Source organism: Alligator mississippiensis, chromosome 1, assembly GCF_030867095.1.
Source record: "Alligator mississippiensis isolate rAllMis1 chromosome 1, rAllMis1, whole genome shotgun sequence".
Taxonomy (NCBI): Eukaryota; Metazoa; Chordata; order Crocodylia; family Alligatoridae; genus Alligator; species Alligator mississippiensis.
In genome coordinates, this window is record NC_081824.1 from 298,306,116 (window position 1) to 298,377,594 (window position 71,479).

At 45.7% G+C, this 71,479-nt stretch overlaps 2 protein-coding genes across 5 annotated transcripts in view; both read left to right on the forward strand.

The window, feature by feature from the left end:
* Positions 1-2,809: 2,809 nt before the first annotated feature.
* On the forward strand, positions 2,810-34,724 carry FAM3B (FAM3 metabolism regulating signaling molecule B). Of its 4 annotated transcripts, none has more exons than XM_006273753.4 (8): positions 2,810-2,917; positions 9,764-9,907; positions 13,000-13,123; positions 16,299-16,357; positions 28,094-28,144; positions 29,263-29,353; positions 33,386-33,518; positions 34,283-34,724. In XM_006273753.4, exons 1-8 carry the CDS (start codon positions 2,899-2,901, stop codon positions 34,370-34,372), a joined length of 711 nt encoding a protein of 236 aa, XP_006273815.1. In that variant the 5' UTR covers positions 2,810-2,898; the 3' UTR covers positions 34,373-34,724. The 4 variants fall into 4 exon arrangements, with proteins under 4 accessions (XP_006273815.1, XP_006273816.1, XP_014454512.1 ...); XM_006273754.4 differs by having other exon boundaries at positions 29,266-29,353; XM_014599026.3 differs by having other exon boundaries at positions 2,853-2,929.
* Positions 34,725-52,498: 17,774 nt separating this feature from the next.
* Positions 52,499-71,479, forward strand: part of LOC102568887 (interferon-induced GTP-binding protein Mx1-like) — a 25,718-nt gene continuing 6,737 nt past the window's right edge. Inside the window, 9 exon segments of the mRNA XM_059720752.1 lie at positions 52,499-56,240; positions 57,974-58,166; positions 58,995-59,132; positions 61,733-61,887; positions 62,413-62,551; positions 64,035-64,233; positions 68,459-68,537; positions 69,073-69,195; positions 70,866-71,010. Of these exon segments, the coding sequence (XP_059576735.1) occupies positions 56,175-56,240; positions 57,974-58,166; positions 58,995-59,132; positions 61,733-61,887; positions 62,413-62,551; positions 64,035-64,233; positions 68,459-68,537; positions 69,073-69,195; positions 70,866-71,010 (1,237 nt within the window). The 5' untranslated portion in view covers positions 52,499-56,174.

Here is a 71,479-nt window from a genome sequence, read left to right on the forward strand (position 1 = left end):
AGTTCCCTTCTCCCTTTCCAAATGCAGCACCAGTCCAGTTGACAATGAACTGCAGCTCTTGTGGATGGCTGGAAACTTCTGGCATTGGCAGAGCTATGCGTGATTCTTCCACAGTGAACCAAGACATGCTGCAGCTTAACCGTGGTGTTTGGAAGGAACAAATACACATCTCTACATATTTGAATCCTAGAGCTTCCTGTGGTTGGTCTGGGATAGGAGGGTAATTTTCTGAGAAGTCAAATGACATCACAGGGATTGGCTCTAGATAACTTCCAAGAAGGAGGAAGTATTGCTGCCTACTACCCCGGCCCCTTCTGCAGGTGGTGTTAGAAGTATTTCAAATGTGCAGGAGGTAATTAGGCAGACAAGATTCTTTGGGTGAATCTGATATTTTTTATTAGATCAACTTAAATAGTTAGAAAATGTTTTCTTAGCAAGCTTTTGGGTTTAAAAACCCTTCACCAGGCTGAGGAAGCATCTGCAGTTGGTGTATGGTTTTCCTGGATGGAATGAATAGTAAAGAGCTATTTACAGGAGAGAGAGAGACCACAGAAAAACTAAATGAATCACAGATTTTGGAGGGGGAAACATTTGTTATGCCTACATGCTGATAAAGTTTCCACATCAAATTTTCTAACCCATTTATTCCTTTTTTTTGCCTCCCCCAAATTTTTGGAGCCCTAAATTGAACTCTCAATTTTCTATTTAGGTCAATCGGCTACTAGTGATGTCTGAAATATGGCTTTTGATTTATTTATACCTTTTTTTGTTACAATGGGGCTTTTGAATTCTACAAACATTTGGCTTCATGCTTGATGTTTTCCTGAAATTTCCAGTGTTTTTTTTTAAAAAAAACAACATCTAAACTTTTAATTTCAGTTTATAGCAGTTGAAATAATTTGAATACAATCAAAATCTATAATTTCTTCCAAAGAATATTATTCATAGAATCATAGAAATTAAGGGCTAGAAGGGACCTCAGAAGATCAGAGTCCAGCCCCAAGCTCTGGGCAAGAACACTGCTGAGATCAAATGATTGCACCAAGGTGTCTGTCCAGTCTCCTCTTAAAGACTTCTAAGGCTGGGGACTGCACCACCTCCTTGGGAAGTCTATTCCAGATTCTGATCACCCTTAACAGTTTTCCTTATGGTTTTTCTAAAAAATAATTATGTTATCAGCCCTATTGATTTATCACATTTTCTTTTCTTTTCTTCTTTTCTTTTAACCAATTGTTAATGTGTAGCACCTCTCAACTCATTATGGGTGTGATCAGGACTTGGTAGTTTGGCTTTGTTCAAAGATCCTGTTCTTGTTTTTCACCTTGTTCATGTAAGCAAGATTTGTTAAAATCCATATAACTTCAATCTGTCTTGTGGGAAGGGTGGGTCTAGAAGAAAAATAATGGCAGTAAACACTCAGGAAGTTTTGAACTGTCAAAATGTCCCAAGGGGCAAGTGGGAGGTACCCTTGAATGTCAGTAGGTTCAAGTCCTGATCATGCCCATGATGATTTGAGAGGTGCTACACATTAACAATTGGTGAAAAGAAAAGAAAAACTGATTCTCAACCATGGTGCCATGGCACCCACTGTGCCTTGACATCATTTCAAGAATGCTGCAGGGTGTTATGCTGTGTTAGCACTATTAGGTGTGCCAACATGATTCACAAGATAAACCCAGAGATTTTTTTCCTAGGAATTCACTGGATTAAAAACGGTCTGACTTTTTGTGGTCTTTCTCTGTTCTTTGCAACAGAAGAATTGTTCTAGCATTTTTCAGTACTCAAAAAATGAGTGAAAACTAAGAGCGGATATTTTTCTGAGGGGGGGGGGGGGGGCCTTAATTCTCATGAAGGATCCCTCCAGTCTGAAAAGGTTCAGAACCACTAAGGCGAAATGCATATTCCCTCTTCCCCCCACCCCCCACCCCCCCCCCCCAAAAAAAAAAGTGTCCTATACCTTTCTAGGCAGACAAGGTTCTTTGGGTGAATCTGATATCTTTTATTAGACCAACTTAATTAGTTGGAGAACAATTATTAAGCAAGCTTTTGGGTTCAAAACCCCTTCGTCAGGCTGAGGAGGTTTCTGCAGTTGATGTGTGCTCTTCCTGGATGAAATGATGCAGTTGGTGTGTGGTGGGGCTGGCAGCTTTGGAGAGGTCCCAGTTGGGAGTGGGGGGAGCTGTTCGCTTTGGGGGGGTTCTTGAGAGACTGGGAGTCCCTGGCAGGTTTGGAGAGTCCCTGGGGGTCCTGGTGGGTTTTGGGAGGGATGCCTGAGGCACTCTGATGGGTTTTGGAGGGTCTCAGGTACTAGGGGGGTCCCTAGTGAGTCTGGGGGGGCCCTGAGCTACTAAGGTCTCTGGTGGGTTTGGGGAGGTTCCTGGGGTGTTGGGCATCCCTGACAGGTTTTATGGGGTCCCTGAGTTTTGGGGTGTCCCTCAGTCCCCCAGGAGGGATCCCCAAAACGCAGGAAGTTTTTACAGGGTCCTTGGTTAGTGGGTCCCTAGTGGGTTTGGGGGGGTCCTTCAGTTACTAGATGAGGTTGCTAGTGGGTTTGGGGGAGCCCCTCAGTTGCTAGTGGGGGTCCCTGGTGGGTTTGGGGGGGAGCCCCCTCTGCTACCAGTTCCCACGGGGTTAGGGGGGTTCCTCCGTTAGCAGAGGGGGTTCCCGGTGAGTTGGGGGGTGTTCCTGAGCTACTGGGGGTGCGTCGCCGAAGCCAGGGTGGGTCACGGCAACTACCGGCTTGTGTGTCTGCCCGCGGTGCCCCGGCCGGCGGCGCGGCGTGGCGGGGCGTGGCGGGAAGGCGGGCGCGGGAGCAGCCCGCATGGCCCTGCGCTGTTTCGGCTGTGGGCGGCAGGTGCAACGAGCCTGCGCGCTTCCTGCCGCCGGGAAGGAGGCACCATGCGCCCGGTCGCTGGCAGTGAGTTGCGGGGTATTGCCATTGCCATTGCGATGCGGAGGGGGCGGGTCACAGGCTCAGTCCTGCAGCGCGGGTGGGCTGGCTTGGCCCCCGCTGCTCCCCATCGGGCGGGCGGGCGGGGGGAGGTGAGGAGCCGCCTCCTCATCTCTCTTCCCCTCGGCTTCCCAGCCCCTGGGCTGGGGGGGGAGCTGGGCTGGTTTAGTCTGCAGAAGAAAAGGCAGAGGGGGGATTTGATAGCAGCTTTTAACTACGTGAAGGAGGGCTCCGAAGAGGACGGAGCTGTATGGGTCTCGGTGCGGGCAGATGCCAGAGCAACGGGCGCAAGTTGCAACAAAGGGAGGTTTAGATTGGATTTTAGGGAAAGCTCTCTCACTAGGAGGGTGGAGAGGCAGTGGGACAGGTTACCCAGAGAGGTGGCGGACTCTCCATCCTTGGAGGTTTCAAGACCCGGCTAGACAAAGCCCTGGCTGGGATGATCTAGTTGGGGATGGTCCTGCTTGGAGCTTTGCCGCAAACAGGCTCCTGGCCCCTGTGTGTGCTGTCCTTATGGGTTTGACCACTGAAGAAACTATGGTCTGATTATGGGAGGGTATAACAAACTGCTGTCGCTGCTCCGTGTCGTTTCTGGGATGTATGTGGTAGCTGTGTTGGTCTGAGATCAAAACAAATGCAAAACTGAAGAGCTCTTGGTTCAAAGATGATGCCTTTTATGAGACCAACTAAAACATCGCAGAAAAATTTAAAAGCGAAATCATTTTTTTGCGATGTCTTAGTTGGTCTCATAAAAGGTATCATCTCTGAACCAAGAGTTGTAGAGTTTTGCATTTCTTCCATGTAGTTTGTGGCACTTCTTTTCAAGTGGGAGGGGTCGGAACTTGGCTTGGGGTGAGAGGTCCTTCTTTTGCTTGGGGCAGGGGGTTGGACCAGATGACCTCCTAAGGTCCCTTCCAACCCTCATTTCTACGTAGAGGCGCTAGCATGAGTCTGGCCTGATAGGTGTGGTGGTAGCACTGGGGGCCCCTAGCCTAAGACAGAAGGGGCAGAATTGGGGAAAGGGGCATCGTTCGAATCGGGCAGTGCAGGCTCAGCTCTACTTCTCCCTTAGCCCAGCACTTCAGTGGCAGCTTCGCCAGCTTGGCTCCTTTACTTGGCTCCCTTGCTGGAGCCAGCTGCTCAGTGAGTGTAGGCACTTTGCTGAACCCGGGTTTGTGTCTCCCTCGGGAATCGCCACTGCTAATGGTAGAAAAATGCTTCACAGCAGGGCAAGGTGGCCTGAGGTTTTGGGGGAAGTTCCAGCCTTTTGGAAATGCTTTTCGGTCTTTGCTTCCTTGGCCTTGGCAACAAAATTCATGCATAGCGCAGTTCATTGGGTAATCACGCAATAAATTTAGAGCAGCCCCAAGTATTTATCGCACTATGAACTGGTAAATCGTACAATAAATTTTAGACCAGTCGCAGGTGCAAAGTAAGCCCAGCCCCAAGCCCAACATACTTATTATGCAGTTAAGTAGTGAATCACATGATACATTGAGACCAGTTACACCTGTAAAGTAAGACCAGATATAAGTGTAAAACACTTATTGAGCTGGTGAATCCTGCAATAAATTTAGACCAGCCGCACATGCAAATTAAGATCAGGCACAGGTACAAAGTATTTATCATATAGTTAACTGGTGAATTGTGCGATAAATATAGACTGATTGCACGTGCAAAGTACTTATACAATTCACTGTATTGTGCAATAAATTTAGACCAGTCACAGCTGCAAAGTAAGACTGACCACAAGCGCAAAGAACTTGTCACACAATCAAACTGGTAAATTGTGCAATGAATTTAGACTGGTCACAGATGCAAAGTAATTATCACATGATAAAATGACTGCCCAGCACTAGAAAGAGCCAGCCAGCTATCAAATCAGCGCTTGAAAATGTGTAACAACTCTAGCTGGTTTCTGGCTAGAACGTGTAGCAGGGTGCCTTGTCATTCTGTTCACCACTAGCATATGTAGTCTAGAAAGACTTTGACAAGCATCTCAAAATCCATCCAGATATGTTCATATGGGTTGGAATTTAACCTGCTGTCTTCAAAGCTCTTCCCTGAGAGCTACGTGCAGGGAGGTCCATCATGAACAAGGAGTGGCAGTACGTGGATGAGAAATTACACAATAATTCATGTATTTGCCATCTGTGGTGACAAAGTTCTAGCTCCAGGACAGAGGAAAGAGAGAGATTTGTGCAGCTGTCCTCCAAACTGACCTTGCTTACCTGCAAAAGCATTCTAGTAATAATGACCCAATCCAAAATAAGCCAGTGCTTATAGGTCCATACGATGTGATTCACTTAGTAAATGTTTCCCTCAAATGTTAGAAGGTGCCAATTGGAAAAATTAAAAAACCTAGGGTATGCAAGTAAAACGCACAAATGTAACAAGAGAGTTCTCAGGCTTTTAATTAGTTAGGTCTTCCATGATTTTCTGTATTCAGGGATGTATTTGGTAGCCATGTTGGTCCGAGACAAAAAGAAATGCAAAACTCTAGAACTCTTGGTTCAGTGACGATACCTTTTATTAGGCCAACTGAGAACTCGCAAAAATAATTATCTTTTTCCGCAAGCTTTCAAGCACACATGCCCTTCCTCAGGCTCAGAGAAAAGTAAAGATGACAAAAAATTCCCATAAGTAGAAAATAAACTATTTTTGCTTATTTTCTATTTTTGTTTATTTTCTATTATGTTTCTATTTAGTTATATTTGTATATCCTTGAGATACCAGTGCACTTCAACATACTCGTTTTTTCAACCCAAAGTCTGTTACAAAACTTTAACCAAATCAATCCCAAACTCAACAACAAAAGAAAAAAATTCTGAAATAAATTTTAGGGGGCCTTTTTTTTTTAACTTATAAGTTTCTGCCACTTTGATAGGAGGGAACAGCTGTGACTTATACCCATCTGTATTTGTAAACTGGATCTTTACATTTTCAATACGGGAAAGAGACATTCAGGATTAAAATTCCATGGCTACATTTCAGCTTTTGACCTATTTAGAGTCAGTCATGTTGGCTCAGTAACAGAAAGGGTATTTTTGTGTGGTTGCATTTCCCTGTCAGTTACATTATGCTAGATTTGCAGGGAGTTGTTGATTGTTGTGTAATGTGTGAAGTCCTTCTGAAAACTCTTTAAATTGCTCTTTTTTAACGTTGGATTGATGAAAAAGTGTGCACTACGTGTGGATTAAAAGTTTTCATATTCATATGACAACCTGCCTGACATCTGACTCCCCAGCTTTCTCTCCACTGTCATCCCCCTTCTCTTGCTCTCTCCCCCCCCCCCCCCCACTCTCCCCATCCTGTTTCTCACCCATTGACTCCTCAATCTACATCTTCACCGACTACCTGTCTTGTATGCATACCAGCCCAGCTGCTGGCTTCTTTACTTTTCATTCCATCCAGGAAGAGCACACACCAACTGCTGAAACTTCCTTAGCCTGACGAAGGGTTTTTGAACCCGAAAGCTTGCTTAATAACTATTCTCCAACTATTTGGGTTGGTCTAATAAAAGATATCAGATTCACCCAAGGAACTTTGTCTTCATATTCATACATATTTCAGTATATTTGATGGTTAGGTACAGGTCTTAACTTGCAGAGTTCAGAGCTTTGCTGTGAATGTGGTGAAGTTAGAACAACCTCCAAATGACCAGGAAGTAGAGAGTAGTTAGTAAAGAATTTTGGCATGTAAACTAGAATTGTCAGAAGTTCTCTTTTTAAGCAAATAGGTTTAAATACTGTGGTGAACACTCCTATGTCAGGAATTAAATGACCGCACCTGAGACATTCATTTACTTTTATTGTAGAACGAAAGAGAAAGAACAACTAGTTATGCTTCTTGCAACTTGGATGCAGTTTTCCATTATTTTATTTTATTTTCCTCGCCAGATGCAATAGTACTAATTAGGAAAGCATTCTTCCCTGCATAGATGCTTGTAGCTGTTGTTGGGTCCTTTCTTTTTTTTCTTCATATTTGACCTACCGTCAAAGCTAAATGTCAGTGCTAATTCTCCTATGTTTTCTGTTATAGCTCCCCCTATTTCAGTGGAAACACTTAGAGAGAGATCTCTGCTACAGTCTCATCTATATTTGAGTTTTCAGTCTTGAAGAAAAATGAGCTGTAATAGAGGGCATGGTACTCGAGATGTGTCTGGAGGAGTAGATGCTTAAATCATTTAATTATATATAATTATAATCTGCTTGGCAACTGACTCCCCAGCCCAGCCCCTGGCTTCTTTACTTTTCATTCCATCCAGGAAGAGCACACACCAACTGCTGAAACTTCCTTAGCCTAACGAAGGGTTTTTGAACCCGAAAGCTTGCTTAATAACTTTTCTCCAACCATCTGGGTTGGTCTAACAAAAGATATCAAATTCACCCAAGGAACCTTGTCTGCCTATGTCCTTAGACCAACACGGCTACAACCCAAACCCCTAAATCATTTAATTGCATTTCTCTTGAAAGGGGGTGCATAAAAGAAAGTCAGTACTTTTTTATGAAGTGAAAACTTCCTTTCACTTACTTTATTAGTATAATCACAGATTGATTTCTTGGTGGCTAAAATGAACACAAACCTGCTGTCAGATTATACCATGCTAACAGCCTGGAATTTAAATGAGCAGCATGAACATTTTCAATAACGATATCGAAAATGCCCTGCATAATAACCAGATTCAAGGTTCTGCTCTTTCATATTAGCACACTATTGTGTTCAGTGGCACTTTTAGATATCAGTTTCCAAAGAAAATGAATTTTTTGTACTTCATGGTGTCCATGAGTCCTATCCATCTCACCTACTTGCTGCACTTAACATTTTGCTTTAGAAGAATTTTTCCCATTGCTTCCATCCGTGTTTTATTTTGTTTTTTTTAGTTTCATGGCACAGTTTTGAAATTGAAGTGAAAGCAAAACATTAATTGAAAAGACATTTATAATCGCAGAAACCAAAACGCCAACTTTACATGGTGTTAGTGTTTATATATTATAAAAAGCACATTTTAGCTTATGTACTTTAAAATCACTTTTTCCATAGGGCTTAGCTCGCTGAGATTGCTACAAAGTCCTAGCATATGGGCTTAGTGATGAAGTAACTTGTCAGGACAACCTAAGCAGAATTTACATACAGAAAATATCTTCCATGTTGCTGGGTTTTTGGTTGTAGCTGTGTTGCTTTAAGGACAATATTTCCCTGTCCTTTACATCCTTTCCAACACCCTAAAATGGCTGTATTTCAGTGGCGATCATAGTTTCTTATTTTGTAAAATGGGCATATTTACATAGGTAAGGGTATCATGCATCTGAAACAGTGGTGGTCTTTAAGGGTGCACTGATAAAGATTTTTTTGGGTCATTACCAATGGGTGATTTTTAACAATGGCTGATTTTTTGGGGCCAATACCAATGGCCAATTATTAATAAGCCATATTGGCTGATACTGATCCAATGGCTGATGTGCAGCCTGGCAGCTTGGAGAACAGTGTCCAGCTGGTAACTCTGTTGGGAGGGGAAAGGGCATGGTGTGTGAAGATTGAGGCTTCCACAGAGAGGGAGGGAGTGGCAATGAGGCAGCGACAGGATCTGCCCAGCCAGGGTGGGGCGCGGGCCGAAGCAGGGCACGGGCCAGAGCTACGAGTGGCTCGTTCAAGGGGGTGCAGATCCCACCACTATGCATACCCCAGGGGAGCTATCGGGGGGTATGTGCACAGGGCGTTGGCAGGCTACTGCCGAGGCTGGGGCCAGCACCAGGCTTTCTGGCCAGGGACCTGAGCTGGGGCTACAGTGGGGACAGGTCAGGCAGCAGCAGCACTGAGGGAGGGGGTGCTATGGGGTGGGCTAGAGCGCCCCCATAGCTCTCCCTCCCAGCGCCACCACCACCCACCCCGAGGACAGCCCTGGCTGCCTGTACTGGGAAGAGCCCAGTGCTGCCTTTGGCCCCAGCACACAGCAGCAACCTGCCCTCGCCCTGTGCACATGCCCCCCATGACTCCCCCAGGGTACACATGGCAGCGGGATCCAGCCCTCCCCCCCCCACACCCCCCACATGAGCCACCCACAGCTCTGTCTTGTGCCCCACCCCAGCTGTGCAGTGCCTGCCTCTGCCTCGGCCCCACTCCCTCACTCACTGTGGGGACCTCAGTCTGCCCCGCCCCTCCCCCCTCCCCCAACAGACTTTATCAGCTGGACGCTACTCTCCAAGCTTCTGGGCTGGTCACAGCAACATTATCTGCCTCATCAGCCAAAAAAATCTGATTGCTAATAATGTAAATTTTCCTTTTATCAAGGCTGATATGATATGGACCAATGTATTGTGCACCTCTAGTGGTCTTTACTTATGAGTTTTGTTGCAAAGAAAGCTGCAAACACAAATCTGCCTCCCAGCCCCTGCATGTACTGTTATAGGTTCTACAACTGGACAAACTCATATAATTATGGGACGATGGAACAGACTGCCATCACTGCTCCATGTAGCTTCAGGCACTTCTTTTAAAGTGGGAGGTGTCAAAACTTGGCATGGGGTAAGAGGTCCTTCTTTTGTTTGGGGTTATGTTTTATAGGACCCTTAAGGTTTTAGGAGAAAAAAAGGGTTATGAGTGTTGAATGTTACATTTGCTCTGTTTGCAACCCTATCACAAGTTTTAAATAGTGCAGAATATTGGAGCTGATTTTCAAATACTCCTTATCAAAGCAGTCCATTTCTATGGCATTGTCATAGAAGAAACAACATTTTGAGGTGTCCTTGCATATATTTTTTAATTCCTGTTGGTTATCTCATAATAAATGGTGGATTTTTTGTTTCTTGCCAGATCTTGTGAAGTTATCAGGGCTTATGTTAGCATCAGGCTGTGCTTGGTACTTAGGTTACGTGTTTGCAGATATCATACCTGAAGACACAGTATCAATAGCTATTCAAAATCTTCAGAACATCGGAGAGAGACCTGTAATCAAAGGTATGTGGCTGTATCAGCTTTTCTTTCTCATAATATGCCTCATAACAGTCATGAGGTTTGTTATTTAACCTGTAAACAGATTGTTAGTTAATAAGTGTTTGGTTAAGTGCTGTTCTAAGAATGAATGAGTTGCTTGTATAGTATGGTACATTTCCCTCTCCCCCCCCCCATGTTGCTCACTAACAAATAGTTGTGGGGCTTTGCGGAGACTTAATATCAGAATCTCTTTGCCAATAATGCAAGTGCAGTTAGATTGATTTGTCAAACAGCAAGATCTTTTTTGTTCAAAAGCAAAAACTTTAAACGTGACCAAAGCTAATTTTTGTCACTGCAATGTAATACTGATTAAAGATTAATCCGAGTTGATGGGATATTCTTAGTGTTGTTATGTGGCTAGGCTCACTATATTTACATTGTTTTGTATGTAGTGGTTCTTACAGCATGAATTTGCATTATACTATCCTATAGCTAAAACGAGTGCAATGTAGTGTACAAAACTGCTAGAAACACTAAGTGTTACGCTATGATCCCAGACTAGCACAGACATGCAAGGAATGTTTAGAGCACAGTGGTATCTTAATTTACTATGTTAAAATACTGGGGGGTGTACATATGTGGTATATATGTCTGCATGCACACACGTATTGAAGCTGTTCAACAAATAACAGGTTCTGAAGATCAGCAGGGAAGCAGAATTAATCCTGTAAACTGCCCTCATGAAACCATTACTAGGCTACTGTATCCAGTTCTGTTTTCTAAACTTAAAAGCTGTTGTAAAATTGAGAGAGGTAGTTAGCCAAGTTAGTCTGAAGTCAGGCAGAAGGCAGGAAAGGATGGCATCCTAGGGTTCCTATATACACGCACCAGGGTGAGGAGGTGTGTTTTAATTAGAGCAGTGCAGCGACTCATATATTCAGTGCCCCATGGTAACTAAAGCTCATTTTTAACTAAAGCTGCTGTTTTGAAATGCAGGACGCTGAATACATGAGACGCTGTGGCACACTGGAGCATTCTGATTAATCAAGTCTGCTCCAACATGTTCTAATCAGAATGCATCAGAGCACATGTAGAAGTGTCCTTAGAGACTACTTCATTCATCAAATCAGCTTTTGTAGGCTACAGCCTGCTTAGTCAGAAGTTTCATAAGATCCTTACAAAGTTGGCAGTTGCTTACAATAGCTCATGGTTTTCTGAACAAGGTAGTCTCTAAGGTGTTACCCTGCCCTGTCTTCTGCCTTTTGAAAAATTGGAATTTTTTTCGAAAAGGACTGAAGGAATGACTCACTTTCTGGCAAGCCTATCCTACAAAGAGCTTAAAGAAGACCAGTTTAGTTAATTTAGCCAAAAGGGTTAAGAGGTGACTTGATCATGATCTAAAAGCGTCTCCAAGGGGAGAAACATCCTGATAGCAAAAGGAACCTTTACAGATATAAGTATAACTATGTCCAGTGGCTGGAAGTTAAAGTTTGAACCTAACTAGGTATAACATGCACATTTTTAACAGTAAAGATAATTAACAATAGGAACTATTATTTACCAAGAATGTGGTAGATTCTAACTGAAAGTCTTTAAAACAAGATTAAATGGCTATCCAAAAGATATAATATAGTACAACCAGAAGTCATGGCCATAAAATAAGAATTACTGGCTGAACATTTGTGCCGTATGTTATACAAGAGGTCAGACCAGATTCTCACAATGATTCCTTCTGGCCTTAAAATCTGAGGTGCTTCCACGAGCCTTCTTTAAATGAACCTTCCAGCTATATGGAGGTCACTGAAGTCAGTGAGATTCCAGGGAGAGGGAGAGTTAAATCTGTCTGAACAGAGCTCATTACAGTATTGGGGCCTATTTCACTCAGTATACCAGGTGAGAGAAAAATCCATGTTTGCTAAGGGGAAAGCAATTAAATTGTTAAGGATAATCTAACTGGTAAGGACTCATCCTATTTCTTGCATATTATAAAACGTATTTCTTATGTAGGAACATTGGCTCAGGAAATTCCTTTCCATCTTTCCAGGCAAATCTCGTGCACTCACAGGCAACTATTCTTCCAAAAGGATCTCCAAAACCATGCAGTCCAGCCCATGTATTGTAACAGCCACAAAGCATTCTATTTAAAAAAAAAAATGTGTGTGTTGTAAAGACCAGAATAGATGAGGGCGTTGCTAGTGCCCTGCCATGCAGTGACAATTAAACTATGCTTGAATGATCCCAGAAAAAGGGCTGTGCCCCATGCTACCATAGAAGGCAAAAAATGCTGCAGTGGTGCTTGCAAAAACTCCTTCCTGAACCCAAATCTACAGATCAGTTTGACCCAGAATGCACAAGTGGCACCCTCCAGTGAGGTCCCTAAGAGTTTCTAAATACTGGTAGGCACATTATCACACTTCAGCCAACCCCCCTATTCTAGGTGTGGCCCGTGTCTGATGTTTCAAAGGAAGGCATGTGTAGGGGAAACCAAAAGCCTATAGTGCATTAATGCAGGAAAGGTTCTTTGAGTAGATGTGATATCTTTTATTAGACCAACTAAGTAGCAAACTTGCTTAGCAAGCTTTCAGGCATAGTCGCCCTTCCTCAGGCATAGGAAGTCTCTGCTGTTCTAAGACTCCAAGGAATGAGAGAAGCTAAAAGTGTGGCAGGATGTCAATGAGAATGTAAATAGGTAGAAATTAGGAAAACAAAAGGTAAAGCAGGGAAGGAAGAAGTGGGGAGGAGAAGCCAAAGGTGAGTAAGGGAGATTACAGTAGTAGTAATTCAAGGTAGAAAAGAGGCTGTCTGTGAAAAAGGAAATAGCAGGAAGAATTTCTTCCTGGCCACTACAGGTGGGCTGTGGACTACTGACTGAAAGATCTGGAAAGATTGCTAGACCCATTCTCTTTAAATTCCTCCCTGCTTCCTGTAGCCATTTGGCAGACAGTTGCTTATATCAAGTCCATATAAAGTTGCAGCGTTTTCAGCATGATGATGGTAGGCTGACAGGGTTGGACTTTGATCTCACCCTGTCATGCTGACATTAAATAGTAATTTTCCTGTACACCTGGTATTTACATAGTGTTTGAACAGAACATGATCTCCTTCTCTTGTTATAGCCCCACTTCCAAAAAGACAGAAATGTGACCACTGGTCTCCATGCGCACCTAGAAGCTATGCTTATCGATTGCTCAGTGGTGGTGGCAAAGAAAAAATGGCTAAAATTTGTTTTGAAGATGAGCTGTAAGTACCAATCTACTTTGAGCCCAGGCAAGGGTAAGCTCTATAGCAGAAGTGTTTTAGTTTAGTCTGCTAGCAGCAAAAGCTAAGTTTTATTAAAAAGAACTTCTTGGATTGAGATAATCTGCATAGCACAGAGCCACTAGTCTTAGGTAGACACACATTTGAAGCGCTCCAATTTCCATTCCAGTCTGGTGCACTTCAAATTCTTCCTGGGAAGGAATGATTTTTTGCATGGCTGTTGGGCTCCAGAGATTTCAGAGAGCAGTGGAGGACATAGAAGAGCAGTCACTAACTTTCTGTCCCACTCTTCCCTCCTCCACCTCACCAGGGAGGAAAGAAAAGAGTGGAGCTCTGTGGGATGCTAGGGGACTGAGTTTAACCCCCTGTCATGCTCCATAGAGAGTATACATGTAACTGGACACACTTCAAAAATGTTTTAAACAACTTGCTGCTTTATCCAAGGTCACTTTAAGCCACTTCAGCTATTTTGGAGCGCTTCATGGTGTGTGCATCTGTCTGCTTGCCTTGTGAAGCGCTTTAAATGTTTCATCTGTTCCAGCCTTTAGGGCTTTTTCTTTTAAATACTAATGACTCTGCTATACTGCTTGGGTCCCTCAAGCAAGGAATCTAGCATCTTCAAGTCTTGCAGATAAACTGTTCCTTTTTCATTTCTGCTAGATGGCTGCTATTTTATACCACAGCAGAAGGTTATCTCAAGGATCTGTTCTTGACTCTCCTCCTCTCCTGATGCTGTAGCAGAAAGCCCCCTTTTCCTCTAATGTAGCAGAAAGCCCCCTTTTCCTCTTGCCTGCATTTGCTCTCCCCTCTTTGGATATGTTTCTCTTTTTCTACCTTTTCTTCCTTCCTCTCTCTTTCACTTTAAGATAAGGAATTGTATTTTAAAATGTGTATGTGTGCATTTTATATCTCCCCTTGTAGTTTGGTATTTTTATCTATTTGTGTGCCATGGCATTTGTAGCTTATATTTTATACTCCTCACCTTTCAACTAAATGTGTTTTAGTAAGTTATTCATTGTAACATTGTTAACAAAGGCAGGAATCAAACTGCCCTTCACAGTATCAGGCTGGCCCCTGAAAGAGCGAGTGAATCAGTGATTGAATATGTAACATGATTGAATGTGTAACATGGAAGCAGGCAGCAATTATCACCTGGAAGCTGAACTCAATAGAAGACAGTGTAACAACCGGGAAATCTCTATACCTCACTGATCAAGGGCTAGAAGCCCTGGCCTGACTTAATCAACACCAGAGACCAACTTTTGGGCTGAATATCTCCAGATCGACCACTCCCAGAGCCCTATTCTAAATTCATCAACGGACTCCTAAACCTGCACGTACATGCGGACGACCCCTGGGGCTGACAGATGCTGTCCAGTAGCCACCGGGGGGGGAAGTCCCACGAGGGTCAATGACCCCTGGATTGGGCAAACCAGAAAGCTGGGGAGTCACCAAAGTCTGCCAAGGGCAGATAAAAGGCAGTGAAAAGTGACCCTCAGTGGCGCCCTCTTGATCTCCAACTCGACCAGACCTGTCCAGCCAGAAGGACCAGCCGGCGACCCCCTTCTGGAAGATAACACCACACTGAAAGAAGCCTCAACGACAGACTCCAGCGCTTGTAGGATAGGTATACCTGACTCTGTAGCCTGCTACTGTGTGTGTGTGTATGTGTGTGCATGTGTGTGTGGACCAGCCCCAAGATTTATGATTACAGTGTTTCAATCCGCCTAATAAACTAGAATTTTAAGGATCCCGAGTTGGACATTTGTAGCCAACAATGCTAACAGTTAGTACAATGCTGATGTAGAACAAAACAGTTCATTTCCAAAAAGTTTAATCATAACACATGAGCATACCACAAATAAGACACCTGAAAATCCGGAGTGGGGTTAATCTAGATTTCATACATTCTTGGTTAATAATTATTAGCCTTTTTTTTTTTTTTTAAACATCCTTTTAAATTATTCTCATCTCTGCTCCATGTGTTTTGTCTCTTTGGAATAGCTAGTTGCTTTCTATGTCCCTGGGTCTGAATACTATTTTCATTGAAGTTAGTGCCAGAACTGCCACTTACTTTGGATATAATATTTCTGTCACTCTTGTCCTTGTTTGTGTAACATGTGCTGTCTGGCAGTTCTCATCTTGCTCCTTCCTCCTAAAGGAGTTACTAGCTTTAGTGAGTTTTTTACTATTCCCTTCCTTTTCATTTCTAAATAATTCTGTTTGGTCCACAAACAGGATGCCTTGTCTATGAGTTATTTTACCCTGGAGTTTTAGAAGGAGGTATTTTTCCTTGTATTCATTTTTACTAACAATAAATGCAACCCAACATCATCTCCTTTTTATTTTGTCTTTTTAGTTTTCCCATACTGTACGTGTTCTTAAAATACACTTGTTTTTATCTTTGCTACTTTTTTTCCTTTTACTCTACTCTTATTTTGTTTTCTTTGTGCGTGTCTCTTTCTCTTCTGGCTCGTTGACACCTTTCGTGATCTTTGTGTATGGTAGAGAAATGGCAGAGAAAAGTTCTTTTTTGCACAGTTGAAACAATCAAATTGATAAAATTAGGCTGACCAGATCCTTAAACAAAACAGTAAAAACAACCCTTGTATCTAAGATTTATCTCTATTTCTTCACTTAAGCTGCTTTGGGCCAAGATTTTACAATGTGACTTGTGCTTAAAAAGTACATCAGTTTTTGGGTGTCCAATCAAAAATCATGAAAAGTTTTTTGGGTTTTTTTGTTTGTTTTTTTAAGTTCAGCATTTCTGTAAATCACACCCCTTTTAATGTATTATCTGAGGCATGTACAAACACTGGTTGCTTCTGACAGTCTTAACTCAGACCCTCTGTGTCGATAGACTTCCTGCTTATATAAAACTTATATGGGGTAGTGCTAGTTTTGGTACTGCATTTTGATAGGGAATACTTAATTGTATTTGCTGTGAGACTTGTGCATTCTGCAGACAAAACTGTCCAATAAGCAGTAAAGCCCTAGATTATTAAGGCCATAGGTCCTTTACTTTTGGTAGTCATCAGTTAAATGAATAACCTAAAACCTGCATAGCAGGAAGTAACTTTGCATAAGTATATAGGACTTGGCACCATAGCCTTCAGGGAATACAATTTGTGACTGATCTGTATCTTTTTTATTTCAGACTCATAAGTGAGCAGAGGGGTAATGTTGGAAGAGGGATAAACATTGCCATTGTAAATTGTAAGTAAGAGAAAAAATGTTGCAGAAAGATATGATAGCACATTAAAAGAACTGCTTTGCATACAGACATTCAAATGCTGAGGCCCTGAGGAGTTGTGCTTACAGTGCTGACAGTGTGCAGTGGGGGAAGGGCCTGTGCACACACCTCAGCCTGCTCTGCAAACTTCCTTAGTCTGCCTGGCAACAGATGGCAGCATGCATAGAGAAGCACTGATTGCCTGACCCAGATTGCTCATGGTCAGCCTGTGTTCCCCTGCATCACAATGTGGGGATTGTGAAGGGGACACAAATAGCAGAGTCCAGGGAGAGACTTCTAGAGTGGGGAGGAGGGATACTGACAATAGCCAGGGGTTAGAGAATATCCCTACCATGCAGGCAGTATGGCATCTTAAACCTTTGCCTCCATCCCTCAAGTGCTAACTCTCAAGTTTCCCAATCAGTCACACTGGTGCTGTTGCATTTTGTATAAATAAATATTCAGTGGGCCAAAGAAAGACACAGGTTATACCCTGATGGCTAGGGGATGTGGGAAATCTAGTTCCTGCATCTCCTGAAGCCCACATGTAGGTCTTAAATCCTGAGCTATTGCTAGTTCTGGTCTCATCCCCTGCCCTTTTTTTCTGAAAAATCAGAAGTTGTCCGTTTGATCCTAATGAACAGAAGAGAAAATGTGTTTGCAAAATCACTAAAGTTTGTGCATGAGAAGAAAACCACTTTCTACCCAAGTTTAACGTTAATATACTCTCGTGCCCTCCAACAGTTTGCAGACCCCTTTGTACCTCCCTGTTCAGCCTGAACTGGTCCTTGAAAGTCCATTTGTCCCAGAGGAAAACAGCTACCTTTTCCATTGCAATAGAACAGAATCTGCCACATTTGTCTCTCTCTCTCTCTCTCACCACTTTAGGGCAGTTCCCATTTCCTTACGGCCTCTAGTAGTTGCAACGTGTTTTCAGATTAACTGAAGTTCATCTTAGACACGATCAAAGTATCTTTTTTGGGAAATGGGAATAAGATTTTTAATTTCCAACCATAAAAACGCAGATATCCAAAGAGATAGGATTACCTGATAGGTAACATAACAGAAATGTCTTGGTCCTTTAATGGGAGATGGGGGGGGGGGGGAGGAGGGAATGAAGGGTATAATATATAATTATATTGTATACAATATATATATGTTCATTAATGTGCATGTGTTATATAATTAAGGACATACTTAGTTCACAATTTTGTGGAAATGCTGGCTCCCCAGTAGGATCCAGTGGTCCTTGCAGCCCGCCCAGGAGAGGGAGGTGCTGGCTGGTAGGGCGGCATAAATCAGCTCTTCATTCTGCGACCAAGCCATGAAAATTCCTTTGGCTGTAAATTAAGTAGATTTTCATAGATTTCATAGACATTAGGGCTGGAAGGGACCTCGGAAGATCATCGAGTCCAGCCCCCTGCCCAAAGGGCAGGAAGTCAGCTGGGGTCATAGGATCCCAGCAAGATGAGTGTCCAGTTTGCTCTTGAAGGTGTTCAATGTAGGCGCTTGAACCACCTCCGGTGGCAGGCTGTTCCAGACCTTGGGGGCTCAGACAGTAAAGAAATTCTTCCTTATGTCCAGCCTGAAACGGTCTTGTAATAGTTTATGACCATTCGACCTAGTCGTCATCCCTCGGGGCGCTCTGGTGAACAAACGTTCCCCCAGATACTGGTGGTCACCCCTGATAAGGTTATAGGTGGCCATCAGATCACCCCTGAGCCTGCGCTTTTCCAGGCTAAAGAGCCCCATGGCTCTCAGCCTGTCATCGTAGGGTCTGCTTCCCTGACCTCTAATCATGCGCGTGGCTCTTCTCTGGACTCTCTCAAGCTTCTCCACATCCTTTTTGAATTGTGGAGCCCAAAACCGGACGCAGTACTCCATCTGCGGCCTCACCAAGTCCAAGTACAGGGGGAGAATGACATCCCAGGATTTGCTTGAGAAGCATCTATGGATGCAAGCCAGCGTTTTGGTCGCTTTACTAGCTGCAGCATCGCATTGCAGGCTCATGTTCATCTTGTGGTCAATGATGACCCCCAAGTCTCTTTCTTCCATAGTGCTAGCCAGCATAGTACTGCCGAGCCTATAAGGATGCTGCGGGATTTTCTTCCCAAGGTGGAGAACCTTGCATTAAATCGGCATTGAACACCATCAGATTCTCGTCCGCCCACTTGCTGAGCCTGTCCAGGTCAGCCTGGATCACCCACCTGTCTTCTGGTGTGGATGCTTTGCCCCAAAGTTTGGTGTCATCCGCGAACTTGGCCAGTCCGCTTCTGACTCCAGTGTCCACATCATTAATGAAAATGTTGAACAATATGGGTCCAAGGACAGAGCCTTGGGGGACCCCACTGGTCACAGGACACCATGATGACTGACTTCCATCAATTACTACCCTCTGGGTCCGACCACGGAGCCAATTTTTCAGCCAATGGATCGTGGTGGACCCAAGGCGACATTTGGCCAGTTTCACCAAGAGGTGATCATGGGATACCAGATCGAAGGCTTTTTTGAAGTCAAGATAGATTACATCAATCTCTTCTCCCTTGTCCAGGTGATAGGTCACCTGGGCATAGAAGGAAATGAGATTGGTCAAGCAACACCTACCCGCAACAAACCTGTGCTGGCTATCCCTTAAGATGTTGGCGTTGGCCAGTCCATTAAGGATGGCCTCTTTAATAAACTTTTCTAAGATCTTCCCCAGGATAGAAGTCAGGCTGATGGGCCTATAGTTAGCCGGATCCACTATCCTCCCTTTCTTGAAGATAGGCACCACGTTGGCCTTCTTCCAGTCTTCGGGCACTACACCAGAGCACCAAGAGTTTTCAAAGATCCATGCTAGAGGCTGGGCTATGATGCTCGCCAGCTCCTTGAGTACGCTGGGGTGTAGATTGTCAGGGCCGGCTGACTTGAAGGTATCCAGCTTCTCAAGATGTTCCTTCACAAGGTCAGCATTAATGGAGGGCAGGGGATCACCCTCTCCCAGACTTCCCTGTCCCGTAGCAGGCATGGGCGTCCCATGGGACTGATGAAAGACCAACACAAAGTACCCATTTAATAGGTTGGCTTTTTCCTGGGCGTTAGTTGTCAGTTGCCCCATCTGGTTCAGCAGGGGTCCAACGTTGCCCCTGCTTTTCCTCCGGCTCCCCACATATCTGAAAAAGGACTTTTTATTGTCCTTGATGCTCAAAGCTAGCTGGAGTTCAGTTGCAGCCTTGGCTTTCCTGGTCTGCTCCCTACAGGACCGGACCAGTGCAGAATAATCCTCCTTGGAGGTGACTCCCATCCTCCATCCTTTGTAGGCCTTTCTTTTTAGCCTCAGGAGGTCTGCTAGGTCCCTGGAGAGCCAGGGGGGCTGCTGTGCCCTCTTGCTGCCTTTCCTCCAAGATGGAATAGACTTAGCTTGTGCATTGAGGATCGCTCCCTTGAGGAGCAACCACTCTTCTTGAACTCCCTGGGGTCATGGCCCCTTAGGGCCTCACTGACAAGCCTCGTGAGCTTGTCAAAGTCGGCTTTCCTGAAGTCAAGGACTTCCGTGTTGCTGACTGACTTGCCAGCTTTTTGGCAGATGGTGAAGGTGATCAGCTCATGGTCACTGTCACCCAGCTTCCCATCGATCACTAGGTCACCGACTAGGTCATCTCCAGTAGCCAGTACCAGGTCGAGCAGCGCTTTGCCTCTTGTTGGCCCATAGACTTCTTGAGTCAGGTAGAGGTCATCCACGCACGAGAGGAAGCTATGCAACCGCTCAGATTTTGCTGAGCGATCCTCCCACGAGATGTCCGGGTAATTGAAGTCACCCATGACAACCGTGGTCCTGGAGCATGCGGCCTCAGCCAGTTCCTGGGCAAACTCCTGGTCAAGCTCAGGACTTTGGGTGGGAGGTCTGTAGTAGACTCCCACCATTGTGTCCCCTGTGCCGTGTTCCCCACGGATTTTAACCCAGAGGGCCTCCAGTCGTCCACCCTGGTCACCAATATCGGCTTGCAGGGACGTGTAGCTTTCCTTAACATAGAGAGCTACACCCTTAAATATAATAGGTCCTTAAATATAATATATGTATAGAATGTGTGTGTGTATAATACATATAAATGCATGTATTAATGGAGCTTCCAGAGATCACTAACTGACCTGTAAAACAAGCTCAAGTATAGTGTGTTGTTTTCTCTGCGCTAAGTCTTCTCACGTAAAAAACAGATTATTTGGATCTCGTTATATTCTAACTTTAAAGTAAAAGGGCACATGAGGAACCAGATCCTCAACTTGTATAAACTAGTGTGGCTCTGCTGACCTAAGTGGAGGTAGTCAGTGTAATTTAGCATGAGAATCTGGTGCAAATTTTTAATTTCTGTTTTATTCTCAAATTTAGTTGTATTTACTTTCCATTACGAAAATCTTAAAAGATTTAGTGGCCTCAGGAGATAATCAAATAAAGATGAGTTTCACGTGTGCTGCTGTAAGAGATCAAACACAGTACTTGAATGTCTAAGCAGAAGAATATCAAATAAGAGTTGGGAAGAGGTGTTACCTTGGTGCATGAGGCTACCGAGTATGACAAAGTGCTGTCTGGAAATTCTTGTGTCCCCATTTCCAAAACAATGTTGAAAAATTGGAAAAGTTTCAGAAAAGAACTACAAGAATGGTTTCAGATTTGTAATGATTGCCCTAACAATGAGGATCAAGAAGTTCAATTTATTTAGTTTGCTCAAGAGATGACTTGACCACAGCCTAAGTTACTTAAATGGGGAGACATTTCTGACAGTAGATTTTTTTTTTTAATCTAATAAGGAACTGGAGGTTGAAAATAGGTTCATTTAAATTGGAAAAAATGTATGAGTTTAACAGTGGTGGTAATTAACCATTGGAACAAATGGTTAATTACCCCACTCTCTGGGGCATTCACAATAACGCCGCCCTTCTCTCCAGGGCCTTCTCCACAATGTTGCCCCTTTCGGTAACACTGTCCCCCTTCTCTGGGGCTCCTCAGTACTGCTGCTGTCTCTCAGGGCCTTCTTAGGAATGCCGCCCCTCTCCTGGGGCTCTCCGTGCCCACACTGGGCCTTCTCAGTAAAGCCGCCTGTCTCTCGGGCCCACCGCACCACTACCCCCTTCTCCGGGGCTCACTGCAATGCTACGCCCTTCCTCAGGGAGCTCACCACGCCCACACTTGGGCTTCTCAACTGCCCCTCTCTGGGGCTGGGGTCTATGCACCCCGCAGGCAGTGCCCTTACTGGCACTGGGGTCCCCACGCTGCTGTGGATCCCCTATGAGGTCTCCTCCAACCCCTTATAGCCTCACCCAAAGCACCGGTGTAATAAATAGCAACACAAACTCAAGCCTCTTGGCTACAACTTAAACATAAGCCACATGGCTATAACAACATTGCTCAAACGTCCCAGAGCTGCCATCTTTTACCCGGCATGGGCTGTACCTGCGGTTCTCGCATCTTTGCTCTGGGAGCTCCTGCCTCTCTGGCTGCTGGCAGGAAACTGCCTCTGGCCTCAGTTCCTGGTCTTTATAAGAGCCAGGCCCTGTCCCTTACAGTCAGCTGACCTCCTGGTTGCCCTGGCAACCCACAGGTGGGCTCCTTATTCCCTGCTAGGGCTCTTTCCCTGGCAGTTTCCCCTATCTAGGAGCAGGGCACCTCCGTGCTCTGAGACATACCTCCCCACTTAAGATCCCGACTCACCGAGGTGAATCTTCACTCTTTTCAGGTGTTGCTGGACTCAGTGACTCTTCTCAGCCTTTCTTCAGGCACCTGGTGACTCAAATGCAGGAGGCGGAGGTTTTCAGGCACCTCCTCCTCGCCTTTTACCCAGGGCGCACCATGTGGGATTTTTCGGGAGTTACCCCGCCACAGGTAGTCCCCCCACATTAGCCATCCCTGGTAGGGTGCAGTCCAGGCCTCTCTGTCTTCCTCCTTCACCGCCCCGTCAATATGAAGAAAAAGCTTCCTTTCTCTTCCTGGAAGAGCTGCCTTCTACTATTTGGGGTGTCTTGTCCCTTTTTCTCCTCATGTGTCCCAGCTCTCCTCTTCTTTGTGTCCCTTGTAACAAATCCCTCCTCTCCTTGGTTTCCTGCCAGTCCCTGAGCTTTCCCCAAAGCTCCCACTGTATCCCAAGTGCGTGCCGGGCATCTTCCACCCTCCAAAATTCTATCTTCCCCTGGCCACTGGATCTTCCACCAGGCCCTGTATATATCTTTACAAATGCAACTCCCCTGACTCTGGCTTCAGCTATTTTTCTCAGGGTCCACCATCTGACTTGCCCTGGGAGCTTATTAACATAAACGCATGGCCGTCTTCCTCCCCTTTGTTCCTTCTCCCACCGAATTACTTTTGTTGTCGATGGACCTTCTGCCTCTTTAGTTTGGCCTGCAGTTGGGTTTGGCACGGTCTCTGCTTCTGTGCAGGGCTGGGTATCTCATCCTTAGGGTAGAGCTTGGGATGTACTTTTCCTCCCCCCTTAGTTTCCCTGAGGTTTTGGCTCCTCTGGTCTATCTCAGGCCTTTGGACTTCTCTTTTACTTAGAGGCTCTACTGCTCCCTCTCCTTTGGAAGCTGCACCTTGCCTATTGTATGCCCGAGCCTGGGCCATCTTTGGTCTCTGGCCCTCTTGTTTTTCTGTCCCCCCCTTCTGAGTGTGAACAAGGTAGTTTAGGTCACCGTTCTCATCTCTTCTACTGAGCCGGTCGCTCTTTTGTACCGCTGCCACCTTTCCCTGGTCTACTTCCCTCTGTTGCCCTTGTTTTGGTGCTGTCAATATTCCAGCATCATACCAGCTGGCAACTTTCTCTATTTTTTCCCCCAGGCAGTTCAGTCCTTCTGCATACTGGTTTGCCCAGTGACTCCACTTCTGCTCAAGGTACTTGATAATTATGGGGATACTCCCTTCTTCCATTGTTGCTGCATCTGTCTCGGGAGGTCCCTCCGTCATTGTACTCTTTTCTCGTTTCTCTACTCCCTTCTCCTTCTTAGAGCTTCCTAGCCTAGTATTCTTGTGGGGTTCTTGGTCTTCTTGGACCTTCAAATGTATGGTCCGTGCTGTCTCTACCCATCTCTCGGTCTCTGTCAAAATTCCTTTCAAGGCTTCCAGCTCTCGCAACTGCTCCTGGTACTCCATGCTGGCCCTGGATGCATGTTCCTCCAACTGCAGACTTATTGCAGTCAGTCTCTCTCTTTGTATCTGAGCAACCTGTGTCAGTTGCTGATGGATGTCTGCTTGTAATGTCATCTCCCTGGCTGTGTTGTCTTCTAAAAGGGTCCTCAGGGACTGCATCTCTTTCCTTAGTTGGCCTTTTTCCTTTTCTCCCTTTGTCCACTGGGCTTGCAGCTCTACACGCTCCTCTGTTCAGGCTCTTACCTCTGTCTCAAGGGACTGCTTCTGCTCTTCTCATGCCTCATGACTGGCCATATATTCTCTCACTTTCTCTATTTCCTTTGTTATCGCTTTCCCCGTCTTTTCTGACTGGGCATAGCTCTTTATTAGCTTCTCTCGCAGCTCTTTGACCTGGTATTCCGCCTGTAAGCATCGTTCTTGCCAGTCCTCCAGGTCCTTCTGCGCAGCTTCCACGAACTCCTCTGCTTGAGCCTTTGGTCCTCCTTCCATTTGGGTTGCTGTATTTGTTACTTGTGGACCCTCTAACTCTCCAGAGTCTTGGCCCTTTGTAGCCATCTGACTGCCTGCTGCCCGTAATGTTTTATTTTCTGCCTCTAAGGCCCGAATCTGCTGCCGTAGGGTTAGCCTTTGCAGCTGCGACTGCTTTCTTTCTGCATTGGTCGCTGCCTCTCTAGCCGAGCTGGTCTCTAGGTGGGTTTCAAGGGACCTGTTCTTCAAGGTGTCCTTTTTCCACCTCCACACTTTTCAGTTGGGACTGTAACTCCTCGTTCTCTCTCACCCTGGTCTCTAACTCCTTTTCCAGGAACAGGTTTCGCTCGTGGAGTGCCTTGTATCTTGCCCTCCATGCTGCCATTTCCCTCTGCATCTCTTGCAGTTTCTCTTCTCTCTGTCTGCTCCTTTTGGCCTCTTCTGCCATAAGCCGTTCTAGCGCTCGAGTTCTCTCTGCCTCTGCTGCAATCAGGCACCTAATTTCTTTAGAGCCTCCCTCTTTTTTCCCTGCTTGTACTCGCTGTTCTAATCCAGCGGCCTTTGCCTCAGCTTGTTCCTTCTGGGCTTGGGCTACCTCTAGCTCCCAGTCCAGCTGTGCAATTTTTTCTTCTAATTCACTCACCCGTAATAGCCAGGCAAAATTCTCTTGTTTTAGGCTCTCTGTGTCCTCTATTCCTGCCATGGTTCTACTCTCGTCCTAGACCAGACCCAACATCTTCCCTTCTACGTCTTTTAACAGCAGTCTCTCCTTTGATCTGGGCTTGCCTCAGATTTTAAAAGCCTGAAGGCATTTTGAGCCCTAGGGCACATATGCAGGAAGCCTGAGGACACTCCAGGCTCTTGTGTCCCCCTGGGCAGGCCACAACCTGTGTGCGCCAGCCTGCCTGCACCTCAGCACCACTGCCTGGCACCACACTGCCATACAGCTGCCAGAACCTCACTGTCCAGGCTTCCAGGATTCTGCATGCTGCCAAAGCCTCTGGCCAGGCCTGTCAACCCTCAAGCCTAGCTTCAAACATCTTCTGGCCAGCAAGACATGCTCTACCTGTCTGCAGCACACCCCCAGTAGCCTGCCCAGAGCCTGCACATGCTTCAGGGCATTGCCTCTGCTGCCCACTGCCAGTCCCATGCCGTGCCCCTCTACTGGGTACTGCTCAGGCCCGGCAGCACAGGGACAGCTGCATGGGACCCAGAGAGCCAGTGTGGCATCCCCAGTGGCGTCTTCCTTGCCCACGCGATCCTGGCCTGGGCAGTGCAGGCTGTGGATGATGACCGCCAGGTGCTGGAAACCATTCTGTCCCTGGCAGTTTCCTTCATGGTGCCAGCTGCCTGGCCCCGACCCTAGCCCCACTTCCCCCCTGGCAGCTGCCCACCACCCAGCAGCAGGCCCCCGCCCGACTGTAGGACACTCTGCCCTGGACCCCACCCTGTGTCCACCGCCACCTGGTACCCCTACCTGGGCCCAACCCCGTCACTCAGCCCACTTCCATGCAGGCAGGAGGGGAGCCGGCATGGCTACACGCCTTGCTTCCACCTGCCCCATTGGCCGGAGCTGCACACCACTGGGTGGCAGCACCTGCGTGAGCCACGAACACCCCGAGCACCTGCTGCTGCTGCTAGCACCAGAGCTGTGCGCCATAGGGAGAGTTCCTCCACCCTCCCTCACACCCCACAAATGCCCTGTGTCCCCACAACACCCCACATATATATATACACACTTCCCAACATACCCTATTGCCCCCCCACACACACATTGCACCATACACACGCACCCACCCACAGCCACACTCCACACTCCCCACACACAATATATAACAGTACGACTTCATTCTTGAGCTATTACACAATTACCTCCATAGAGTATATGAACACAAATCAGGACAAAAATATTTTTTGTTATAAAATTAAAATACACTATAGTAGGTGTTTGACTTTTAGTATATAATTTGGGTTTTTTTCTGGTTAAAAGGTGGCAACCCTCCCCTCCCAAAAGGCATATTTCTGGGGGGGCAAGGGAAGGAACTTCTGGTGGCAAAGGTTAGAGGTTTCACAGTGGGACTTCAAGATGGCAACCAGGGGACAGGGCACCTGTTAAGGGGCAGGGTACCCTTGCAACCAGGGAAGATCTTAGAAAAGTTTATCAAAGAGGCCATCCTTAATGGACTGGCCGACGCCAACATCTTAAGGGATAGCCAGCACGGGTTTGTTGCGGGTAGGTCTTGCTTGACCAATCTCATTTCCTTCTACGACCAGGTCACCTATCACCTGGACAAGGGAGAAGAGATTGATGTCGTATATCTTGACTTCAAAAAAGCCTTTGACCTGGTTTCCCATAATCACCTCTTAGAGAAACTGGCCAATTGTCGCCTTGGGTCCTCCATGATCCACTGGCTGGAAAACTAGCTGGAAGTCACTCATCGTGGTGTCCTGTGACCAGTGGGGTCCCCCAAGGCTCTGTCCTTGGACCCATACTGTTCAACATCTTCATTAATGATGTGGACACTGGAGTCAGAAGTGGACTGGCCAAGTTCGCCGATGACACCAAACTTTGGGGAAAAGCATCCACACCAGAAGACAGGCAGGTGATCCAGGCTGACCTGGACAGGCTCAGCAAGTGGGCGGACGAGATTCTGATGGTGTTCAACGCCAATAAATGCAAGGTTCTCCACCTTGGGAAGAAAAACCCGCAGCATCCTTATAGGCTCGGCAGTGCTATGTTGGCCAACACTATGCAAGAAAGAGACTTGGGGGTCATCATTGACCACAAGATGAACATGAGCTTGCAGTGCGATGCTGCGGCTAGTAAAGCGACCAAAACGCTGGCTTGCATCCATAGATGCTTCTCAAGCAAATCCCGGGATGTCATTCTCCCCTTGTACTTGGCCTTAGTGAGGCCACAGCTGGAGTACTGCGTCCAGTTTTGGGCTCCACAATTCAAAAAGGATGTGGAGAAGCTTGAGAGAGTCCAGAGAAGAGCCACGCGCATGATCAGAGGTCAGGGAAGCAGACCCTACGATGACAGGCTGAGAGCCCTGGGGCTCTTTAGCCTGGAAAAGCACAGGCTCAGGTGTGATCTGGTGGCCACCTATAAGTTTATCGGGGTGACCACCAGTATCTGGGGGAACATTTGTTCACCAGAGCACCCCAAGGGATGACATCTAGGTCAAATGGTCATAAACTACTACAAGACCGTTTCAGGCTGGACATAAGGAAGAATTTCTTTACTGTCCGAGCCCCCAAGGTCTGGAACAGCCTGCCACCGGAGGTGGTTCAAGCGCCCACATTGAACACCTTCAAGAGCAAACTGGATGCTCATCTTGGTGGGATCCTATGAACCCGGCTGACTTCCTGCCCTTTGGGCAGGGGGCTGGACTCGATGATCTTCTGAGGTCCCTTCCAGCCCTAATGTCTATGAAATCTATGAAACCCTCTACAGCTCACTAAAACTCGTTAAGCGGCCCTCCAGCCGAAATAATTGCCTACCCCGGCTCCACGTAGTTGGTCCAACAAAAAATACCACCCTAAGAAATCCTTGCTACTTGCATAATTTCTGGATCATCACTGCTACAACATCAGTGTTATGCTACCAAACCATTAATACATAAGTGTTCAGATACCATGATGACCAGTACAGTTGAGGAAGCTGCTTCGCTTAAAATCAGGCCCTTCTTATATAGGCTCAAGTTGGGCATTCAAAAACAGTTGCCATTTTGGAAAGTGCTATAGTTCCCATTTAAAAAAAGATTTATTTAATTTGATGAGCAAAATTCAGTCGGCTGTAAAACGAATAAATTCTATTACTTGAATTTGTGCCTATGTGGTCATGGTGTTTTCTTTGATTGATGCCTGATAGATTGACCTGATTTATTAAAGCTTTCTTGAAACTGGAGTCCAACAAACTAGCTATGTAACAGAAAAAATTCTGTCCAGTTTTTTATATATATACAGTTACCAGATCAGCTTTTGGATTTGAAAGGAAATCTAAAAGTAATAGAAATTCAAAATCATAATATAAACAATATACTTATTTAAAGTGTCAACTATTGTATTTACTTATACCTAAATATCCCTTTCCATTTTTGTCTGTATGTTAAAATGAATCATTTCTTTATTGCAGATAAAACAGGAAAAGTTGTATCTACAAAATTTTTTGACATGTGGGAAGGAGGTGAGAACAGATCAGAGTATTGAATTGATGACTAAAGGTGGCATAGAGGCTCTTGTAGATACTCTGCTATTCAGAAGCGATTTGTTTCTAATTGGGTTATTATATAGATTGTATGCAAGAGAGAACACAATTTTTAAGAAAGTAAGTCCTTTTTTTTTTTTAAAGAGGGCTGATGTATACAAATTAAATATGAATGGGGCTTGGGTCTCACTCTTGAAACAAACTAAATTTGGGTTTATAAATATATATGTATTTTTAACACTTGTAACAGTTAAGCAAACTAACCTGAGATCCTAGGCAGTCCTGGAGAGCATAAAGCTGTCATGGACTGTATCTGTGATCTTGCAACAACAGAAAAATGCATGCAACTACAGGTGACATCTTTGGGGAGAATCATCTGAATAGTTTTGTGTACCGTGCTTAGACTCTAAGCTCTTCAGGCTGGTGGCAGGGCCTTTATATGATCTGTAAAACTCTCAGCATGTGTCTGGGCATTGGAAAAGCAATAAATAAATACCAGTGCAGTATAGTTTGGTGCCACAAATCAGCTGCCTTCAAATGCTACCTTCTTTCTTAAAGAAATAAAACCTCAAGCTTGCTCTTTGATTGTGTTAGGATGCATGTTTCAGCTCAAAAATTAGTAGACTAGCACCAGAAATCATTACACTATGAAACACTGTAGCAGTGACTCGTACTGGGGATGCTTATACCTTGATATGTCTGTAAGTGTGACATGTTTTTGAGGTACATATAGGAAACAGAAGAACAGAATCTGTGGTATCTATGTACAGATGTTTTTGGATGTAAACATTTAAGAAGTAGTGATTTGATTTCTTTTTTCTGTCTATTCCTTGTGAACTCTGGGTAGTGTTGATCAACTTGTATTTTCACTTCTATCATTGAGAGCTGAAGGCCATCAGTATTCACTTGGGATTGGGTCCTTTGGATGCAAACAAGAGAATTATCTTTCTAAATTAAAATTAGTAACTCCTTTGCTTTTATCTTTTGAATAAGCAAAATTAGAAATAATAGAAATAAATTGAATGTAATAGGAAGGAGATAATGTACATCTTGTGAGTAGATATCCAGGTAATGAAAAATTATTTGTCTGGTATCAGCAGACTTTTCTGGAGAGATGACAGCTTTCATTAAAGACGCACCTCAGGGGTCACTTCTCTTGATGGTGACCCATGATGATGGAAGTGCCAGGTAAGCAAGCAATACATTCTAACCCAGCTAGAATAATCAAAAGTTTGAAATTCAGAATTGCATACTTTTGGAAAGGGAAACTTTACATACCTTGATGTAGAAGCATGTTTAATCTCCTACCTTAATTCTTAGTGTCCACTTAATGGTTGCCTGTATGACACACATTGAACTTCTCAAAGATTCTCAGGCTAGCTCAAGACCTGAAATTTGCTGTACCCAGCAGCGGTGCTCCCAAACACATTGTGATGCTCCATACACGCTACTATCTAGGCCTGCGCGAAGCAGCAAGCATTCGCTTCGGATTTGGATTTGGCTGATTCGGAGGACAGCGATTTGATTCAGAGATTCAAATCACTGTCCCGATTAGATTTGGCCGAATCGGATCCAAAAGACTTGGTGCCACTTCAGAAATTCAGCCATAGACTAAACAGGCAGCTGACAGCTGCCTCCAGCTGGTAAGTCTGTTGGAGTTGGGGGACAGGAGAACGAAGAGGACTAAGGGATTGGGGCTGGGGCTGGGGCTGGGCCAAGCTGCCCAGCCGGGGTGGGGGGCCGCAGTACTTGGAGAGGGGAGCAGGGGGCATGCAATGTGGGTGCAGCAGTGCTCAGATTGGGGGCTATGCCCTGCTGCTGCTTGCCTAGCTGGGGGGAGTGGTGGGGAACAGGAGGTGGGCACGGCTTGCTCTGAGCAGAAGGGGGCAAGCTGTAGCAGGGCATAGCCCCCCACTTCCAGCACTACCATGCCTGCAATGTTCCCCCTCCCCCCATGCTACCTGAGCAAGCAACAGCAGGGCATAGCCCCTGTGCTGCCATGCCCACATCAGCACTGGGAGTGGGGACTCTTCCCTGCCACCACTTTCCAGCTGGCGCAGCGGGGTGGGAGGTGCTGCTGCTTGCCCAGCCAGCGCAGCAGGGCATGGGATGCAGGCATGGCAGTGCTGGGGGCGGGGTCTATGCCTTGCTGCTGCTTGCCCCCTTCTATCCGGAGCTGTTGACACTGGATTTGGACCCAGCACTGTACCTTTGTCCCAGGTGGGCAGAACCCTCAGACTGACCACAACACCTGCCAGTTGATAATGGGCAAATTTATTGATACAGAGTAAGAACAAAAAAGCAACAATACAAACAATCAAACAATTCTATATCCACCAATCCTAGGGCTGTCATCAGAGTCAAAGTACATCTGGTCAGGATGCAGGCTTCACTCTGAGGCTGTCTCTCTTGAGTGGAATGCTGAGACCCACAGGCCCCCTCCAGTGGGGTGCATGAGATGGGCTTCTGGTATGCCCTCAGTCCATGGTGACTTTGGGGATCCTTTCTGGGGGACAGAGATGGGGATGGGGACCCCTCTCAGGGAGCAAGATGGGCAGGGATGAGAAGGAACAGGGAGGGACCCTTTGTTGATCTCAAGTCGCTGCTTTTGTATTCTCTGTGGCAAAAGACCACCTCTGTTTCTCCCCAAAAACTCTGCTCTGTGACAATTTAGTTAGGATGGGCCCTGCAGAGGGTACACGCCTTACCCTATCTCGTTAGGTAACCTGAGCTGAGCTGGATACATTCTTGAGAGAGGGAGAAAACCTGCTCCCTCTGCCTATGTGACTGGCATCACATACTTGGGTGAGGGGCTTGGGCTCTCTAGTGGTCTAGAGATTGCCAGTCTGCCCAGCAACCAGTGATGCATTTCAAATTGGTTGGCTGGCAACCAACAGGTTCTGGCCTCCATTGGACCAGGTAAATGAGGTCATAAGGGCTATATAAGTTAAGCAGCAGTAGCCATGATGAAAACTAAGAGAGAGAGAGAGAGAAGAGCTGGACCATCTGAAACTTCTCTCTCTCAAAACTCCTGATCAATGAACTGCCTGCCTCTGGATGATACTTGTGAGTAAGCTATCTGAGATCTAACTAGATATATAGCTTGCAGAAACTCAGATGCGTGATTAAAGGCTACCCCAGCCACACTGTTTGCTCTATGGGATTTCTCTGATACTATTCAACTCTGTACCCTAGTCCAACCCTACTCCTCGTAACCAATAAAGTTCTCCTTCGTACCTAGCATGGGAGACTTATTGGGAGTGAGATTATGCCTTGGGGTCCCCTTGGTTCGGCTAAGGGAGACCACTACTTGTGCTTCTGACTGAGGGAAGCACCGCAAGTTCTTAAAGTGAGTCAAATACCCTCGAAGGCTACTAGGCCTGTGTTTCCCAGGGGACACCATGCCAGAATCAAGCCCGACTCTGGGGGGTGGCAGCTGTACTCCTAGGCTAGCGGGTGTGCTCCAGCCAGATGTGAGGCGCCCCCCAGGGAGGCACTAGGAGCCTGGAAAGTGGTTGGGCACAGTGAGGTGGGTGGCTCAGCACAGGAGCACCCCCTACTGGCCCGCCACATTCTCCTTCCCCCTTGATGACTCCTGATGACTCTTCATCCATGGGTATTTCTGGTTGGTTGTCTCTCTGTGGTCACACGACCACGTAGCCTTCCGGGCCTTCTCCTAATTTGGTCTGTCCCCCAAAACTGGGACTTAGGCCCCTCTGCTCTCTGAGGCCTTGTTGCTGGTGTTACTTATCTTGTGTTATGGGACAGTATGGTACATACTTCTTTGGTTCCCCGGCTATTTCCTAGACCATGTGTCCTTGTTGGCCTTGTTGTGCTAGACAGCCCATCTACTTCCAGGGCCATGAGAAGCTGTGTGTGTGTATCCCAAGCTCTTTAGAAATCCATTTAACCCCCACTGCCCATCTTGACCCCTTATAATGCATATATCTATATGTATCTAATATAGGTATATATGCATTTTTTATATATATATATATATATATATATATATATTATAAGCCAGTTCCCAAAAAACAGACCTTTAAATACCATTTCTAAGCCAACAGGAGCAAGCTGTGCTCACATCCCACCCCTCCCCACCCTGGCTGGGCAAGCGGCAGCAGGGCGTAGACTCCACTCCGGGTACTGCCATGCCCGCATCCCATGCCCCCCACCCCAGCTGGGCAGCTTGTCCCAGCCCCAATCCCTCCCTCCCCCATACCCCTTCCCTTTCCCCCCACCAACCCCAACAGACTTACCAGATAGATGCAGCTGTGTCAGCTGCCTGTTTAGCCTATGGCCAAATCACAAAATCTTTTAATTGGTCTGCCGATTCAATTTGGATTCAGTATCCAAATTGGGCCAAATCTCCGAATGGAATCAGCTACTGAAGCTTCACACAACCCTACTGCTACATGACCAGCAGCATCAAAGCCACATATATATGGCACTGAGAACAGGCAGACTGGTGCTGATGAGCATGGTAAATAAGTCTGTCCTCAGCACCTTGTGGACACAGCTACAGTTTCCACCTGGCTGGTAGCACAGCCAGAGCCATGTGGTATGTTTGAGGGCACTCCTACTGGGTATGGTACACGGCCTTAGATTCCACTGTATATCTTCAAAGATACAAAAAATTCAGAATCCTTGACATGGATCCAGTTTTTTGATAACAGATAATTGTAACTAACTGGTAACAACAATCTTCCATTGCAATAGGATCCCTAATTCCAGTTATAGTAATGCATCTATTCTGTATCCTTCCACATGCCTTAACTTGATTCTTTCAATTTTTTCAGTTTTTAGTTTGGGAAATTTAAACCCAGAGTATATTATATTAAATATGTAGTTCTTAGAGGTAACGCTTTTTAGCTACATATTCAGAGAATATACTGGGAAACCAGGCAAAATGTCAGTCACTATTGTTTGTCACAGATTCTCCCCTCTGTTCCTCCTTTGAAACTCAAACAGTGAGTCTGCACAGGTGTAGTAGGGGTGAAGCTTGGCTATGGGAATGTGATGGCACGTTAGTAGAGAGCTCTTCAGTGGAAAGATACAGAAAGCTTTAGAAAACTCTCCACTGATAGATCAACAGAAATAGCAAAGTAAAATATTGACATGGTATCCTTCCTTATGCCATTTCTTATGTGACCTTCTTCATGTTATTTTTAAAGCTGTACATTTGAAAGATCTCTGTGCTAAATACTTTAATTTATCTAGATTGAAAGATGATGGGAAAAAAGCAATAGAAGAGCTGGGCAGTAAAGAAATAAGGAACATGAAGTTCAGGTCAAGCTGGGTCTTCATAGCTGCCAAAGGTTTCAAGTTACCAGATAATATTGAGAAAGAAAAGGTTGGTTTTGTTTTGTTGTCTAGTTTGGGTTGGGTTTTTTTATTTTAAATGTAATATCCACAACACTATGATGTCCTACTTCAACTTCTTTCTGGAAACAAATATCCGAAAGTGACTGGTGATTTAGGGAGTCTTGATTCTCAGAAGAAAAAAGCTCAGCACTGTATGTAAATTAGGACCTCTTATTAAAATGTCTCAAGTTGGGTTCCTGGGCTTAAAGATGCAGAAATCACAAGTGGGGTTTGAAAATGTTGGCTTCAGAGTTCAGGAAGAATTTAAGTGGTCATTTGTGTATCAGAATTACTATTCGCAGCAGAGATGTTCTGTTTTGTATGCTCCTTCCAACACAATAACTATGTTTCTGTATTACAAGGAGACAGAAGAAATTGATTAACCTAATCAGTGTTCCCTTTTCTAAACGTTCCATTTTATAAAAGCAGATGGACAGTATGTAGATTGCTGTTTTTTCCAGAATGCTCTTGAGAGCTGCTTACCAATACCATACACCTACAGTGAAAACATACCATCATTGGTTCTGTGTTATAACATCTTTCCCAGAAATAAAGCATTTTGCAGAATGATTATAGAACTGGTGGAAGACTACTGCCAGATAAAATAAGCAACGTACCAAGTTTCTCTGTTAGTTTCAAGCCCTCCTCTTTTTCTCTCCTTCTACCCTCTGTTTTACTAAGACCTGAATTTTGTCAAAGTAGTGATGTTAGCTGGTAAATAAAATGAATATTGATGTTTTTGTTTTTTAAAAGATCAACCATTCTGACAACAGGAAGAACCGATACAGCGGCTGGCCAGCTGAAATCCAGATAGAAGGTTGTATCCCAGACAACCTGATCTGAACTTATTTGTGACTTTATTAGGAAAATCTCTGAACATCACCTGTAAAATATGCAAAATTTTAACCATGTTTTCTCTAGAAGTTGTATTATATTTCATGACTGGTCTTAAACAAATGCATATTTCAATAACAGGCATAGATTAAATAATTCCAGACAAGAAAATGATGTACAGTATGATGCACAGTAGGTATGTCTAAAAATGTCAGGATTAGCAGAATGACTCAATGCAGTCTGTTTTGTTTCATTTTCTTTAAATGAGTTGTACTTTGCACTAGTCTTCAGAAGGAAACCAAAGAATTGTGTTTTATATTTTAACACAGAATCACTTGCAATAAACAGATTTTTATTTTGACGTAGTAGTAATTTTTTATCATCTGAGAGAAAATAATGAATTGCCCTTATCTCAGCACATCTTTGAGATGGATAATTATCCCATGTTAACAACCCAAGGATAAATTGCTTGATTCATCTAGAAGAGTTCTATGCAGGTAACCTGTACATTTCTGTTTTGTTGGCCTGCTGTTCCCTTGTCCTTAACTCATCAACTGAAAAATTGTTCAAAGTATAAATGTTGTGTAACTTTTCGGATACACATGTTAACTGTTTTGTTCATAGAATCACTCAAAGGTAGGCCTGGAATGGTTCACACGATATTTAGTTGATACCCCTGTTGTGAGACAGAATGAAGTGTACATAGTTAAGTGGTCATACATGTGTACTTAATGAGGGATTAACCAAGTGGTGCCTCACCTATCAGGACCCACAGGCTGGATGAATAGCATGGACTTAGGGCCCCTGTGTCACCTGGCCCCTGGGGCTGAAGTTTTGCCATAGCAACATTAATTGCTGCAGCTCCCAAAACTGCAGCAGCCACTCCTCCCACCACCAAATTTCTAGCCATGTGGATGCTTTACAGGCCAGGAAACGTGGCTGTATGCTCCAAATCTGATCTGCAGGGCTCCCCACAGGTCTAGAAATTTGGTGGCAGGGCAAGCAATGCCAGCGTTAATTGTAGTACCTCAAGAAGCTGCAGCAATTAACACTGCTACCTTATGCCTTCCCATCAAATTTCCAGATTCATGGGAAGTCTCATGTGCCACATGACATAGCTTCATGGGCCCTGTTTGGCCTGTGGGCTGTATCTTGGTCACCACCCGTCCAACCTGTTCAAAATAATCAGTGTTGATCAGCATTCCAGAACCACTCTAGGAAGTCTGCTTCGATGTTTCAATGCCCTAATAGACATTTTTTTTCCTCACATCTAATCTGACTCTCCTTCACTGCCAATTAAGCCAAGTACGTATACTACTCAAGTATGTCTTGTCCTGATGCTGATGCACATGGAGAACAAATGAGAGCTGTTCTCTTCATAACAACCATTTAAGCAATGGAAGACTTACCATGGACTTCCTTAGTCTTCTCTTTCTAGATTAAACAAAGTCCATTCTGAGAGCATCTACACGTGCTATTAAGGCAAAGCAATAAACTCTGGCCCTTACTGTGCCAGAGTATATTGTTCCTGGGCATCACATTTACACATGGGCCTGGATCCTCAGCACATTGAGCCTGATTGGAGCAGCCTTGGTGGTTAGGAAGCCTAGGGGGGACAGGGAGAGTCAGCCTACCAGCCCAGGGCTGCTGTGACCCAGCTCAACATGCTGTGGAGGGGCTGGCTGGGGCACGGGGACATTTCGTGTGGGGCTAGCTGGGAGGCAGCCCCTACACTGAAACACCCTCATGCTTCAGCCAACCACTTCAGTGTCTATGTGTGCAGTGCTGCGGATTAAAAATCTCCACAGCAGGATAGTACTTGTATTTACAAGTACTATCCTGCTGTGGAGTTGATTAGTTTCCTGCACCCTAATAGGGCTGCATGTGTAGATGTGAAATGTTTACTGCAGAGCTAATTAGTCTACTCCACAGTAAACATCTCATGTACATGCGCCTTCCTTTAACTTAGTTCAAAGCTCATGTTTTTTGAAGCTGTTATTCTTGTTCCCCTCTGATCTGTCTCTTATAAGACTCCTACTGTCTTATTTGTGTGTCTTAAAGTGTGATGCCCAAAACTGGGCATAACAGTGCAGTTACTGGGTATAGTATATCAGTTTGGGATCTACGAAAACCCCCTACGCCTGCCCATATCTGCTTATCTCCTCACAGTTCCCATAAAACACTTCAAAGGATTTCACGGCACTCCAAAGTGTCCTGGTACCCTGTTTGTGAATCATTGCTTTAGCTGATCCTTGGAGGTCCTTTCCAATCCCAGGATCCCATGATTAATGAAAATGCCAAGGAATCTGTCTTGGATCCAGTACTATGAACTACCACTCAGTATGTCTTCCCAGTCTGACAGCTAACCAGAGATAACTACTCTTCAAAGATTATTCTCAACCATTTGGGAGCCCATCTTCTATTATTTTCATTTAGAACGTATTTCCTTAGCTTGTAAGAATGTTATGTGGTAGGGGGACCATTGCCGAGAGCCTTGCTAAAATCAAAACATATCATATTCTCTGCTGCTTATCCACTAAACAGGTTATCCTGTCAAAGAAGGAAATTGGAGCAATTTGACATGATTTGCCCTTAGCAAATCTGTTGGCTATGTCTTATCACCATATCATCCTCTAGCTGCTCAGAAATTGATTTTTTAATAATATGATACACTATCCAGCTGGCTCTTAGTCACTTTTCTGTTTACTTGCTTCTATTGCCTCTTTGTATGTTGCTCATTTGGACTGTAAGCTTCACAGGTCAGGGATTGTAGAGGTCTGTGTCTGGAAGACAAACATAAATATGTTGACATGACACACACAATGTAGAAAATTCAGCTGAACCAGTGTACCACCTGCTCAATCTGGCCCACTTCCTGTAGCTTGTTCAATGAAATTTTCCACTAGATGTGTAATGAAGATAGGACTAAGCTATAGGATAAAAGACTTGCTAGTAGTCATGTGTTGCTCTAGTGGCAGACATGGAGAAGTCTTCATGACCACTATGTTGTAAGTATATTGGATGATGAGCTGGCAGGATAGAAAGTTAGATTGTTTTTGTGTGTGTGTGTTTAACCTGGTCTTGGATGCCTGCTTCAGGGTTTGGAGACAGTTTTCTGAAGTAATGAAGGTACAGCAGATGACGATTTAGAGCAGTGGTGTCCCATCTTTTTGCTGCATGGGCCAGATGAGCAGTGGTCTGTCTATAGGCTGGATCCGGTCAGTGGATTCAATCCGGTGCAAGGGGCATGCAGGGCCCAAGCCTAATCTTGCCATGCCAAGTAGACAGGGGCCAGGCCAAGGCCTGATCCAGCTGTGTGGTGGGTCAGCACAGCCTAGTCCTGATCTGGATGCAGGGAGGGGGTTCTCCCAGGCGTGACCCAGCTACATGCAGTGATGCAGCCTGGCCCCAATCAGGCCAGAAGATATGAGGTGTCCTGAGGCCAATCTAGCTGCATAGCAAAGGCTTGGGCCCAGTCCAGCCAACAGGGAGGGTGGTGTCTTGGCGCTGATCTGGCAGTGTGAGATTTGGGAATTTGGCAGCCAGGGAGGGGTGGCAGCATTCATTGCCACTCTTCCCCTGCTACCAAATTTCCTGACCCTTGGGGAGCCCCATGGGCTAAATGTCATGGTGCTGCAGACAGGATTTGACTCACAGGCCAGAGGTTTCATAGATTTCATAGACATTAGGGCTGGAAGGGACCTCGGAAGATCATCGAGTCCAGCCCCCCACCCAAAGGGCAGGACGTCAGCTGGGGTCATAGGATCCCAGCAAGATAAGCATCCAGTTTCATCTTGAAGGTGTTCAATGAAGGCGCTTGAACAACCTCCGGCGGCAGACTGTTCCATACCTTGGGGGCTCGGACAGTAAAGAAATTCTTCCTTATGTCCAGCCTGAAACGATCTTGTAGTAGTTTGTGACCATTCGTCCTCGTCATCCCTTGGGGCGCTCTGGTGAACAAACGTTCCCCTAGATACTGGTGATCACCCCTGATAAACTTGTAGGTGGCCATCAGATCACCCCTGAGCCTGCGCTTTTCCAGGCTAAAGAGCCCCAGGGCTCTCAGCCTGTCATCGTAGGGTCTGCTTCCCTGACCTCTGATCATGCGCGTGGCTCTTCTCTGGACTCTCTCAAGCTTCTCCACATCCTTTTTGAATTGTGGAGCCCAAAACTGGACGCAGTACTCCAGCTGCGGCCTCACTAAGGCCGAGTACAGGGGGAGAATGACGTCCCGGGATTTGCTTGAGAAGCATCTATGGATGCAAGCCAGCGTTTTGGTCGCTTTACTAGCCGCAGCATCGCATTGCAGGCTCATGTTCATCTTGTGGTCAATGATGACCCCCAAGTCTCTTTCTTCCATAGTGCTAACCAACATAGCACTGCCGAGCCTATAAGGATGCTGCGGGTTTTTCTTCCCAAGGTGGAGAACCTTGCATTTATCGGTGTTGAACACCATCAGATTCTCATCCGCCCACTTGCTGAGCCTGTCCAGGTCAGCCTGGATCACCCGCCTGTCTTCTGGCGTGGATGCTTTGCCCCAAAGTTTGGTGTCATCCGCGAACTTGGCCAGTCCGCTTCTGACTCCAGTGTCCACATCGTTAATGAAGATGTTGAACAGTATGGGTCCAAGGACAGAGCCCTGGGGGACCCCACTGGTCACAGGACACCACGATGAGTGACTTCCATCAATTACTACCCTCTGGGTCCGACCCCGGAGCCAATTTTCCAGCCAGTGGATTGTGGGGGACCCAAGGCGACAATTGGCCAGTTTCTCCAAGAGACAAACATGGGACACCAGATCGAAGGCTTTTTTGAAGTCAAGATATATGACATCAATCTCATCTCCCTTGTCCAGGTGATAGGTCACCTGGTCATAGAAGGAAATGAGATTGGTCAAGCAAGACCTACCCGCAACAAACCCGTGCTGGCTATCCCTTAAGATGTTGGCGTCGGCCAGTCCATTAAGGATGGCCTCCTTAATAAACTTTTCTAAGATCTTCCCTGGGATAGAAGTCAGGCTGATGGGCCTATAGTTAGCCGGATCCACTTTCCTCCCTTTCTTGAAGATAGGCACCACGTTGGCCTTCTTCCAGTCTTCGGGCACTACACCAGAGCGCCAAGAGTTTTCAAAGATCCGCGCTAGAGGCTGGGCTATGATGCTCGCCAGCTCCTTGAGTACCCTGGGGTGAAGATTGTCAGGGCTGGCTGACTTGAAGGTATCCAGCTTCTCAAGATGTTCCTTCACAAAGTCAGCATTAATGGAGGGCAGGGGATCACCCTCACCCGGACTTCCCGGCCCTGTAGCAGGCACGGGCGTCCCATGGGGCTGATGAAAGACCGACACAAAGTACCTATTTAATAGGTTGGCTTTTTCCTGGGCGTCAGTTGTCAGTTGCCCCATCTGGTTCAGCAGGGGTCCAACGTTGCCCCTGCTTTTCCTCCGGCTCCCCACATATCTGAAAAAGGACTTTTTATTGTCCTTGATGCTCAAAGCTAGCTGGAGTTCAGTTTGCAGCCTTGGCTTTCCTGGTCTGCTCCCTACAGGACCGGACCAGTGCAGAATAATCCTCCTTGGAGGTGACTCCCATCCTCCATCCTTTGTAGGCCTTTCTTTTTAGCCTCAGGAGGTCTGCTAGGTCCCTGGAGAGCCAGGGGGGCTGCTGTGCCCTCTTGCTGCCTTTCCTCCGAGATGGAATAGACTTAGTTTGTGCATTGAGGATCGCTCCCTTGAGGAGCAACCACTCTTCTTGAACTCCCCTCTCCCTGCAGTCACAGTCCCTTAGGGCCTCACTGACAAGCCTCCTGAGCTTGTCAAAGTCGGCTTTCCTGAAGTCAAGGACTTGCGTGTTGCTGACCGACTTGCCAGCTTTTCGGCGGATGGTGAAGGTGATCAGCTCGTGGTCGCTGTCACCCAGCTTCCCATCGATCACTAGGTCGCCGACTAGGTCCTCCCCAGTAGCCAGCACCAGGTCGAGCAGCGCTTTGCCTCTCGTTGGCCCATAGACTTCTTGAGTCAGGTAGAGGTCATCCACGCACGAGAGGAAGCTCTGCGACCGCTCAGATTTTGCTGAGCGATCCTCCCACGAGATGTCCGGGTAATTGAAGTCACCCATGACAACCATGGTCCTGGAGCAAGCTGCCTCAGCCAGTTCCTGGGCAAACTCCTGGTCTAGCTCAGGACTTTGGGTGGGAGGTCTGTAATAGACTCCCACCATTGTGTCCCCTGTGCCGTGTTCCCCACGGATTTTAACCCAGAGGGTCTCCAGCCGTCCACCCTGGTCGCCAATATCGACTTGCAGAGACGCGTAGCTTTCCTTAACATAGAGAGCTACACCCCCGCCCCTTTTCTCTACACGATCCCTCCTGTACAGGGTATAGCCATCTAAACACCCCTGATCTAGAGGAGGCTCTGTTCATCTGTGATGCAAGTGCAAGCAACTTAGCCAGCTACTTTGGGACTGCCACAACATGGCAGCCATGTCATTACTTTTTACACACACACACACACACACACACACACACACACACACACACACACACACACACACACACACACACACACACACACCCCCCAGTCCTCTGAAAGGGGTGTATGCCCCAGTGTTCCTGGCTGCAGAAGTAGTTATTTAGGGACATGAGTGGGTAGTTGGAAGTTAATAGCTCTTTCCCATACCTCAGCTGCTCCAAGGTGAGTATGGGGCCAGTGTCTGTCTCAAATGTGTGCCTTGTGGAAATAAGACAGAATAAATTCCAGAAGGCGGGGCAATTAAGTATTCCTTAATGAAATCTTAATCAAGAATCTCAGCAACTCCATAATTTTGCTTTACTGAAGGCAAGTCCTGTTGTTTGGAAGAACAATACCAATTTTGCTGCAACTGGCCAATACAAATCATATCACTTGACAGAGAGAAGAATCAAGAGCTCTGGGAATTCAATATTCCTTTTTTACAAGGAAATTGGAGGGTTCAGTGTGTTACCTACCCATTGCAGACAGAAATACAATATGAAATCCCTTGCTTCTGTTTTGACAGTTTTTTTTTCATGAAGCCAAAATTTTAATCAGTTAAGAAACACCAAATCAGTTTGTTTAAAAACCTCAACGTATAAAATTAACTATTTTTAATTATGCTCCCTTGGGTCCCTTGCATAGATCTCTGTACTCTATGCTGTTCCAGAACCTGAACTACCAATACACAGTCCTCCAGCTAAGAAACCCTACGCTGCCTCAGAGCCATCAATACCATTTAATACTATCAGTAACAAACATTAGTCGGGTGATTCAATATGCTCTCCTCTCGTGAATGGATGCTGTGATCTTAACACAGAAAGCAGTTAGCAAACAACAGGGTATAAGAGGATGCAACATTGTCAAGTGGAGAAAGGTGCATGTTTTATATGCTTTAACTTTATTTCCTTGTTTTCCCACGTTCAGCATTACAGCGCCAGGTTCAAATATTGGGTTTATTGTTCTATGTGACTGTTCATATTTAATCTCTGCATATTTGTAGAATCTTCTATTGCTTGTAACTTGCTTTCCTCTTCTACATTTCAAAGGAAAACTGCACACCAGGGGGCAGCAAAATATTTCTAACTCAAGTTGTTTCTAATAAAGTTAAGTTTGTAGAAGTACATAGAGTCCTCACTGGCTATGTTGTTGGGTGTAAATTGGAATAGATAAGTGCCTACTAAAATATTATTTTAATTATCATTGGTATATAAGTAAGGGTTTTTACTTATAAAACTTGCTACATATGTATCTTTCAAGTGGCAAGATGTCATTCTCAGTTAATTGCTTTAATTAGTTTATTGGGATAACTGTTTTTAGACTAGAATTATGATGTGTTTGTTTTAACAGTTAGACTTTTTGTGTTTTTTTAACTTATACATCTGAAATTCATACCTGTAAAAGTGGGCACTGTTCAAGAGCAAGACTCATGTTTGTCTATATTTTCTATGGGTAAATTGCCCTAAAGCTAAATCTGTGGTAAAGTGAGGTGATAATTTCAGTATGTGGTGCAGACATAACCAATCTAGGTTTTATCTAGCTAGATAAAAGACAAAGTCAGACAGTTATACAAGGGTGCCCTAGACCTGTTTTTTGGAAAGTTAGCCTTCTGGTACTGGTGTCTTTACAGCCATTGGAGACCAAGCTAGTTAGATGGAAGCAGGTTGGGTACATCTACCCAGTGCTGCAGCCACATTTCTGATTGCAGTTTATGTGGGCTGTTAGAATGAGTATTTCCTGCTTCACTGATACCAGTAAATGTCAAGTCTTAATTCTGCATAGTACACTAGATTGTTCAAAAGACAAAATATAGTCCATGAGAGCAAGGCTGGTGACTCATCAGGACCTTTATTCTGCTAATTGTTTATTCTACTAATTTATATATATGAGCTTGTGCTTGTGTGCATGCGCACGTGTGTGTAAATCAGTGGTTCTCAATCAAGATCCTGCAAAAACCCCCTCAGGGGTACTGCAACTCAGGTGCTACAGTCTTCATTGCAACCAGGTAAAAATGCCACACTCCTGCTGATCGCGGAGCTTTAGATCTCTCTGATCAGCAGGGATCCTGGTTTTCCCTGGTAAAAAATTGCAAATTCTCTGATAAAAGTTCCAAAATCCATGATTAAAATAAAAGGCCCCCACAAGCTTCCCTGGCCCTTCTCGTGCCCCACACTCCCCATTCCCCCACAGGCTCCCACACTCACAGCCCCTACCCCTCCAGCTCTGCCAGAGGGTCCCCCAGCTGCCAGGGTTATGGAGCCAGGGATCTGGATCAGCAGCCATCTGCTCCCAACACGAGGCAGCAGCTGCTGCAGCAGAGCAGAGCACAGAGCCCACTCCAACCCCTGCTGCCTGCCTGCTGTGGGCTTGGGCAGGGGGGAGAGGGGCCTGGCTCCCTACCACAGTGTGCACTCCTGGGGGACAGGGGGGACCTGTATCCCCCAGATCAGTGCATGGGGCGGGTGTATGATGCAAGCTCAGGCTTCCACCCTGCTGCCCTCCCCCAGAGCTCCTGAAGCCCATGGGTGCAACCTGGCATTGGAGGGCACAGAAACATCACACAGGAAAGCCTGCAGCCATGAGCTCTGCGATGCCCTGGCGATGTATCCCCTGTGCCTGGGGCTGCAGTGAGGGGTACAACCTCACAACGCCGCCCACACTGCCCTCACACACTCAGGGGACACGTCAGCAGGGCAGCGCGAAGCACACAGCAGCAAGTAACTTTCCTGCGTGGCTGCGCTCTGGCCTGCAGCACCGGGTTGCGCTTGCTGGGCTGCAGAGGCCCTGGGGAAGAGCAGCAGAGTGGGAGCCTGAGCCCAGAGAAGGCAGCCCACCCTCCTCCTGCCCCATGCACAGATCTGGGGGGCATGTGCTCCTCCTGCCCGCCCCCAGGAGTGTTCGCAGTGGTGGAGACCTGGCTCTGCCCCTGGACAAGCCTCCCGCAGCCCCATCCCACTCCCCACTGGGGCCTTGTGTGTATTGCAGCCTCAAGACCCACACACTGCCTGGCGGGGCAGCAGTCCCAGCCTCTGCCCCAGCCTCAGCCCTACCCAATTCCTTCCCTCCCTAGGAGGGCCTCAATACCCCCACCCCACAACTTGCCCACTGAAGCTGTTTTCCAGGCTGCCTGGTCCCATATGCCTGGTGCCCCCTGCCTCCTCCCACTCCCCGCCAGCCCCTTGTTTTTTGGGAGAAGGGGGGTGGCTAAGCAAACTTCTTCCTACTTTAGACTGATCAGAGAGCCCTAAGGGAGAAGAAGTGTGTGCATGTGCCACAGCCTGTCTCAGGTTGGCTGTGCAGCAGGTGGTGTATAGGGCAGTTTTATCTGGAGAGAGCAGCACCTGATTGAAAAGCACTTGCGATAAGAAGAGGCAGAATCAACTGCTTCTCAAAAGCTGCAATTGCTAATCACATGTATTGGATTAAAATATTTGTAACAAAACTGTATAGTATTGTTCAAGCGGTTTGCCTTTTTGTGATATAACCACTGCAGATTTTTTTGTGCAAGAGAATGAATATCATCTTCTAATCTTGACATAACTATTAAAACTGTCTTTATTTTGGTTGCTTTTACCACAGGAGCTCATGATGAAAGCAGTAATTCACGGGACACTCTCCAGTGTTTTATAGTCAATAACTGTTCCTTTAGACCAGCGGTGGGCAAGATGCAGCCTGTGGGCCGGATGTGGCCCACTAAGCCATTCTGTCTGGCCCGCAGGGCCCCTAAAAAATTTAGAAAATTAATATTTATCTTTCCCTGGCTGCCTGTCATGTGGCCCTCAATGGCTTGCCAAAACTCAGTAACTGGCCCTCCGCCTGAAATAATTGCCCACCCCTGCTTTAGGCCCTAAATATAAGGTCCTGATGCCAGTAATTTCCAAGTAGGCAATGTTATTGCAATATTAAAAGAAAATTACAGGAAAGAAAAAAAAATGGTTAAATAATAATCAACAGCCCCAACCTAACATTCTTAGCAGCAACACAGTCTTTGCTCAGGCAAAACTTACCACTATCTTCAGAAGAATAGCAAAAGCTGAAGCCTTTGAAGAGAACTAAGGTAGCACACCTTGGGAACTGGAGTAACAGAAATGACATGAAATTCTGCTATAAACTAGGATCTCATCAACTGGAAGTGTCTAAGGGTGAAGGAAGACCTCTGTATTGGGATCTTCATGTGATGACTGTGCAGCTGATCTGTAATAATGAAAAAGGTGGATACCACCCTGTGATGAGAACCAAGGTGATCCCAACAGAGATATGGAAGTATTAGTTTATTGCAGAAGGTCTGAGGGAGACCTTATCTGAAGTGCTGTGTAGGATTCGAGATCCCCCACATTCAAGAAACAAATTTGTACTGGGAGAGGTGCAGAGAAGGGCTATTAGGATAATCGGGGGAACAGAGAGCCTCTCATTTGAGGAGACTAAAAGACATTGTGGCTTGTTCACTCTCAGAAAACAGACTGAAGTGGGGGGTATGGTATGGTCCTTAAATGTAAGTATATACACAGGGAGGTTGAAGAGTGGCATTTATGCTCAAGATAATATTGGCGCAAGGCCAGATTGATATAAACGGGTCACAAGTAAATTTGGCCTGAAAAACACAAAACAGCTCCTAACCATTAAGAATAGTGGGGGCTACAAAGATATTTTTAAGATAGGGCTTAGCTAGTGCATGATATGATGCCAATAAAGCAGGGAATTAGACTCAGTGACACAGGGTGCCTTCCAGTCCTATGTTCCTAAGGGGATTTAGCAACCTTGTCGCAGTGCCTTGTAGACTCAAATGTGTAGGCTGTAGAGCTCTGATAATTCATTGGAAACCTAATATGGGCAGTAAGTCATCTTCTTTCTTGAATGGATATCAGGTTTTTTAGCCCATAGTACTGAACTGTCTACTTCCCTGCATTTGGAAAGATTGTAGGTCAGTGACCTGCTATGCCCATGCTGCCTGCACTTTTATGGACAAGAGTCATGGGATAGAAGCACACTTAATAAGTCCTATAGAGACTGAAGAGGCTACTTGTGCAGTAAGATTAGACTCCATGTGAGAGCGGGTCACAATCTGGCGCTATGTTTGCTCTTTTAAAAATAAATGCAATTATAATGGACTGTTCCAAAGAGGGGCAGAATAATAAAATTGATATACCCAACAAATCTATACATAACCTCTTCAAGTTTAAAGTAGTATTTGGCTATCAAGTATCTGCTAGCACAGTGGTTTTCAATCTGTGGTCCTGGGGGTTCACAGATTGTCTAAAGGGTCCGTGAACAACAACTACAATCAATCAAAAGTACGTGAATACCCACACTTACAATTCTAAGTACCTCCGTTTGAAATTTCCAAAGGGGTCTGTGCCTCCATTAGAAAATTTTTAGGGGTCCGCAAATAAACAAAAAAAAGGTTGAAAACCACTGTGCTAGTGAAAGCTAATGAGCATTTTTAAATTATCTGTTTCTGTTAGTCATCTGCTTCTGTCACTACCTTCTTTCCCTTTTGTATTACAGACTATAGGAGTCTCCCGGCAGCTGGCTGCACTCCTTAGAGTTCTCCAGTTCCTCAGTGAAGCCAGTAGGAGTGTTGATGGCCTAAATGTGTCACACTGGAGAAGAGAGGGCAAGGGCCTGTCTACATTGTGGGAGATGAAGACCCCGGGGAAGAAGCCAAGGCAGCCTCACAAGCAGGGATCTGGGCTTTCTGTTTGCCATGGAAAAACACAGGAAAATGCAGATTTTTCTCCTTTAAAGGAGGAAAACCTGGGAAACCATGGGTTTCCCCTTGCAGGCTGGCAGAGTTCCAGCCGGCAAGGGGCTGCTTGGGGCTGTGGGGACTGAGACACAGGGGATGCCATGTGCAGGTGTGCCTGCACACATGCATGTGGCAGCCAGGTAGTGTGGTGGAGAGCAACTCCCACAGCTCCCTCCAGGTAAGTCTCTGGGGGTGGGAGGTGTACTGGTGATGTGTTGAGGGTGCAGGGGCCACATGCCACCCTAAGATTTCTGTGCTCACATTGGGCCATGAGGCTACAGCTTGGCTGGGCCAGCTCCAGGCAGGAGTTGCCTCTGGCCCAAGGTGAGGTGCCCCCTACCCACCTGACAGCAGTAGGAGGTACAACTTCATGCTGCCACCACTATTGTCATGGCCACCAAGGTGAGGCACTTCCTACCCACCTGGCAGCAGCAGGAGGCACAACTCCATGACACTGCCATGTCTCACCTTGGCAGCCATGGCAGCACAGCACTCCTTCCTGCGCCAGCTCCCACCTGCTAAGCCACAGAGGCAGCGTCTGGCCAGGCTGCAACCCTGTGCTCCACTGTGGGTACAGAAATCTGGGGAAGCATGTACCTTCCCCACCCATCCCCAATGCATCGCCTGTGCTCATACCTCCTCTTCCCCATACAGCCATCCCCTTCCTCATACACTGGGGTGCTGGGACCAGGGGGCAGTGGCTCAGGAGTGAGGGGCATCAGCAGGGTTTGGGGTGGTGGAGGACTGTGGGGTGGGAGTGAAGGGTACTGGCAGGGTCAGGGGGCTGCAGGTTGGAGTGAGGGGTGTGCAGGCCGGGTCGGACCCCGGGCCCTTTTCGTTGCTCTGCACGCGGGCTGTGGCCGGCAGCCCGGGTCGGAGAGGGCGGGCGCTGAGCTAGAATTAGGCACAGACAGACTTAACGGTTGATTTTAAGATTGTTTACTTACACCAAGATGGTCGCAGTGCAGGCTGAGAACTTGCTTGGGTTGCGGTTACAACAGAAAACACGAACAATCACGTGGAGGTTGCTAGGCTCCACGCAGACAAACTCCGGATGTCCAGGACAAGCGCGCATAAAACTCGTCAGTACGTCTTATAGTAGGTTCCGTTTGAAGACAGGAAGAGGTGGGCGGTGGATCAGGCCGCCAAACTCCTCTGAGCAACACACAGGGTTTCTATTACCCTGCCGCACACACCCAGAGTCCCCACGAGATGGATGCAGAGTCCTCTTCGGCTTGGGCGGAAACTGCTCAAGCCTCTTATACGGCTAGCAGGCCAATCGCTAGCCGCCACGTGTGAATAATTTAGCACTAGCCAATTGCGGGGCACAAATTTGCATACGACGAGCGGGAACTCTTTGCACTGTGCATTTCTGTGTTGCAAAGAAAATGCACCCTGCAAAGACAGCTGCAAAGTGGCGGAAACTCTCTCCCTTGCACGCGGGTTCTCTGCGCAGCAGAACTCCACCGTGCAATGAAGCTGTAAACCCACGGGGATAATTCTTAGTGCCGAGGCACACACAAAAAAATCAGACCTTTGGGTCATGACAAGGGGCACCAGCAGGGATGGGGAGAGCGGGAGGGCTGTGGGTTAGGAATAAGGGGCAACAGCATGGGCAGGGGCAGAGCACTGGCATATCAAGGCTGCTCAGCATCACAAAGCAGTGTGGGGGTGGAGGAGGGGGCAGCCGCAGCTGGACCCACATCCAGGTTAGCAAAAGGGGCAGGGAGAACTCTGATTTTCTATGATAAAAAAACCATAATCAAACACCAAAATATATTGGTATTTAGAATTTACTATAATGATTGAAGCACTGATAGGTTTCCAAATCGCTTTAAAACTGTAAATTATATCAATAAAACGTGTTCAACTGATGCCTATACATATACTGTAGTGCTGTTTCATTTCAGTTGTGGAAAAATGCAGGTTTTGGGTTTTTTAATTAGCGAATTTTGGTTTGCTTTTTTTAATTGGAGAATTTTGCATTTTTAAACAGAGGAAACCAGAACCCCTGCTCATAAGTGTACTGTCAGGTTCAGGGCGTGCCCCCGGGCATGAACAGATGGTGAGTTCTCAATCCCTTCAGTGCCAGAACTTGACACTATTGGGGTGCAGAAAAGTCCAATGAGTCCAGAGTGCCTAAGGCCATGTCGATATAGCAAACTTACCATGGACAGCAGCAACACTCTCAAACATGCCACACTACTCCATGCAGGCTGCCTCTTAACTGCTACCAGGAAAGCTGGGGTCACAAATAATTTTCTTAAGGTAATTAGCACTGCTGAGTGACAGTTCTAATATGTCCTGTGGTACTGCATGGATGCAGCTGCGCTGTTTCCAGTGAAGGAGGCAGCTTGCACAGGGTATCTTTAAGGGCACCTCTGACAGGCAAAGTGCATTTGCTATGTAGATGTGGCTTAGTTGACCTGAAGTCCTACGTCCTGTTTTGCACCCACTCTTTGTTTATCTTGGGTTGCACTGCATTGGGGTGCCGCCTGTTCTATTCATTTTGCTGCTTAACAAGAGTAAGTATGCCAGAATTGGGCAATGAGGAGCCAGTCCTGGGTTGGACAGTCAGAAAAGAACCAACTATAAACATGTGATTCAGGGAGACACTGGCTTAAGAGTTCATGATAGACAAGTGAGATTCTCTGCAAGTTTTGCACCCTTTGCTGCTGCTATTAGTTCAGCACCATCAGGGTACCTGCTGATGTACCATGAATACAGTACACATAAGAATAGATGCAGAGAAGCAGCAGGAGCAATTGCCCCAAGCTACTCTGTGCTCAAGGGGGCTAAAAAAACATGATTTTCCCACTAGGAATACTTGCAGCAGCAGGGCACATACATACATGCACACGTAGCAAGAGCACCTCACGATGCGGCTGGGTGGGGGCCCCAGGGCCACACTGGACTAAAGAACAGAAGCAGCATAAATGTGTGTTCAGTTGGTTTCACCTAAACAGTTGTTTTTGTAAGCCAACTTGTGTATTTTTGTTACATAAACACGTTTTAAATCTACCTTCATGCTCTCTAAGAAGTGAAAGCCATTAGGCATTCCAGTTTCTACAGGTAATGAATGGTAAACAAGAGAATGATGTGGTGTAACAGTGGCCCCTAACCCTTGCTGCTTTAAGAGAGGAAGACAGCTGAGTGAAAACCAACAGTGAGAACTGGGCAGCTGAAAGGGAGAAAGGAGTAGTAGCTCCAAAGCTGCAGGTCACTTACCTGAAGCAAGCTGGTAAATGAGATAGATAGGCTACAAGGGCTGAGCTCCAGACAGTGGGTTAAATAGTGGCTGCAGCAGATCTGAGCAGACTGCTAATAACTGAGCCAATAAGTAACCCCTGTTCCTGAGTGTAGATCCAGGTTCTGCAGGCACTAAAATCGTAAGGTTACTTCACACTTGATTTCATGAACCTTTCTTAGTTTCATTTCTCCAAGCTGTATCAGGGAGGGGGTGGAGTTAATATAAACAGAATCAGCAGCAGACCAGGAGCTATAAGAAGTTTCCTCAGCTCAAAGGTATCAATCTGGTAAGACTTTCCTACATTATTTTTTGTTATATCATTTAAACCTGAGTTGGCATCTGTGATATTTGTATGGTGAAAGAGAATATTAGTTAGTTTGTATTAATTACATATACTTAGCCTGGCATCTGAACTACGAATACTATTAACTGTAGACAAAGGCTCTCTCTCTCCCCCACCCCCACCCTGCTTTCTAGACCAAAATAAAAAGAAATAAAACTCTGTATCCTGAATTCTCCACTAAAAGCATACAACTAAAAGTAATCAATGCAGTCATTTGACTTCTACTTAAGGGGATATGCTTTGTAGCTGCAGGTCATGATTGTTAATGCCATATAAAGTAGACGATGCTGTAGTTAGCTCAGTTTCATTTCCAGCTGCAGTGACTCAGCTCTAGGAAATTAAAGGAACTGCCCACAGTACCATAATACACAAGAAAGAGAAAGTGTTCTTGTAGTATTCCCAGCAATAGGGATCACATGCATCCACTGCAGGAACAATAGGAGCCGGACCCTGAGTCAGGACCTGGGCACATACTGGCAGGTTCCCTCCAATACAGGACTTTTGCTCCATTTTTTTCCAAGGACCAGGATGCTGAGACAGTCTCTGAAATCCAGAATTATCCCAGCCAATCCAGGACATATGATCACCCTAAATTAAACCAGATTGTAGCTGAATTCAGAATCTGAACTAAGCACACTCAAGCAAGAGGAGGGGTTTAAAACAGCATGAGCTGAGTTTCAGAAATAAGTACAAGATATATAGATACCCACAACCAGAACTCCTTTTATGCCTCCTCTGAGCTGTAAAATAATGAGTTTGTGGTAGAATTGGGGTTATGTATCCATGGTGGTCCAGGAAAATGCAAGAGGAAAGGATTTTTGCGCATGATGTCTTTTATTGGATCGACTATCTATTTGGAAGGGATGGAGTTAGGGCAGGAGTGGGAAGATTTTGGCCAGGGGCCGGATCTAGCCCACCAAGCACTTTCATCCAGGGTCCCCTCCCCGCAACAAATTGTGCCCCACCTAGCCCTTCTGCCCATGAGAGAGGGATCGAGGTTCCCACGTGTACACGCAGCCCCAAACATACCCTACTCTCTCATTCCCATTCTCGTGAGCATAGGGGCCCAGCCTGACCAGTGTGCAGCTTCTGCGTGGGGCTGCTGCTGCAGCCCCTGGGTACTTGCTCCTCTTCCCCAGTCTCCTTCTGGCTCCGGGCAGCAGGTAGGTAAGCAGCGGAGGTGGGACTGCAGCTGGAAGGGCCCCCGGAGCATGGGATTGGGGCTGGCAGTAGTGTGGAGCCAGTGCTTGGCGGGGCGGCAGCAGTGCGGAGCTGGGGTGGGCAGCATGTGGGTGTGAGGGAGGTGGAGAAGGTGTTGAGACCCCCCCCCCCCCCCACGCTCTGCCATGGCATGCAGCCCCAATAGGTGATGGCAGCAGCAGCAGGCGGGGCACTCAGGGCACAGCTGCCAATGGGGCATGGCTCTAGCCAGTGCGGCATGTTGGGGCAAGGGGTGCAGTCTCCCCCAGACTGTCTGTATCACTGGCGTTCCCCATCATTCATGTGCAGCGCACACACCTGCCCAGCACAGCAATGGGCTCCAGCCCACAGGGCTTCTCTCTGGTGCTGCACAGCCCAAGCAGGGAAGGCACCTGGCTCCAGCACCTGGGGCTTCCCTCCCTGCTGCACTGAGTGCCCTGCCAGCTGCTGCACCATGGGGGGTGTGGGGATCTCCCCACATTTGCCCCAACCTCCTTCACACCCTGCCCCCACAACCTCCCATGTATACACAACCCCCCCACATTCTACCACACACACTCATTGCCCCCACATACCTCACAGTCTGCACCACCACCCCCCACACACATGCCCACCATACGCACACACACCCCTCCACTTTCTGGTCCCAAGATGGTGACAAGGGGGTGGGGCAGCTGTCAAGTGGTGGGGCTACCCATGCGTCCCTCATTAGCTTGCCAAAACTCACTAAGTGGCCCTCGGGCCGAACTAATTGCTTGCCCCTGAGTTAGGGTAACCATATTTCCTAGATTTGGGAAGCTGCCCCAGCATCCCAGCCCTAAATGGTAAATATACCCTAAAGCAAGAGCCAGGAACATGCGGGTGTGTTCCCACCAATGTGGGACTTATACTTCAATTTTCTCCAGGGAGCCCAGCCAGTGGGCAGTTCCCTGGACCAGACTCTGCTAGGCTGCAAGCAGAGTTACTTGCACAGTAAAGCATGGGGTGGAGGAACCGCAAACTGGTTGCCTGGTCCATTCCTGGGAACTGTGGAGTCAGGGGTTGGGGGGGAGAGGGGGTGTCCTGCCTGGTCTCACTCCTGGGAGCTTCTGGGTTGGAGATATATGTGTGTGTGCACACGTGCATGTGTGTCCTGTCCTGGTCCTGCTTTTGGGAGCTGTAGTGGGTTGGGGATGGTGCATGCACATACACCATGCTGTCATGCCTAGCCCTGCCCTCTGGTACCCCCATCCCAGATTTCCCTCAAATGATTATGGTTACCCTAGATAAAGTCAAGCTTTCAGATATAAAGTATCCTTTCTCACCCACAAAAGTCCTTGCCTCACATTAAAGGTTGTTGTCTTGCCCTGGTGGGTCAGACCAACTCTCAGGATCTCAATATTGCACTGTTAGACAGGAGGGTGACACAATTGCACATATATAAAACATGCACAAATCAATTAGGTAAATACACACACACTCTACCAGCTCAGACACACACACATCCAAACCAGCCTAGGCACATGCATATTTATTACCAATTCAAGCACATACACTGTATACCCCAAAAGTTAGACACAGATCACTAATTCGTATATCATGCACACAATGCCATTATATATACACACACAACACCCATACACACGCGTTCAAAATAACCAGTATAAGTTCATGCACACCTGTCACCAGTTTAAGTCCATACATGCTACATACACCAAATTGAGACAGAATTAGTTACCAGTTACCAACACCTGCACATCCAGTACACATACGTGGATTACTAATTCATATACCGCACACACAATGATATGTATATGTATGTATGTGTATTCACTAATTCACACACATACCACCCACCTACACACAGGTGAGTTCCTAAGTTGGGTGTTGTGACGTGTATGTATGCATGTGCTTGGTGTACTTGGGATACCTGGGGAAAGGTTAAGGTAAGAAAGAAGTGTAGGGAGTTAAAGTTACCAGGACCAGGATTAGAACCAGTAGACTACAGGGGCCTGAGCTGAAGAACTGAGGCTGGGGGTAACTTTAGGTTAATTGATCTTAATTGATTAAAAGACAACACCCAAAGCCTGCAGAACAGGGAAGCATGCCACACAGAGTCTGGGACTGGAGCCAGAGCTACAGGGGGAGCTGAAAAGGTAGGTGCTGGAGAGGGAAAGTGGGATTAAGGGAAAGTGTGGGTGTTAAAAAGGGGCTCTGGGTGTGGGGGAGCCAGAGGATAGCTCCGAGGCAGCTAGAGAAGTTGAAGACTGGGGCAGTAGGTGCTGGGAGCTGGAGAAAACTACAGGAGCTGGGAAGCTGCAGGGGGGGGAGCCCGAAAACAGAGAAATGGACAGGAGAAAAATCACAAAAAAAGCAGCAGGAGAGACTGAAAGGCAGCAGGGGCAGAGGGGTGGGGGGCTGAAACTGACAGAGACAGACTGGAATTTAAGATAACGAAGGGACTGGGATTCAGGAAAACATGACTCAACTTGGGGTTGCAAGTGACAGTGGTTTTATTGAACAGGGGAGATGGTGACACAATGCCAAATTGGTTCCCTTGCACCAACACACACAATGGCAGCAGGGGTTAAAGAGGCTTGGTGCAGGGGCTAAAGTCCACTGAAGTCCAGGAGGAGAGAGAGAGAGTCCAAATTGTAGGAGGTGTACAGGTAGTATCTACCTATCCAGGCTGGAAGGGATCCTTGTCCTGTAGGTGTTGCCCAGAGGGGAGTCACGGGCAGGGCCTCTGGGTGGATAGGTGGTGTGAGCATGGTGCTGTTCCAGATGTAAGTGGCATTCCCACTGGGTCTGTCTTCACTGCTCCTTTTTATAGGGGCAAACCTTGTGTGACCCTAGTGACAGGAGGCATGCCCAGGCAAGGGTTAGCCCTTGATGTACTGAGCATGTGTGCTCCATGCAGGGATGTGCAGTTTTGCGTGTCTGTAATGGTGAGAGTTGCTGGTTTTGCAGGGAGGGTCCTTTGTCTTTCAAATGCCAGTCTTGCCTCTGTTCCTGGGTGGTCCGTGGTTCCTGGGCGAATCAATGCGAGGTGATGGTCCAGTCATTACAGGCCATTCAGTAGAGGCCTGCTACCATTGTATTTCAATCATTTCCAATCACACTCATTCATCGGGGAACCAATTTACATGGGAGGGGTAGGTGACTCATACAGTTGCAACATGAGATGCCCAGGCAGAGGACAGAAGATGGAGGCTTGACATAAAAAAAGAAAAAAAAAAAAAATAGAAACTTGACATGACTTTGGTTCACTTACAAACACAGGCCTAAACCATACAATATCCATATGAAACAATACAAATCAATATGAAAATGATGATAATACAATATAAAACAGTAAAAATCAATACAAACTTAATAATTATACAATATAAAACAGTGGATATCCAAAACCAAAAACTTGCTACCAAAATAGAAATGTTTAAAGCTTATCCTAAGTTTGAGCTCACTTATACTTATCTATAGGGAATAGAGAGGGAGAGAAAAAGTCAGAAATGGTTGGGGAAGGGGAGGGAATGCATTTTAAAATAAATACAAAAAAAACCTGGGGGTTCTGTTACAGGTGAGTGTTAGTAATTCCCCTATGAGGGAATATGCAAAAGCCAAAATGTAGCCAGTTTGCAGTTGTATGTGATTCACTGCAGAGGATTCTTTAGTAGGAGTGAGAACAAGTTATATTATTATAAGAATTGCCTCACTGAAATAAATCATTTTTCTAGTTTCCTCTAAATACTACTCTGAAGATGTAGGGCAAAACACGATGGACAGCTCCCTAGGGTAACTTATCCCTCTGGATCCTTTTGTTCACGCTGCTCTCCAGGGAACTCTTCTCCCCAGGACCAGAGTGCCTCTGTAGCCCTGGAGCCAAACCTTTATACCTATTAACTCTACCCCCATCCGATCACCAGATCCCTGCTTCTAGGAGCCAGGTGCAGGGGTTCCTACTGAGCAATCTACAGGCTTGCCTCTCCACAGCCCTCCTCCCTACCAGTAGACTCTCCTAGTCAAGTACCTCTGCACTGCCTTGCAGTCAAGCCAGCCTTTCTTCAAGCTGCCCTCCACACTGTCTTGCAGCCCCTTCAATACCTGGATCTACACTCAGGAACAGGGGTTTCTTATTGGCTCAGTTATTAGCAGTCTGCTCAGATCTGCTGCAGCCACTATTTAACCCACTGTCTGGAGCTCAGCCCTTGTAGCCTATCTATCTCATTTACCAGCTTGCTTCAGGTAAGTGGCCTGCAGCTTTGGAGCTACTACTCCTTTCTCCCTTTCAGCTGCCCAGTTCTCACTGTTGGTTTTCACTCAGCTGTCTTCCTCTCTTAAAGCGGCAAGGGTTAGGGGCCACTGTTACACCACATCATTCTCTTGTTTACCATTCATTACCTGTAGAAACTGGAATGCCTAATGGCTTTCACTTCTTAGAGGGCATGAAGGTAGATTTAAAACGTGTTTATGTAACAAAAATACACAAGTTGGCTTACAAAAACAACTGTTTAGGTGAAACCAACTGAACACACATTTATGCTGCTTCTGTTCTTTAGTCCAGTAAGGTTGGAGATACCAGATGAGATCTTCAGCTGATATAAATTAGTGTTTTGGCGTCAATGAAGGCACAGTAATAAATACTGACTGGGGATCTTTCCTAGTAATACCCTGGCAGAATGTGTGAACCAAATCAGAAGCGCTCTTTTTGATTAAAGAAATGCCACCATATGGCCTATTCTTTTGTATTTTTCATGATGGGAAAACAAGCCTAAGATCCACAACAGCATGACAGGTAGGACAGAGAAGAAAAGAAGAACTTCCATTCTAATGGTGATAAACCAACAACCAAAGGTATAGCTTTGTAATTACTATATAGTGACAAATAAATATCAGAATTATGCAAATCATACCATAAAAACTTCAAAATACTGTATATGCCTCTCCTAAGAATGCTAACAAAGGTTCCAGGTAGTGCCATTTGCAAAGGTGATTTTTGTGATATGGAAAAATAGAGGAGGAATTAGACCAGGGGTGGGCAAAATACAGCCTTCAAGGCCATTCTATCTGGCCCATGGGGCCCCTAAAAAAATTTTGAAAATTAAAATTTATCTGTCCTTGGTTCCTGTCAAAAATGACAGGAACCAGGGGCAGTAGGACCCAGGGGAACCCTCGGCAGGCTCCTGCAACAACAGGGCCCACCTGGCCCCACTCGCCACAGCTGGAAGCCCCACCAGGACCATGGACCATGTGGCTGCACTGGCGCAGGAAGCCCAGGTAAGAAGGGCAGCGGATGGGTGGGCAGGGAAGGAGCTGGTACTGAGTGCTGGGAAAAGCGGCCCCTTGCCCGCCCTATGGCCAGAGCTCCCTGCTGCAGCCACTCGCAGCCTATGTGGGGTTGTCCTGAGCAGGCACAGGCAGCCACGCATGGGCTGCGAGCGGCTGGAGCAGAGAGTGCCAGCCACGGGGCAGGCGAGGGGCCGCTTTTCCCCGTGCTCAGCACCAGCTCCTTCCCTGCCAGTGAACAAGGGGTCAGGGCTGTGTGCTGCCCCCCCGGCCTGTACCACAGGGCTGGGGAGGCACTGGGTGTGAGCAGGTGCAGGAGCAGGGCCTACACCAGTGTCCCAGGGCTAGCACCAGCAGGGCCCAGAGCAGGGCAGTAGGGGTCCAAGGTCCAGGGTGGCAGGGGCTCTATGAAGCCAGGACAGCTCCCCGCTCTCCCTATTAGTACAGCCCAACCCCACAGACACCTGCCAGCCTGCGCTCTGCTCTGGGCCACACCAGTGCTGGCCCTGGGACATTGGTTCCAAAACATTGGGACATTGGTCCCAAGATGGTGACCAGGGGCGGGGCACCTGTCAGTGTGTGGGGCTACATGCGGCCCTCAACAGCTTGCCAAAACTGTGTAAGTGGCCCTCCACCCGAAATAATTGCCCGCCCCTAAACTAGACTATGATTCCAGCTCACTCCACTTGAGCAGCTGGCTAATAGATTAATTGTGGGTGCTGCTAATGACTGCCTAACAGTTTAAGAACTCAGGTTTATTTACCTCTGCAAGTTACTGTGCTCAGAGATGTGCTTGTCCACTGTTCCTAAGAATCTGAGCTTTCCAGCATGCTTTTAATGTCAATAGATGAGGATGTTTTAGACTAAATTAATGGGAACATAACAGTACATTCTAATGAAAAAGGACCCTTGTGCAAAAGGCCCTACCAGGTTCCCTCTCTTATGCTACTAGGGGCTGAGGGCAAGGGGGTGGGGGGAAGAAGTCCCACTGCAGCACCTCTACAAATCTTAGCAGGTGGCAATGACATGAGACATTTAACCTAGTGAGCTATGCATATTTCTTTCTTCACTGAGCATATGGAATACAGTTTCCTGACTCTGGGGTAAATGTGAAGTGACTGCCAAAATAGTTGATTCTCTTCTCACTAGAGAGCTATTTACTATGGGTTGATGCAAAGAAACTGCTGGTATAATGCTTTGCCTAATTTCACTGAGACTATTTACATGCTTGAACTCAGAAGACAAGGCCCTGCTTTCACTTAAGAAGTAGTTTCTCATCCTCTTTTTTTTATTTTTATCAGAAAGCAGAAACTTTCTTGGGCAGCGAATATGAGGAAAAGGTCCGTCCTTGCATTGATCTCATCGACTCTTTGAGAGCCCTTGGAGTAGAAAAGGACCTTGCTTTGCCAGCAATTGCCGTGATAGGAGATCAGAGCTCTGGAAAAAGCTCAGTCCTAGAAGCACTGTCTGGTGTTGCTCTTCCTAGAGGCAGCGGTAAGAATTTACCTTGTGGTTTTTCATTTCTGAAGCATCCAGCATTTGCCGGGGTATAGTGTCTTAAAAGGAAACTGAAGGACTTTTTTGAAAGAGACAGGAAGCCTCTGTGACCTGGTAGGTTGAGCATGGGCTGGGCGGCAGAAGAGATGCAAAGGCTCTGCAAAGGACTTTTCACATGATTGTTGACAGTTCACATCATTCTCCTGATCCTAATTGACCTGTTTGAGCAAAACAGGAATAACAGCAATGGTCTTACACATCTTTGAAATGAACTCTGAGATTTCTTGGGGTGAAAGCTCATCTAAAACTCCTTAGAGTTGGCTCTAAGGACTCATACTGCAAAGAACGTTAACTATGAGCCCCAATACTGTGTAACTGAAAAGTAGCAGTGGTGTCTTTTGAATATGAGATCACATTTGCAATTGTAGTTAAATAGCTTCCCAAGGGGAAGGGAATATTGCCTTTCAGTCTTTATATATGCACTGGCCAATTGCCCATCAAGAATGATGGTTGGGGGGGGAGGACAGCAGACAGGGATGGAGCCCCGTGCCCTGCCCCCCATCCCCTCCCCCCAGTCTGTCTACTGTCTCCAGGGATCAGGGCAGGAGGGTCAAGGCCAGCTGCTCTGGCCTCACCTTCCCCACCCCGCCCCAGCTCTGTCCCCTGTGTCCCCACTGTCATGGCAGCAGGCTGCCTTCTGTCAGAACACTTCTTTGCACTCTGATTGGCTGTTTGTCAGCCAATCAGAGCGCAAATAAAGCGTTACAGTCAGACAGACAGACTTAGGCTTTTACAATACGGAATTGTGTTTCTGTAATATTGCAGGAATTGTTACCAGATGTCCTTTAGAGCTCAAACTGAAGAAAAGCCATGTTCCAGAAGACTGGAAAGGGAAAATAAAGTACAAGGAGGTAGAGCAAGAACTATATTATCCCTCAGAAGTGGAGAAAGAAATAAGAAATGGTAAATATACCCTGAGATACAAGTGGCACTGGTATACTTTCATAGATTTCATAGACATTAGGGCTGGAAGGGACCTCGGAAGATCATCGAGTCCAGCCCCCCGCCCAAAGGGCAGGACGTCAGCTGGGTACTTGATCCTGTCTGGGGCAGCAGGAGAAACTAACCAGGGGTGCTCAGCCTCCCAGCCTGCTGGCCAAATCCAGCCACAGGCCCAGTGTAATCTGGCCTGCAGGGGTCCCCATGGATCCTATGGAGAGCTATATGAGTCATGGTCTTGTGCACTAGATTGGGAGTGAAAGGCCCAGTCCTGGTGTGTGGGGGCTGCATGGAGACCCTGGAGTCTGATTCTAGCCTGGAGTCTGATTCAGGTGGGGTGGCATGGAGCCCTGTGCCACCTCTGCCCAACAATGATTGGGCTCTAGGGCCTTGCATTGCCTCTGATTGGTCACTGCACGCCAAGATCAGACCTCAGGGACCCACTCTATTCCTCCCTGGGCTCCAGCCAGGTGGCAGTGGTGTGGGGCCCTGGGGCCCAATTTCTGGCCCACGGACTGCCCTCACACCAGTCATTTGGTCCATGGGGCCAAAACTGTGAGCACCACTGAACTAGACTATTTCTTGAAGTTCCTTCCAGGTCTATCTTCTGCAATTCTGTGGCATACTTTTAATCTGGTAACTTTCCATGGTCCTGAGTCTACAACGTGTCACTGAGAGGTGCTTCAGATGAGTCAGAGTTGATGGCTGTGCCTGCCTTAAAGCCCAGGAGTTTATTGCAGAAGGGAGGCCTATGTTTTCAGTGGCATCAGCAAAATGGGCATTTACTCTGACATTTTGGAAATTTGTGCCTAGATAAGAGGACATCATCACCAAGGATCTTGGGTTTTCTCTGTTTAAAAATCACAAATTCTCTAATTAAAAAAAACAAAACTCTTTGATTAAAATGAAATGCCACTGTATACAGGTATCAATTGAACACAACGTTTTATTGATATATTTACAATTTTAACCAATTTGGAAGCCTACCTATGCCTCAATCACTATAATAAAATAAATCCTAAGTACCTATAAATTCTAGTATTTGATTTTGGGTTCTTTATCATGGAAAATCAGAGCCTCTTCTACTCTCTTCCCTCACCAGGATGCAGGGCCAGGCCCCTTACTTCCAAGCCACAACCCCCTGGCCCTGCCAGTTCCCCTCATTCCTTTCCAGCAGACAGTCAGCGACCTGGGGGGCATCCCCCCATGGCCAATCCCACCGACCCGGAAGTGGCAGCAGTGCACCATTGGCACTTCCAGGCATGCCGCTGATGCTTCCAGGTGAGTGCGATCAGCCATGGGGGGACCACTTTTCCCGGCGCCTCCACTCCCTGGCTAGCGCTCTCAGGGGGGCACCAATGCTCTCACCTACCTGGGCATGCTGGCGGTCAAGAGATGCACATGCACCTCCTATACATTGCCACTAGAGCTCTCTCACTCAACCCTGCCTGGCCTTCCTCTGCGCTGCCCCGGCAGGTCCCACCTGCTGCACTGTAGAGGCCCCAGGGAGAGGGCAGCAAGGCAGGAGGCCTGAGCCTGCAGGAAGCAGTCCACAGCTGCCCCTGCCCTGTGCACAAATCTGGAGGGCACAACTCCATCCTGCTCCCCACCCTGTGACTGTGCATTCAGGCCCCAGGCACCAAGACCTACACCCCACCTGGCTGGGCGGCAGCAGCAGCCCCAGCCCTGCCTAATTTTGTCCAACTCCTTCCCTCCCTCATTTCCTCCCTCCCTAAGAAGTCCTCAATCCCCCCTTCCCTCCCGCCAGACTTACCTGTGGGAGCTGCTCTCCAGGCTGCCTGGTGGCCATGTGCATGTGTGAGTGCCCACAAGACAGCCCCTTGAAGGCTGGAACACTTTGCAAAAGTGGAATATCCTCATGTTTCTCTGTTAAAATGAAAAAATATGTATTTTTCTCAGTCAAAAGGGGATATCGCATTTTTTTTCCCATTTTTCTGTGGGAAACGGAAAACCTGGATCCCTGATCATCACCTACTAATTTCTGTGGCATCATGGGTGTGCTGGGCACTTTACATTTAGGTAGAAGTTCTTGACTGTGGATGGCAAGCAGGTAGTTAGTACCATACTGCTCTCTGGTCCTCATATTTGTTTTTTTTCCCTGTAACTTTAACTATAACCATGGAGATACAATGAGCAATTTACAGTCCTCCAGCATCCCTAGATACCCTTCTCCCACACCCAGAGTAGGGATCATACCAAGGTATCCTGGCTCCTAGCCACACCCCTGCTTACCTGCCTTTTAGTGGCAAGTCAGAGCTGTGCAGGCAAGAAATGGTTTTAACCATTTTAACCTAAACATGTGATGTTCTAACTTTACACCGCTTAATATTCCACAGATTTAGTATGGCCTAAGTGTAATGTGTAATTTCAGCCTGATTAGTTGAAAGGAAAGTACCATTTAATGGAGGAAGGGACTTCTTGAGCCCATTGTCAAGAGAAACAAATTCTAGTACTATGTCCTTTTTATTTCAAAGCAAGTTAGCCAGTCTGAGTAAATACTAATGATCTCCTAAATCTTTGATTTTGTGTCTTATACCTTGTAGCCCAGGATTTAATGGCTGGCAAAGGAGTGGGCATTAGCCAAGAACTAATCTCCCTAGAAATCAGCTCTCCATATGTTCCAGATCTGACCCTAATTGACCTCCCAGGGATTGCAAGAGTTGCTGTGGGGAATCAGCCCCAGGACATTGGAAACCAGGTAAAGCACGCAGCAGTTCCAGGCTGGGAAGCTGATAAATTATAGCAGTACAGTTGAACATGTCTTGATCCCTAAGTATGAAGTTTTGCCAAAGGCACATGACTGAAACATATTAACTCTCCCAAAACTAGTTAAGCTATAAAGAAAACAACATGATTATAGTGGAGGAAGTGCTAGTAATAGGGAAGATGATTGTATGTTGTATATGAAGCAAGTTGAGGGGAAAAAGCCTTGCGTGCATAGCTATAAGTATGCTTGGAAATCCCTGTGTTCTCCCCAAGAATTGTGACGGAGTACAGAATTAGGAAAAAAGGGCACATGAAATCTTGTATAATGTCTCTCTCAAGTATATAGTTGGTCCAATAAAAAATACCATCAAAACAAACATTACCACTACCATAAGTTTCCATACCCGATTACAATTGTGTGGCCACAAATCTCAGATATACCATACATAACAGGAATTCTGCACCTCATTCCTTGCCATGTAATCAACTTTTGTGACTTAATTTCATTCCATTACAGATCATAAAACTTATTAAAACATATATTACCAAACAAGAAACCATAAATTTGGTGGTGGTACCCAGTAATGTAGATATTGCAACTACAGAGGCCCTAAAAATGGCTAATGAGGTGGACCCTAATGGGGAGAGAACTCTAGGTAAGTAAAAATATGCCCATTTACAAAGAAAATGGAGTGGGGTTGGGTTATGAAAAAAATCCATATTAAAAAAATGGTTGGTAATAAACCCTGGGGAGATCAATCATTTTCTTTTGTACTCCACACCTATGTTGCTAAAAGAGAAAAAATGTATATTAGAACCTACAGTGGAAAAGTAGCAGAGGATACGGTCCTGTGCTTTGGCTGTGGACATATTTGAAATTCATACAAAATCTTCTCATTTATTTTTTGTTTCAGATAAAAATGTCAGATGCTCTAAGCACAAATCCTTAAGGGACTACCAAAAAAAAAACCCCCACAGCATTTTTAATCCTTTCTTGTGTGAAATGAAGTAGTATAACTAGATGAGAACCAGTGGTGCGCTAGCGCCAGGTGCTGATTTAGAGGTGGCACCAGAACTGTGGCCCCTGGTGAGTGCACATGGTAGCAGCAGCAAGGGGTATGTGAGAAGCCTGCACCATGGCAGCAGCGGGGAGGGTATGGGGAGTCAGCACTGTGACAGCAACAGCTGGGGACTTTGAGTTTCTGGAGCCAGGTAAAATCCTCAGGGACTTAGCGCACCGCCCCCCCTGCTCTCTGGCATTTCTAATTATATGTTTACTAAAATGTTGGGAGTTATGCCTCTTCTGTGTTCCTGAAAATGTCTATTCTAAAACTTTCTGATTTGTGAATCATAGAAAATTAGGGTTGGGATCTCAGGAGGTCATCTAGTCCAACACTTTGCTCAAAGCAGGACCATCCCCAAATAGATCATCCCAGCTAAGGCTTTGTCTAGCCAGGCCTTAAAAACCAAAGATGGAGAGTCTACCACTTCTCTGGGTAACCTGCTCCAGTGTTTTACTACCCTCCTAGTGAGAAAGTTTCTCCTTATATCTAACTTCAACTTCCCTTGCTGCAACTTGAGACCGTTGCTCCTTGTTCTGTTATCTGCCCCCACTGAGAACAGTCTAGCTCCATCCTCTCTGGAACCACCCTTTGATGTGCAATCCACTGCTGTTTGGATTAGGCTTTGTGTCACATCTGCATCCAGCCCCTCTGGCTTGTCCCGTCCACATGCACAACCATCCCAAATGTGAATTCTCAGTGAGTACTCTTTCTCCACTGACCAGACATTGTATGTCTCCAGTGTGAGTGGCTGTAGTCTTTGATGCCTAATCAGTAATTACCTGACTGGCTAAATATAAAAATGCAATTATATCAAATATCAGGGTTCATACAAACGTAAAAAATAAGACTAAACACAGTTGAAAATTAGCTACGAGCAGAGACCTAACACTCTATTAATAAAACTAATTCAGGAAAACATCTACACATGAGATTCCATGAAAACTTCAAAGTATTCCTACTTTTGGGATGGGTTCGTGACAATCACCTGATCCTTAATTATGAAACCAAAGGTAGCGCTTCCTTCAAAAAGGTGTGTCAGCCCTCTGCAAATAATAATTCTCGTGTTGCTTTTCAGGAATTCTGACCAAACCAGATTTGGTGGACAAAGGAACAGAAAGAACTGTTGTTGACATAGTCCGAAATTTAAGTGTTCCTCTAAGGAAGGGTTATATGATTGTAAAGTGTCGTGGACAACAAAACATCAATGACAAGTTGACCCTGGCTTCTGCAATTACAAGAGAGAGAGAATTCTTTGAGGAGCACGAACATTTTAGGTTGGTTTTTAAAATTGATTCACGCTGATTAGCTTACAGAGTTTTCCCTATTAATTGGTAGGGGGGAAAAAGGTAAAGTAAACGTGATCAGCACAATTTTTTTCAGTAGTAAAGCCTAGATTACATAGGGATTGGGTACAAACAAGAAGGTTATCTGTCTGCTTATTCTCCAGCTAAAACAGGTAGATCTTGTTTGCGTCACTGGATGAAACTGGTTGGTATTTCACTAGCAGTAAAATACTGCTTCTTGTGGAAAGGTAGAAGAAGAAGAGGGACTATGACTCAGACCAAGGACAGATACCACATTTGTGTCAGGAAATATGCCCCTTTCCTGGCACAAAAAGTGAGTTTATGGGTGTTCAAGCAATTTATGGCAGAAAAAGCAAAGTAATTCCACTACAAATGGTTAGCCATTTATTTCAACCAGCAACCTCTCTCAAGAGAGACGTTTTTAGGACCACGTGTACTATCTGTATGCTTACACTTGGTGATATAAAGTCTCTAGGACCCTCAGTATCCTACAATCCCCCACTCTCCCTACCCCTCAAAATGGGAGGGAGAGGTAGGCAGCTCAGTGGCAAGAGGAAAGGAGACTGGACAGTCACCTCGCTGGGGTCACTTGACCCCAGTTGTCTTTTCCTGCCTGGTGCAGGGGGACTGGACCCGATGATCTACAAGGTCCCTTCCAGCCCCTTACAATGTATGAATCTATGAGCTGCTGAAGAACCCTACTGGGGTCCTCACTTGAACAGTCCCAGGACACTTTTGGGACTGTTCAAGCAGTGTTGCCAGTTCCTGCCACTCCTTGTACAATTCCAGAAAGTCCCAGGATTGTATGAGAGGCAGCAGGAATTCCCTCACCCTAAGTCTATCTTCTCCCCTTCTTTGACCTTCTGCCAATCAGCAGAGCAGATGGAGCAGACAGGCATAAGTTTGGGGAGCAGGATTTTTCACTTTGGTACTCTAAACAGCAATATAATCACTCTCAGCTCCTGCAGAAAGGAGATCCACAACTGAGTAAGCCTATCTTTATGAGAAGAGGCTGAGGAAACTAGGCTTATTTAGTTTAGAGAAGAGAAGACTGAAGGGGGGATTTAATAGCAGCCTTCACCTACTTGAAGGGGCTCAGAAGAGGATGGAGCTGGACTCTGCTCACTGGTGGCAGATGACAAAACAAGGAACAGGGGTCTCGAGTTGCAGCAAGGGAAATTTAGGTTAACTATTAGGAAAAGCTCTCTCACTAGGAGGTTAGAAAAGCAGGTTGCCCAGAGAAGTGGTGGAATCTCCGTCTTTAGAAGTTTTTAAGACCTGGGTAGACAAAGCCTTGGCTGGGATGATCTAGTTAGTGATGGTCCTGCTTTGAGCAGGGGGTTGAACTAGGTGTGACCTCCTGCAGTCTCGTCCAGCCCTAATTTTCTATGATTCTGCAATTCTATACCACCTCTGTGATGAGTCTAGAAGTACTGCCAAGAAACAAAACCTGCTCACTTGCACCCACTTCATACATAAGTGCAAATATTGCCCAAGATCTAACTAGCCCAGTATCTTCTCTGAGAGGGGTAAATACTAGCTACTTTAGATCATTCATGCCAAACTCATCCAACCAAAACTCATTCCAGCTCCACAGCCACTCCCATTGGCCAGATGACATGGCTTTGTGCTCCAGATCCAGCCTGCAAGGTTCTTCATGAGACAGAAAATTTGGTGGCAGGATGAGCAACAACAGCATTTTTTGCCACAGATCTCATGGGAAGCCCTGTAGGGATATTGTTATGGCTTCACAAGTTGGATCTGACCCGTAGGCTGGGTCTTTGATACCCTGCTTTAAAAGAAAAATATAAGAAACAGGGTAGAATGAGTCATACCTGTCATACTCTCCCATTCACTGTAAGTAGTTTGTATCCCTAATTGTTGTATTTAATAGCCCCAGTGGACCTGTCCTTTGAATATCTGTCTATACTTTTGGCCTCCACATGTTAATTATGCTAAAGAGGTATTTCCTTTTGTTTGGTTTAAATGCACTTCCTGATAATGTCATGAGGCACTCTGTAGTTCTTGTAAATGACAGTTCCCTGTTTATTATTTCCACATCTTTTATTATTTCAAAGATTTCTCTCATATTCCTGTCTTAGTCATCTCTTTTTCCAAGCTGAAGAGTCCCAGTCTGTCCAGTCTCTCCACATATGGAAGCCATTCTGTACCCTGCATCTTCTTCATTGCCCATGTCTGTACCTCTTCTCTAAAAAGAATCAGTTCAATGCACAGTGGCAGTCAAAAGGCAAAACACAAGGTTAGGAATCATTAGAAAAGAAACTGAAAACAAAATAGAAAATGTCATTGTGTCATTCCTGATACACCTACCTACTGAATACTGCATGCTGTTTGAAATGATTCTTTTTAGAGAACATTCCACAGTGGTTAGGTCTCTCCAGCCTGGAGAAGAAATGACTAAGGGGGAATATCTGACAAATCTATAAAATCGTGAATATTGCAGACATACAAAAAAACTAGAACTCTTGATTCCAAAAAGATACCTTTTATTAGACCAACTGGGAAATCACAAGAAAATTGTCCTTCTCTGCATGCTTTCAGGTTCAAAGTCCCTTCTTCAGGCTCTGGGAAAAGTATAGATGGTACAAGATGGCAAAAAGTCCCCATAGGTAGGAAATAAACTTCATTTTTGCACAGAGGGAGCTGAAGATGGAAGGCTGTCCGTCTGGGTCCATGAGTACAGGAATTATGTAGGAAAGCAGAAAAGGGAATGCAGATCTTCAGTGCTGCTGTTCAGTGCCTTAACTATAAGGCCCTTCTTCGTTCCTTAGGGTAGATTTCTGAAGTATATAGAAGTGTATAAAAATATGAAAGTAGTTGCATAATAGAAGCGCAATGGGTATTATATGGCATTCTCAATATAACAAGCAAAAAAGTGAAAAATTAAAATTATTTAGAATTCAAAAGGCAGTTAAAGAGTAAATTATTTTGTACGAAAAAGAAAATGGTCTTAAACAAAAGATCCTCTTGAAGCATTTTGTCAAGTTCAGTGACTTAGACGAGGGGGTGAACAGCACCTTATTCAAATTCGCAGATGACACTAAGATGTGGGGAGAAGTGGGCACACTAGAAGGGAGGGACAGGCTGCAATTGGATCTGGATAGGTTACAGGGGCGGGCAGATGAGAATAAGATGGGATTCAATTCTGACAAGTGCAGGGTACTGCACCTAGAGAGAAAGAACCAGCAGCATACCTACAGGCTGGGGAACTCCATTCTTGTCAGCACAGAGGCAGAAAAGGATCTTGGAGTCATTATAGACTGCAAGATAAGCATGGGCCACCAATGTGGGGATGCAGTCAGGAAGGTTAACCTCACCCCGTCATGCATTCACAGATGGATCACAAGCAGGTCCAAGGAGGTGATCCTCCCCCTCTATACGACATTGGTCAGTAGGAGTACTGCGTCCAGTTCTGGGCACTGCACTTCAGGAGGGATGTGGACAACATCAAGAGGGTCCAGAGGAGGGCCACTCACATGATCAGGGGGCAGTAAGGCAGACCCTATGAGGAGAGGCTACAAGACCTGAACCTGTTCAGCCTGCACAAGAAAAGGCTGGGAGGGGATCTGGTGGCTGTCTATAAACTTGCCAAGGAAGACCAACAGGCAATGGGGGAGTTCCTGTTCCCCCGAGCACTACTGGGCGTAACAAGGAATAACAGCCATAAGTTGATGAAGAGTAGATTCAGACTATACATTAGAAGGCACTACTTCACAGTCAGGGCTGCTAGGATCTGGAACCAACTTCCAAGGGAAGTGGTGCTTGCTCCTACCCTGGGGGTCTTCAAAAGGAGTCTAGATAGACACCTTGCCGGAGTCATTGGACCCCAGCATTCTTTCCTGCCAGGGCAGGGGGTCGGACTTGATGATCTGCTCAGGTCTCTTCCGACCCTCCCTACTATGAAACTATGAGAGCTGTGCTGAGTAGCTCTTTGATGTGCAGATCAGGTAGAATTTCTTCCCTGGAGTTGTCAGATGGTGTTAACCAGGTCTTCAGTGGGTTCATCACAGTAGTTTATTAATTCATATGAAATCCTTTGGGATAAAATAAGCTCTTATGTATACTGCAAGTATAAAAAGGTATTATTTTATTGTATATTATTTTATTATATATTATTAAAATTTATTATTTTATTGTGTTTTATTATTTTATTGTATTCTTTAATCTCTTTCAGCATTCTTCTGGAAGAAAAAAAGGCTACTATCCCTCTTGTGGCAGAAAGACTTACACAGGAACTGATAGATCACATTAATGTAAGCTATCAAATTAGAACTACTGGTTCTTTGGAAAGGTATTTGATAAGGCACAAAATGAGAGAATTTTTTTTTAGCTCCTTTGCCAGGGTATTTATTTTGCTGGACAGACCTTTCTGAAACCTTAACTAGCTTCTAGAAAATTGAACATAACGGGAACTTTTTCTCCCACAAATACGTATTTTGTAACTAGTGATTAGGCATAAAGCAATTTACATGCATTTGTTACATATGGTCAAACAAAAAGGAAATTTTTTTATTTAATTATTTAACAGTGGGTTATTAGTGACTGTCTGAATGTACCTCTGTGCCATTACCTAGGTAGATTAAAAAAAAAAAAAAAGATTGATACTTAACTAAAGGTTCCATGGACTCTTACCGTGGGTTAAAGTTTAAAAAAAAGCAAAAGAAAACTTGGCCTCACTTTGTTAATATACAATGACAATGTACGTTGTTAACTAGTCAATGAGCTGTTTTTGTTTCTTTTTTTTTTTTTTTCTTCAATTCTTTCCTTTTTATTTTTCCTGACCTTCAGAAATCCCTGCCAAATTTGGAAAAGCAAATACAGCACAAACTCCAGGTTGCAAGCAAAAAGTTACAAAAGTGTGGCCTAGGCATACCAGAGACAGCTGAAGGGAAGATGCTCGTTCTAATAGAGGTAAGTATAAATGTGGATTTAGTAATACATTTGAATAAAAGGCAAATTAGCCTTTGGAATCAAGAGTATATTAGACGTTCAACTCTTTGTAGACTGTGTGGTCATGAAACCACCAAATAACTATACGCATATCCACATGTGTTTTTGTTAATTTTAGAAAATTAAACCATGCAACATTACTGTTAATTCTCATCTTTAGCAACCCAGGATGCAAAATGAACCAGATTTAAAAAAAAAAAAAAGACACTTTTTTTTTTTTCTGTCGTGCAATTATCAGCTATCATAATTGAAGGGGAGCATCCAAGCTATCAGTGTCCTGAAGCATGTCCTGGATTATAGAGTATACTGCATTAAGAAAAAATACTGTGGGCATCAAAGCTAAATAGAAGGTTTACCCAATTAAGATCCAGCTCTACAAAGCTATATCCAACAACAATATTTTGCCCTGAATAGCAGTAATTTTTAGAAGTAACATTGTTTGCCAACTGTACTTTAACCAAACCAGGTAGTCCTAGAATTAATATACGAAGCCACTCCTTAGACAATGAGACCGTTAGGATTGGGGTTACACACTAAAACAGGGCTGACCAACATGTAGCACTGGATAGCCTTTTTGGGTGGTATGAAACAGATTAGAGAGAGAATAGGCAGCACAATGGCAGATAGAGAAGGAAGCAGAGCAGCAGATTGGGCAGAAGAAAGGGATCTGTGTGGCATATGGAGCACGTGGAACCAATTTGTGGCATGACTACCAAAAAGGTGATGCCCCACTGCACTAAGTTCTCCAAAATTTTACTTATGGGGCCTTTATTTAATACATCCACTGTCTTGTGAATCATTGACCCCATTTTTGTAACAACCCAGCATCTCATTACAGCAATTGCTTGCATGGTAAAATAACATTAAGAATTACCATTTGTTATCTGTATTACAATTGCATTTAAAAGCTCAAGCACAGATCAGAACCCTTTTACACTAGGTAGTGTACATATGAAGAGAGAGATTTTTGTTCCCTGTGCAGCCTAGACAGGACAGACAAAGAGTACAAGGAAAACTGGTACAGGGAGATGAGTGATAGTGTTGAAGTGATGTAATTGTGATGGTCCAGGAAATATGCAAGACGCAAGGATTTTTGTGGGTTATATCTTTTATTGAACCAACTGCATGGCTGGGATAATTGATCCAATAAAAGACCACCATAATTCATCATTAAGACACAAAAATTAGTGCCTCTCAGAAAGATGAAATAACTTGCCTGGTGCTACCCCCACAGGGAACTGACAAATCTGGGAATATAACCAAGCCTAATGAGTCTTTGGTCTCATAAGCTTGTTCAATGGCTAAAATACTGCCCCATCAGTCCTTCACGTATCACTGACAAAAAAGGTGCAGATCATCAGCTGTTCAGAGTTCACAGCTTGAGTACCAGGGCTGAAATACACATCCTATGACCTTTGGCTGCATCTCAGAATGTCATTTCCATATTTCCATGTACAAGCAACTTGCAGTACATGAATGACAGTTTTGCCAGGGAATAGCATGCAACTTTTCACCCTTTATTTCCCCTCCCGACTGTAAAGTTTTGCACATGTACCATAATCACTAATTACTCAAGGTCTGCATTAAGTCTTGTAGTTATTTTTAAATGGCAGTTTCCCATCTCTTTACAGAAAATCAAGCTCTTCAATCAGGACATCATGAATGCAGTGCAGGGAGAAGAGGTTTGCACTAACAAAGAGAGTCCTAAACTCTTCACAAAAATTTGAAAACTCTTTAATGAATGGGAAACAGATATTAATAACAATGCACTGAATAGTAAGTACTAAACTTTGGCACTGCGCCTTCACAAATTCCTAGCCAAGTCAACAGGCTCAATGTGTACACAGGTCAGTTTATAGGAAATAATTTATCTTTGTCCAGGATTTTTTCCAGTAATGAGAGAGAGGAGTTCACAGTGATAATTTCATATTTGGAACCAAGCTTGTTTAAATTTTAGGAATGTTCAAGTCCAGAGTGTGGTGTGAGCCAATTGCTGTTTTTAAATGACCTCTAATCCCAGTACAGTTCTAATTGAAATAGTATCAACCCTGAAAGCTAATACTAATGAAAGTGAACCCTGAAGTAACGAAAGTTTAACTCCAAGGACGGTTTTCTGCTGATTGTTTCTAAACTTGTCAGTGGGTTGACTGACAAAAATAATAGATGCAAGTAAAAAATCTGCCATAAAATTACATGGGTTATTAATCAGTCTAAAGATAAATGTAGTTCTTATTCCATGAAAAGC

Excerpts from the sequence above, each read along its gene's own strand:
- FAM3B (XM_014599026.3), top strand. The coding sequence starts at position 2,899 with ATGCGCCCGGTCGCTGGCAGTGAGTTGCGGG. Across the intron at positions 13,124-16,298 it reads ATTTGTTTTGAAGATGAGCT|ACTCATAAGTGAGCAGAGGG; the intron begins GTAAGTACCAAT and ends TTTTTATTTCAG. Across the intron at positions 28,145-29,262 it reads TTTTGACATGTGGGAAGGAG|CAGACTTTTCTGGAGAGATG; the intron begins GTGAGAACAGAT and ends GTCTGGTATCAG.